The sequence below is a fragment of the Mustela nigripes genome, chromosome 1 (genome assembly GCF_022355385.1).
Source record: "Mustela nigripes isolate SB6536 chromosome 1, MUSNIG.SB6536, whole genome shotgun sequence".
Lineage (NCBI taxonomy): Eukaryota > Metazoa > Chordata > Mammalia > Carnivora > Mustelidae > Mustela > Mustela nigripes.
The window spans coordinates 124,604,579-124,676,667 of record NC_081557.1 but is presented as its reverse complement, the minus strand read 5'-3'; the positions used below and the strand labels follow the sequence as shown (position 1 = coordinate 124,676,667).

At 41.3% G+C, this 72,089-nt stretch overlaps 2 protein-coding genes across 3 annotated transcripts in view; both read right to left on the bottom strand.

Moving 5' to 3' along the window:
- Positions 1-15,907: 15,907 nt before the first annotated feature.
- C1H4orf51 (chromosome 1 C4orf51 homolog) lies at positions 15,908-48,120 on the bottom strand. The gene is made up of 5 exons (XM_059410228.1): positions 47,888-48,120; positions 39,473-39,546; positions 18,889-18,962; positions 16,288-16,342; positions 15,908-16,044 (listed from the first exon to the last, which is right to left on the bottom strand). The coding sequence occupies exons 1-5, from the start codon at positions 48,118-48,120 to the stop codon at positions 15,908-15,910; spliced, it is 573 nt and encodes a 190-aa protein (XP_059266211.1).
- A 17,041-nt stretch (positions 48,121-65,161) lies between these two features.
- The window catches only part of MMAA (metabolism of cobalamin associated A), a 63,600-nt gene continuing 56,672 nt past the window's right edge, over positions 65,162-72,089 (bottom strand). For both annotated transcript variants that reach the window (XM_059393692.1, XM_059393701.1), the window contains exons 4-7: positions 71,349-71,519; positions 68,887-68,972; positions 67,723-67,872; positions 65,162-66,700 (exon numbers count right to left, since the gene is read on the bottom strand). In XM_059393692.1, the coding sequence (XP_059249675.1) occupies positions 66,413-66,700; positions 67,723-67,872; positions 68,887-68,972; positions 71,349-71,519 (695 nt within the window). In that variant the 3' untranslated portion in view covers positions 65,162-66,412. The remainder of the gene's footprint in view (positions 66,701-67,722; positions 67,873-68,886; positions 68,973-71,348; positions 71,520-72,089) is intronic.

Below are 72,089 nucleotides of genomic sequence, written 5' to 3'. Positions count from 1 at the left end.
TGAGGATTTAACTGAGGCCCAGTCCTGGTCACAGACAGGGGCATGGGGAGAAATATCAGGGTTTGGTGAGCATAGGCACCTCCTCACCCACAGAAGCCCCATATTAGAACTCCTGCCTGCCGAAGGTGATGTGGGGCTTGTGAGCGATTTGAAGAAGGCATATCTCATTAGCTGCTGAAACATAACTCAAGGCTCCCCAGGGCTGTCAGTCTTCAAAGAGGGAGGAGATCCAAAAGGAGCTTGGGCATACAAAAGGGGTGGGAGGGAAGAAAGGGGATAGCAGCTGGGTGACCACATCGTGCTTGCAGAAGACTGGAATCCTTCCCAGGGGTGCCTTAGAACCTGTAAGCGAAATCACAGGATAAAAGAATGCCCTTGGGGATTTGGACTCCGTTCTAAAGGGCCGTCAACCACAAATATTCCAGAGATCCCAACCAACATTCTTACTTATACCACTGTCTCAACACAGAAAAGTCCTACACAAAATGAGGTTTATTGTGCAAATAAGTACCATTAACTAACAAAGCAGGTATCCATAAAGCAGACCCTGGGACAAAGTGTGGTGACTGTGGGGCCTGAGGGTCCCATTCTTCCCCTGTCTGGGGTCAGAAGGGCCTCAGGTTATCAGTTTATGAGGTAGCAGGGCTCCTATTCATAATTCTTTCTTGATAGCTGGGTCTGTAAAACAGGAAATGCAAACGGTGCTCACCATGGTCGCTGCTGCAAAAGGGAAAAAGACAGTCAACTGCTGTATTCCTTTGAAATTCTGTGGGGTTTTTTTTTTAAAGATTTTATTTATTTGACAGAAAAAAATCACAAGTAGGCAGAGAGGCAGGCAGAGAGAGAGGGGGGAGGAAGCAGGCTCCCCGCAGAGCAGAAAGCCACGTGGGGCTCGATCCCAGGACCCTGGGATCACCACCTGAGCCGAAGGCAGAGGCTTTAACCCACTGAGCCACCCAGGCACCCCCGAAATTCTGTTTTGATAAGAGTTAGGATAGGGGCACCTGGGTGGCTCAGTGGGTTAAAGCCTCTGCCTTGGTCTGGGTCATGATCTTAGGGTCCTGGGATGGAGCCCCGCATCAGGCTTTCTGCTCGGCAGGGAGCCTGCTTCCACCTCTGCCTACCTCTCTGCCTACTTGTGATCTGTCTCTGCCAAAGAAATAAATAAAATCTTTAAAAAAAAAAAAAAAAAGAGTTAGGCTAAATACTCGTTAATTCTTAGTTTTCAATAGAATTATCGACCCAGGGCAGAGTCCACCTCAACTCACACTTCAGACTTCCTTTCCCCTGTACCGCTCCCTAACAGTGAGTTTTCTAGCCTAGTTAGTTCAAGACAATCTGTGTTACAGATCGTCTCTCCCAGCCCTGAGCTCCATTGCCCTGGAATCAGCTCACCTGAGTTGGAGGCCTGCTTCAAAAGCCATAGGTTCAACTAAATGATCTGTAAGACCCCTTCCGCCCGCCAACAGATAACATATAATGAACGATGATCCTGTCATTCTGAGCAAGCAAAAATCAGCCCCTAGAAACAAAGGCGGTCACAAAGCAGAATCCTTGCAAGGCAGTTATGGCCAAAACGACATCTCAACATTTTCAAACCACAACAGACTCAATGCAGGGGGAAAAAAAAAATGGCTAAAAATATTTTTCTGCCCACTTCAGAGTTTGGGAGGTCTAAAATGTTTCTTTTCTGATTAAACACTAAGTCATCATGCTCGGATCGCCTGCAGTCATCTGGAGGGTGGCTTCAACATATTTTACCAAACTATGGCTACTTGATCTGGTTAGATGAGTTAGAGGTAACCAGATGGGGAGGGAAAGTGTTGGCCTGCATTCCTCTAACGTCGCCTCCTCCTCCTGCCCACTGGTCGCTTCCCGCCTCCTCCCCACGACCAGCAAGACTGATGGCTGAGCTCTCTGGCACAATGTTTCAAATGTTTTCTGTAAAACAGCAAATAGTCGCTTATGGCAAGTAGAAAGATATTTTAGTTTTAATGCAATGAAAGAATATACTAAGAATGCTTACTCTGCCATTTGTTTAAAAAGACTCTCAGCCCCTTGGGCACCTGGGTCGCTCAGTGGGTGAAGTATCCAACTCTTGACCTCAGCTCAGGTCATGATCTCGGGGTTGTGTGATGGAGCCCACACTGGGCTCCATGCTAGGCATGAAGCCTGCTTGAGATTCTCTCTCTCCTCCTCTCCCTCTGCCTCTCTCTCTCTCTCTCAAAACAAAAACAAACAACAACAATAAGAACCAAGAAACTCTCAGCCCCCAAACTCTAAACACATTATGAAAGCTCCCAGGGACTTCCATTGGGTAGAAAGGCTCCGTGTGTTTATAGAGGCGGAGGGAAAAATCTGACCTATCCCCATCATCAGGCATTTAAAGGCAAGAGCAAACACTGGTCTAGGACCAGGGAAATTTATCTAGCCATCCTCTGGCCTGAATGTAGAGCTCCACCCAAACCACCCCAGAATGATCAGTGTGTTTCTGATCTTAAAGATTTCTAGATAGGGGATGCCATCACTTGGCTTCAGTGTGCTTCTATTTTAATTTTAAAATTAAATTAGTGGTCCACAGACCAAGGGACCAACAAGCCCCTGTCCTCTTATGTCCCACTTCAAACAGAATGTCTGTTATGATATTTTCAATGCAATGGGCTTGATCAGCATTAGTAGTCTCCCTCAACCAATCTATTTTCTAGGTCCCCCTAAAAAGGAGAACTTTGAGATCATTTGGGGGAGCAATTCCAGGAACAAAATGGGGCACTAGAAAGAGTGAAGCAAGTATGAAGGGAAAGCCAACGCCAGGTGTCTTGGCCAGCTGGTCATTGCTGTGCACCAGTGGGATGCAATCCCTCCAGAAACTCTCATGAGAAGCGATGTAAATGTATCTCAGAATTGATAGCCCAAAGGACAGAAGAAAGAAGGGGTTAGAGTAGCCCCAGAGTGTTAACTGCCTTGCACTTCCAGGTTTGGCCATGATTTAGAATGGCTGAGTAGATTCCCATGGGCAGCCACAAAGGTGACAAAGAAGCCAATGGTTCAGAACTTCTGTTGGGTCCATGGTCAAAAGGAGCGAGACTGATACAAAGCAAAGGTCAAGCAAAGCTTTATTTCCTGCCAAGCATAGAGAATCAAACCAACCGGCCGGAGCCATGCCTCTTACAGAGAGGGTGACCCCTCCCTGCCTTACAGACTAACTTTTATAGAGCAAAGGCCATGTGGTTGGGCCTGATCACACACAGGTGGTGAATGAGATTGTAACACACAGAGAAAGCTGCACAGTCATGCTAGGTCACACATAAGTGACCAATTGAATTACAATTTACCCTAGTAGATTTTGGAACTAGCCTATCACCTTGGTCAGAATTGGCACCCAAAAGGCAGGACCCACACTCCTTGGTAGCTAGGGAGACAGTATGCATGCTTTACTGATTGGATATCTCCAGGTGACCTGACTCATCCCTGCATTTGGGCTGTTATCTCCACCTGACCTGACCCACCCTTTGTATTTGGGCTTTGTTACCTGGGACTGGTTTCCAGGACTTGTTTTTAAGTAAGTTCCCTGAAGGGGGGTGGGGGGGGAGGCAGGGTCGGGATGGAGCTGCTCTGGCTAAATAGGCCCTTATACTTCAGGGTTCAGGGGCACCCGGTGAAGCTAAGGTCAGGTGCTGTCAATTATACCTGACCATAACTGGTTACTATGAGTTGGCTTAACAAGGGGAGTTTGTGAGATGGGGAACAATAGGTATCCAATGAAATTATCACATTGAGCAAGAATGTTGCCATCACTTTGGCCTCTAAACTAAAGTTGGCTGTATATCCAACCCACTGAGTTAGCTCAAAGCTCTTCTTCCTGCTGGTTGGAGTTGGCCAGAGCCAAGGACAGTGTTCAGTCATGATGGTACAGAATGGAAGAGGTGGTACAGGAGAAGCAGGTGAAGGCTCTATATGACAGAGTCTGTCCTTGGGGCCTTGCTTTTTGATTTCTGTGATGGAACTGAGCTTTTCTAAGACTCCATGAGGGGGACGTCACATGATAGACATAGTGGCTGCCCCTCACCTCAGAGAGACTCCTTGACCTGGGGAAGCCACAGGAAAGCCCAAATGAGGCCAGAGAGGAGGCATCCCCCAGCTTTCTGAGGCCAGCCTCAAGCCCAAGCAAAAGGCATCCCGGTATCTCTCAATGGTACCAACTTACCCTGAATGGGGACCCAACAAAGGGGTCAGCAGCCAGACCTCAAAGAGGAATCAAATGGTTACATTAGATTTGCCTGGTGTTGTATTCATACACGTGTCTTTTGTACATATATCTTCCAGGCATCTGGCACTCAACAGGGAAGTATCTGTCCTCATGGAAAACAGCTGATTGAAAGTAGAAATAGGGTATGTGTCATCTCTGTTTCTATCTCTAACCCACAACCAGCAGTCCTTTTGCTAGTGGAGGATTGGGCTAAGCATAGACCAATGGATAGTTACATAGATACATAGAAAATATATATCAAGAATGCATACAGTATATATATATATATATATATATATATATATATATATATATATATGTAATGAAGTTATAAACATAAAAGATATGTATTTATGTAAGAGCATCCAGAAGGAAGACCATGAATTTTATTATTCTGGGATTCACATTATTAAAAGACAATTTTTTTTCATGTTTCCTTTGTGTTGCTGAAAATAAATACAGGTTGATGAAAGAGTAACATATGAAAAGAATAATTAAGGGTCAAAGAAATCCCATTAATCAGAATATCCCCCTGCCCATCTTTTTTACAATTAAATAAATGGGCACAGCAATGGGTCATCACCACACTATCAGTCAAGGTCCCATCTCTTTATGGCATCAGACAATAGACCTAGCAGCCACAAGAGCTAACTATGTGGGAGTCTTGGTTACACAAAAAGACCATGTATCTTCCTAAATGGACAGAATAATAATTTCCTGCTGATGAAGGACTTTACAATTTGGCCTGTCTGCCTGTGAGCAAGGCTAAATTGTATGCATGCATGACTTTGTGTCACGAGATCCTGTCTTTAAATATGAGCCCCTCACATTACCCAGAATCCACTGCTCCCTCATTAGTATTCCCCGCACCTATTCCTCACACACAGAGTGTCTTTCCCAGTTGGCCATATTCTAAAGCAAGTTCAAGTCTGTCCTACTGATCACTTCTCCCGGCCAACCTACCGAACTTCCCTGCATTCTAACCTTGACCAATTTCTCTGCTTCACGTTCATTATTTAATGAGCAACAAATATGTAGGAAGTCATGTGCAAGCAGCTGGTATGAAAGAGAGACACAGAAGATTGCTTCCCAGCTTTGAGGAGTTGCTCAACCAACAGAAGAAATGCACGTTTGAGCAAATGTACTCTAATACCAGGAAAAATACACATACATTGCTGTGGAAAAACTGAAAAAAGAGTTACGAATCCCAGCCAGGGCGAGACGAGGCTTTATGAGAGACGTAATCCCATGCAGACCACAATCTAAACGACGAGTGGAATTTTCTAGGCAGAAGAAGGGGGGGGGGGGGGGCATTCCAGATTGAAATAACAGCTTGAGAAAAGGCAAGAAGGTGAGAAATTGCATGGTGGGTTCTGTTGTGCTAGAAGATTATAATGAAACCAAACAAAGCCAGCTTGCACAGGGCTTCAAACACTCGTTAAGGAGACTGAACATCTAAACTACTCCGTGGTTAATAAGCACTAAGAAAAAAATCTGAGGAGGAGAATGGCAGGATTTGACCTTTGTTTTAGGAAGCCAATTCTAGCAGCACTACAAAAGGAAGACTTGAATGGGGAAAAAAAAAAAAAAAGGCAGAGAGATGTGCTCTGTTCAGAATGTCCGAAAGGGAAATCAAATGACCCAAACTATAACCCTGGGACTCAACTTTGGCCCCTTTTTTCTCTCCCACTCCTTTCTCTTCCTCCCTTTCTTTGGCCAGCCAATCCATCAGAGTTGTGTTTATCTGCCAAGGATTTCACGAATCAATCCTGTCTTTCTTTCCACACTTAACGTCCTGGAGCAGGTCCTTGGCATCCTTGCCAGGTGTCTTGCAATAGTTTCCTGTCTGAATGGGACAATTTTGCATAGGAAAGACTGTAAACAACTTATTCCAGAAGGTTCATGATCAGACTTGTGGACACAAAGATGAGAGGTGGAGCCAGCAGACGACCGATAACATCAGGGGAGCAACGGCACCAACAGAACAGCAGCAAAGGCACCAAAAACAGGATATTGGGAGATACCAACTTCACGGTGAAGCAGGAGGAAGTCACTCAGGAGACTAAGAAGAAACCAGCAGAGAAAGCATAGACAAAGGCAACATTGTCAGAGAAGCCAAGGTTAGAGAGACATTTATATGACATTGGACAGAGGGATAAAGTTGGATTTTAGCCTTTGCCAATTTAATGGTCCTTGGTGATCTTTGAGGATGCGGTTTCCGTGATAGTTTGGGCAGGGAAACTGAACTTCTATGGGTAAATGAACGAATTGGTGGTGAGGATCTGGTGACATGCAGAAAAGACTGCTCTTGCATTAAGTCAGGTAGTGAGAGAGAAAAAAATCATGTATGCCTGGCCCTTGCCAAAGATGCCTCATCTTCCCTTCTCTCTCAAGGACATCTCCCCTTTCCCTTTCCCCTACTTCACACACCTTCAAAGAGGAGAAGTGTAAGCTGCTGACATTACAATCCCCAGCCACACTCCACACCAATTTTCCATATCACTTTTGATATAACTCATCCTTCGAAGCGCATGAAGTCTGTCTTCATACCATGCCTGCTATTGCGGGGTCTGCCTGCACCAGCTTCCGTTAGCCCAAGATGTCCGCAGGAAATGGGCTGCCTGGATAAAATTTAGTAGCACTTCTCCTAAATAGGAGAGTCTAGAGAAATGCAAAAAAGATGGTCAAGAGATGGAAAGCCAGTCCCCCAGCCCCTCTCTACTTTGGCCAGAATTAGAAAATAAGGATTTCAGTGTGGAAAGATGAAGGCTTAGAAGGGAATATGATAGGCCTCTAAAAAAAATACACGATGGATGTGGCCAGAGAACACAGACTTAGTCACCAAATTCCAGAATATTAGACCCAGGGGGTAAATCTTGAAGCTTAAGAGAGGTTGTTTATGTTGGAGCCCTGACTAACTGTCCCTTTCTAAGGTTTTGCAAATCTGACCTTTGTGGAGAGCAACTGATCTCAAATCCTTTTAGTCTGCACACCACTTCTTCAGCTGGGGAAAAAGAGCCACAGCTCCATTATTCTGTCCCTGCTTGTTGTCAGCCCCCTAGCAGGAGAAAAATCACCCTCATCAGACCTAATTGGAAAGAAAGGTACTAGAGTTTATGAGATAGAAGTGAAATAATCTGTTTCTTATTAAATATCATGAGAAATTTATTAATTCATGCCAGAAACACAAATATAAACATTATCATATTGAAAGCATTTATCCTGAAGGAGACCATCTGGCAGAGCCGCGCAGACCACACTTCGAGAAGCAGAGGGTATGTGTCACCATGGCGGGCTTTTCCATTAAAGCAGCAAGTCCAGAGGAAGTGAAAACTTCAGGGTTTTGAGGGGAAGGCTCTGCAGTAATGACATCTGCTAGATGCGTGTCACATGTTTCTTGAGAGGTGGGCCTGCATTTACAGTGTTGTTATATGAAAACCTACATTTTCAAAACAAGGGGTGGGTATTATGTCAGAATCTCTCCCTTTAGAAATGGATGATTTCCTTGGGCACCAGATTGCAGAAGGGTATTGACATACAAAGGTACAGAGCACAATTGGTAGACATAAAGACTAGACAGAAAATGAAGGACAATATAGGAAATCTGAGGAGTTAGGAGACACCATCAATTATAGATTAACCCCAAACTGAAAATACCATACAGCGTCATGAGATTATAGATACATGGTTCTTTCTTTGTGAAATGCAGTCTTAAACACCACACACTGGGGCCGGGGGGAGGGGAATGAGTGATTCAGTTGGTTAAGCGTCTGCCTTTGGCTCAGGTCATGATCCCAGGATTCTGGGTTGGAGTCCCGCACTGGGCTCTCTGCTCATTGGGAAATCTGCTTCTCCCTCTTCCTCTGCCCCTTTCCCCCATGCCTTCTCTCTCTCCCCCCGCTCTCAAAAATAAATAAAATCTTTAAAAATAAAAAACAAACAAGCAAAAAACCTCATTCTGTCACACTTTTTTTTTGCCGAAGGGCAGGAATACCTATAATTTGGAAAGTACATCCTCTCTGGAGATGGACAGAGCACTGGGGATGCACAAAGTAGAGAAAACCTTGCATTCCAGAAAAGAAGAAATGCTCATGGCAACTTGAAGAAACACCCAGTTCCCTTCAGGATCCAAGTGAATCCCTTTCACCTGGCTGCTCTCTATTTTCATAGGAATCCTGAAGTTGATGTGTGCCTCTTCTGCCTTCAGAGATGCTGTTGTTGGTTGGATGTCAGGTCTCCTCTACCCTTTTCCAAATCTCTCTCCTCTGTGTCCCACATCAACTCCAGTGGGTGCACCTAGAGAATCAATGGAACAAATTCCTCCATCTAGAATAGGGAGGGCTGGAAGACCCTGACCTTGATAGTCTCGGCACTTGAGAGTTCATTCCCATCACCATCTTGCATCCTGCCTGAGACCATCAGGCACCCACCTGCCAATGCTCAATCGCCATGTATGGAGTCATCTGAAAAGGGCCACACCACCCATAAAATGGTATTAATATGATACACTGCAGTCCTACTTAGGCATGTCTCAAATTCTAATGGGAATAGCCACATCTATCCCCTTGGAGCTCAGGATCTGTCAGGGGTGGCTGGGCTGCAGCTACTCGAGGTCTCATTACTGTTTGGTTCAGACAGTGAGTCATCCAGATCATAAAGGCTACATATGTTTACTGGCTCTTCATATCAAACACGTTAATGTGTATATTTAGAAGTGGAAGAAATAGCTGTCCTCAGTGATGACTCCTATAGTCTTCATACTTTTAAAAGTTTAATAACTATTTTTAGTACTGTCTAAGAGGTAAGACGTGCATGGTAAAATGCAAACTGACTCAATGATTAGGTTTCAAGAAGAATAACTTTAATTTTGTTGGCAAAATTTGTTTGCCCAGAGGTGCTGGGCAAACCTCTGCCTTTGTTTGCCCAGAGGTGCTGTTCCCTAATCTCTCCTCTATGCCACTCATCAACTCCAAAGGATGGACCAAGAGAATCAATGGAACATTGGAATTCCTTGGTCTAGAGCAGTAGCTTCTTGGGAGGCTGGCAGAGCTTTCCAGATGTTATCCAGGAGTCCTAACCTGCTATTAGCTTGGTCGTGTGCTGTCCTCTCTGTCCACATCTATAATCTATTCATGACAGCTCATGCAGTGACTAACTAGATTACAAAAATGAGTGAACAAACTATTTGTCTGTGCTTCTTATAAGCTATTAGCCATTAAAAAATGTTTAAGTAGGTAAATGAACGATGAGGAAGAGAGAGGGAATGAGAGTCCCAGTAACAGTAGGACTTCAGGGCATCTAATTCCATTTCCTCATCATATAAAACAAGAATCTGTGGTCTGGAGTGGGTAGAAGTTAAAGGAGAGAGAAAGACAGAGAGAGATTGAGAGAAAGAAAGATACTTGGTTAATAATTAGTAATAATAATTGTTTCTATAACTAACCCAATCTTCTGTTTAGCATCAGATCACAGAAAAAACAGTCCCACAGAAAAAGCAGAAACAGCAATTCAAGTCTTAGCTTCCCCATAAAACAAAGAGGGGGATATACTCTTACTGTACATGCAAAATCTTAAAAATCTTCTGAGGACATTTTCTTTACCTTGGTGGCAATGAATCCCTCCAACTCCTACACTTCTCCCTCTCTCTAGAACCTCTTAAAATCCCCCCTCTAATACTCAGTCCACCCTGTCCCTTCCTCCCCTCCTTAGAACTTTAGTATATAGATCCTTGGAACTTTTCTGTTTTTTCCTTACTGACCCACATTCTAGAACTAAAGAAAGACTGGAGCTCTCTGACTGAAAGAGCCTATGAGTCCCAAGGAGGATAAACATTAAAAATGAACTTACACAGAGAGATATCATAATAAATCTCCAGTACATCAAGGTGAAAAAGATGTGAAAAATAAAACTCCAAAACATCAAAATGAAAAAGTCATGAAAGGCAAAATAGGATAAGATAGATTACCTATGAAGGAGTGAAATTTAGATCAACTGCAGAAGGTTCAAGAAAATAATGGAACGGCAGCTTAGAAACATTCCGGAAAAATAAATTCAAACTCAAAGCTGTATAACAAGCCAAACTCACACTCAAGAGAGAAATTAAATTATATTCTCAGACACACAAGCCCTCAAAATTTATTATCCACAGATACTTTCCAGCAGAGAAAAGAAAGCAAAAGAATAACCTACCAAAGGATATACTCCAGCAAAACGAAATAAAAATATAAAAAATATAAAAGGTAATCAGGTGACAAAGAAGAATGTTTTTTTTTTTTTTTGTAAGTTAAGTTTTATGCTCAGCATGGGGCCAAACTCATGATCCCAAGATCAAGAGTCACACACTCTATCAGCTGAGCCAGCCAGGTGCTCCAAATGTACATGTGTTTAATTTTTGTAATTAAAAGGTTATTTTTGTGGTGGTTGCCACAGTGGGGTGGGGGAGAGATGAGCAAAATGAGTGGAATGGGAGGTACAGGTCTGCAGTTATAGAATGAATACATCAATGGGATGAAAGATATAGCACAAAGAATACAGTCAATGGTATTATAATGGAGACAGCTGGTATGGAGATGAAGAGTGACTACACCTGTGATGAACACAGCATCAGTACAGACTTGTCACATCACTGTGTTGTACACCTGATGCTAATGTAACATTGTGTGCCAACTATATCTCAATGAAGAAAGAGTGATTTTTGAAAAGATTGGGGATAAAGGAAGTTAGAAAACACAATACTTTTAAAAAACTATTACGGGGGGCGCCTGGGTGGCTCAGTGGGTTAAAGCCTCTGCCTTCGGCTCAGGTCATGATCCCGGTGTCCTGGGATCGAGCCCCGCGTCGGGCTCTCTGCTCAGTGAGCCTGCTTTCTCCTCTCTCTGCCTGCCTCTCTGCCTACTTGTGATCTCTCTGTCAAATAAATTAAAAAAAAAAAAAAAAAAAAAACTATTACGGAAGTGTAATTTACATACAATGTTATATCAGTTTCAAGTGTACAACATAGTCATTTGGCATGTCTATACATTACTCAGGGCTCACCAGGATAAGTGTTCCCCCCATCTGCAACTACACAAAGTTATTACAGTATTACTGACTATATTCCCTAGGCTGTATTTTTTGTCTCCGTGACTTATTTCTTTGATATCTGAAAGTTTGCACCTCTTAATTCTCTTCACCTGTTTCACCCATCTCCCTCCCCCCTCCTCTAGCAACAAACCACCAGATTGTTCTCTGTATCTGTCAGTCTGTTTCTGGTTTTTTGTCTCCATTTCATTTCACCTTTGCATCATACGTCATTACAGTTTACAAGACGTTTTCAGATAAATTGTCAGTAGCTAGAATCACGGGACCTACAAAAATATGATTTAAGAGACACTGCATTGGGGCAAACAATACTTCCAATAAAACTTGGAAATGCCCTCTGAATGTAGAAATGTACCAGTCATCATGATGACAATGACCGTGGGTCTGCAGAGGGGTGACAAACCTTGGATTCAGCAGGCTGATTGTTTTTTTTCACTCTGTCTACCGAGTTGGACTACATTATGAATTGTAGAGAAGGAAATGAATGGAGGTAAGAACTGCAAAATCTCAGACCAGCTGGACTGCACAGCAAAGGGACTCATCAGATGTCCGGTCCACGGGGTCTGCAGACTCACTCTACGCAAGAGACCTGCTAATGAAATGTCTTAGCTCCACAAAGGCTTCTAATGAGAACTTCATGGGACTGTTGCCTATGTCATATGCCATGAGTTTGAGGCTTGGAATCTCTCATTTGAACTTTTTTACACCATCCCGGTATATGAAAAAAAAAAAAAAAAAAAAAAAAAAGCAGCTGCCAAAAAGCAAACATTTTCCTGTCTCTAAAAATAAAATGCTGGCAACACTTCAGGCCTCTGTGCCAAGACCTGGCCCTTCCCAGGATAAACAATAGGTGGCCAAGCTGATCACAGGCAAGCACTGAGCCCGGGAGTGGGCTGGGGGCCAGCCTGGAATGCCTAGGTCAAGCCATGTGCGGCTGTAAAGCGAGAAGCCAAAGGTGGCCCTCCCACCACTCCCTCCCCAGCTGATGAAGGACAGCTGCCACCCCCCAGCCAGGGGCCAGGTGTGGCTGAGTGGGGACAGCCTCGGATTACACCAGAAACCTTGACCCAGCAGAGGTCACAGAGCTCCCACTGTCCCCTGCCCCCAGAGCCCCAGGATGCACAGTGACAGATTTGAGGGCTATGAGAGCCTGTCCAGGGAATGTTCCCTGGGAAGGAAAGTTTCCTAAGGTTCCATCTGCATCCGTCACTCGGGCTTGCGCCCATCACCTGTCAAATGCTCCGCACCCAGCTGAGAGCCCTCACCTGCTGCAGGGAGGCCCCGCACAAGCACCTTAGCATAAGAATGCTGTAGTAATGTCAGTTAGAAAGTCAGTCCCTTTCTAACTGCCTCCCAGCTTCCGCGCCATTTGTTCAAGCCCTGTGCCTTGTCATTAGGGTTCAAATCTTCCCTGGACAACAAGCTTGGCCTTTGGCTGGGTTGGGGAGTTGACAGGGCTAAGAGGGGGTGAGGGGAGGAGAGAGACTAAATATAGCAAATATTTGTGCGCATAATCACTCCATAAACATGCTTCAGTGGAACAGAGTGGAGGACCGACCCAGATGACGGATGTCACTCACCCAAGTGTCACATCATAAATAAAACTGAATGAGCCCATTCTCCTACAGAACCCGAGTGACGCCTGTTCACACTATAAATATTTATGAAGTCATGGCCCTTAAAAGACTTTCTTTTTCCAGGTAAGTAGACTTTAACAAAAAAGCGGAGCGCGAGCTTTTCTTAACAATTATGGAATGGTCACTATAGCTTTTCAATGGGCATTCCATGGAAAGGGAAAAGAAAAAGAAGAAAGAAGAAAAGGGAAAATAAGGCCCCGATCCAAGAGGCTGCTGCATGGAGATCTCATTTATGCCAGTCCAGACTCATTCTCATTCCAAAAGTGATAGCCTTCTCTGAGGTGGCAGAAACCAGAAGAAGCACTATCGGTCCCCGTTCCACCCAGGCCTGTGTAATGAAGGACCACAAACACATCCCTGTCCTCCAAAGTTCAGACCCCTCCCACTACCTCTGCTGGGAGAGACACTCTCCTTAGAACTCTTAGCCTGTCTCTTAGTAACCAAAAAAATGTACACCTCACCCCATTACTGTGCTTGTGTGCAAAGAATTCCCGGAATGTGCCGATGTGTGCCTGGGTGTCTCTCAGGTGTTTATGTAGAGCACCCCCCCCAATCCTGCTCTTACCCCGGATTGCATTAGTGATAGCACCCACAAACGCCGCTGGAATCCTACCAGCTTTTCCTGCGCGCTCTTCGACACACATTACTGCAAAGAGAGCAAACACCCCTTTGGGCTTGCAGCAGCTGGGCCACATCCCTGCTCCCCTGAATCACCTGCAGCTCCCAAGCCATTGTTTCCAGGACAATACAAGCTAATTTTCATGTCGCTTTGCAGCACACACACTACTCTTCACTTCAATGCACCAAAACCCTTGCCCAAGTCCAGCAAGCCCTTTTCTTTCCCAGCGAGGACCTTCTGTCCAGGCTTCCTTCCTGCAAACCTCAAGGTGGCCCCTGCTACATCAGGCTGAACGGGCCCCACAGGGAAAAGGTGAAGAACCTTCCGCTCTAGCCTCCAGGAAGTCCTGTCCCACAAGGAACAAGAGCCTCTGGTTTTATGAAAATGAGTCACAGGCTGCCTTGAGCGTGCCTATCTGGGAGGCTAGAGCTGCCATGTATGGTCCGAGCTCTGTGCCACCCACCTCTCCATGTAAGTCGGAGTTCTTTGCCAGGACAGCCTGAGTCATAAAACTCAGCACATTCCTTCAGCGTTGGATAGTCTTTCCTTGTTATTACTTTGCTTTTGTTCTAGGCAGCACCTGGTTTCATTTTAAAAACCCAAATAAAATCTCATGGTCAGGGCTTGGGTGGGGTGGGGAGATAGGAAGGGAAGAAAAAGAGCAAGAAGGGAGTGAAGCCTAGGTTAGGGGAATCAAGAAAGGACTGCAAACCACCACCCCACCACCCCACAGGCGAGACCCAGAGCAGAACAGAGAGGGAAAACTGCAGAGGGGAGAGCAGGAGAAAGAGGATGGACTGCAACTAAAGTGAGTTTGATCAAAGTCCTTCTTGCAGTATGTGACAGGGCACTTGATGTCTTGGGCTCCTCCCCAAATTAGGCAACAGTACTGAAAGCCCAGTGACCTCCTCTGAGCCACTATGCTTTCTGAGTCTTCTCAATAAACCAGTAGGCGTATTTTTGGTGAATTCTAAGGAACTTTAGAATTATAACACTATGATTTTTATGAACCTGTTTCCTTTTCTCTTGGACCACAACCCCCAAATTATGTGTAAGGGAATATTTTCCCACAAGCTAATATTTGTGTGTGTGTGTGTGTGTGTGTGTGTGTGTGTGTGTGTGTGTTTTGTCTGTGGCAGGTAGTGGAATGGGAGATAACAAAGGATAAGGTGTAGACCCAATCACACAAATGTTGCTAGTCGAACTCAATTTCTGTGGCCAGGTTATTTTGTAAACTCATCTGTAAACACAGAGTTTTGGAATTAAAACAGAATTCTAATAATTGGTGTTTCGCATATAGCAAATACTGAATGAATGAATGAATGAGTGAGTGAATGATACATGTTAACATGGAGAATTGTATTTCCTTGGAGTAGTAAAGCATATTAACTGCAGCATAAGACCGGGACCATAGGGCACTGGACTCAGAACTCGAGCAGAGGCTTTTACCTCTCCCTGCCTGAGATTCTCTAAATGAGGCTGGCAAAGGCAAAAATCCTGGAGGTTCCTGAGTGGCTCCAAGGCTGCATTTTCAATGCACGGTTTGGCGAGCTTAATGGAAACCATACGAAGGGATCCCGGGAACCAGACCAGATGGCTTCCCGGGAATGTATTTAGCTTAACCTGGGCTAAAGAACAAAAATAATCACTAGGAGTTTGGGGGTGTGTGTGTGGGGGGGGTGATAGCGATGGTGGTACGACTTTTAATGAATTACCTCTTCTATTCAGCAGGAATCAGCAGAACACGGTCTGGGTAAATGGAAATAAATGGAGCAGGGGCCAGAGGGCGGGGCGCGACGTGGGGAGGAAGAGGTAGGAGGCTGCTACTTTCTTAACCACGCAGTTCCCTCTGCCCTCAAAGGACACCAGCCCTTGGGGCCCTTCGCTGCCCGGGACCGCGGCGGGTTCGTTCCCGCGAGCAGCTGGGTTTCCGCGCCGCCGCGTCCGGGAGCCGCGCCCCTGCCCCGCCTCCGGCAGCTCCCGGCACCGGAGAGCAGCCCGCGGACGGGACGTGGGAGGGAGCGGGGGGCGGAGCGCGGAGGGAGGAGGGGGCAGAGGGCGGCGGAGAGGGAGCCCGCGGCGTACGAGGGGCGGGCCGTGGGCGGAGCCTCAGGGCCGCAGGGGCCCCTCCGGGGACGGCCGGGGCGTGAAAGGCCGCGATCTCCCCGCCCCCAGCGCCCGGCCCGCCGCGCCTCGCGTCGCCCCCGCCCCCCACCGACGGCGCGGGCGCATCTGCTCCCCAGCGACGCCCCGGGCTGAGGGAAGGCAGTCCGTGCTAGGCTGCGGCTCTGCGGGGCGAGTGCCCAGAATACAAAAAAGCCTTTCTCACGCCCCTGCGCCCCTCCGCGCCGAGGTCTCCCGGATGGAAGGGACAGGCTCCTCCACGCGGGAGCCCACAGGTCGCGGGGTCACAGCACCATTTCTGGGGCTCTTGCGGAGAAGGGTGACTCCCAGGTATTTCCCTTTGAAAAAATCAGTAGTGATTATAACGATAACTTTTGTTCCCGCTTCCAAGGCCTGGGGGTGTTCTGGAGCCCGGGAAGGGGTCCCAGAAGGCCAGCCTGTGAAAGTCTAGATGTGGGCGGGCCCGCTCCTACCTCAGAGTCCTTGAGCAAACCGCAGGCCTCCACCTTTGGGACTTGGTTTTGCGACTCAGCTAAGTGACGGTGACGGTCGTCCCAGACCACAAGCGGAGCGCTGGTCACCTTCTGAGTCTTCCGACGAGCCGGCCAGGCTTGCGGAGTCCCCCGGTGCGAGCAGCTGCAGGAGAACGGCCCGCTCGTTAGCGCTTGCCCCCCGCAGGGGTCACTCTGTGCGCCGGACTGGGTGCGAAGGACGTGGCCGAGCCCTCCGTCTTAGGCAGGAGCGGGGACTGTCCTGCGTTTTCCTCCGTCTCCGTTAACCTTCCTATCACATACATCGTGTCTGTCAGGAAGGCCAGCCAGTAAGCAGGAGAGAGGGAGAACATGCGGGAACTCTGGAATCCCAAAGGAACTACCACTGCTTCTCCACTGGCCTTGCCTAGCCCTCCCTTCGTGGTTAAGATTCTTTCCCCGGTCTTCCCTGCTGTTCGGTTAGGCTGAATTTCCGGGTGCTAATTTCTCTGCTTTCCAGGTTGGCAACGTGTGTTTCTTTTTCTTTTCTTTTCTTTCTTTCTTTCTTTCTTTTTTTTTTTTTTTAATTATTTATCTATTTATTTGACAGAAAGAGAGAGATCACAAGTAGGGAGAGAAGCAGGCAGAGAGAGAGGAGGAAGCAGGCTCCCTGCTGAGCAGAGACCCGGATGTGGGGCTCGATCCCAGGGTCCTGGGATCATGACCTGAGCAGAAGACAGAGGCTTTAACTTACTGAGCCACCCAGGTGCCCCGCAACGTGCGTTTCTTGAAGATAAGACCCGGAAATACCGATTATTAAGAAGGTGGTTACCAAGGCATTAGATTCCAGGCGAATACCTTAAACAGTGAGAATAATCCTTACCGGTTGCTGAACATTTCATTCAATCCCTGCCTGTTGCTGATGGGGGGAGTTTGTGCATTTCACATCTCAGTGCCCGTTCTCCTCCCCCAAGATACAGCACCTCTGAAAATAATTAAGAGTTTGCCTTGTCTAATAAATGAAAGGTCATGATTTATTTTGTGGTTAGAACTCCAGGCCCAAGGTTTCCCAAACAAGTGCCCCGTATTCATTGTGTGGACAGAGTGGGGGGATATGGAGGTGGTGAGAGGGCGACAGGGGCTGGGGGGAGTACCCTAAAACAAGAGTGGATGTACCCTAAGAACAAGAGTGGGATGTAATACCACTAGTTTGTCAGGAATCGTTGACTGAAAAGGCTACTGTGAGGTTAGGAAAATCACTTTAGGGGAGGGGGGTGGGTGAAGTACCTCAAAGAGAAAGGCAACTGTTCCCCACAACAGCTGCAGCCACTGGCAATGGAATTGCTTGGCGCCGGTACAGCTCCACGCAGCAAGAGGGATTTATTTATTTAGCAATAGTTAATGATTCTCCCAAGTAACTCCCAAGAGGCCCAGCTAGCGGTAAATATACTTTCAGGAAATCATCTACCCTTCCTAGAAGGATGCAGCAACCCTACAGTGAAGGGAGCTCCTTGCACCCCCCTCCCCAGCCACACACAATGTATCTTTCAGTAGACTTGCCCAGCTCCAACCCCCCCCCCAACAAAGAACTCCCTCCACAGCCTGCCCTGCCTTCTCATGCTTGCCATGCTCTGTGGGAAACTTATCGACTACTACAGCAGAAAAGTCAAGAAAAGTGCACAATTTCTGGAAGGCCATCATTCAATGGACTAATTACCTGGGAACCCAGGTGGGTTGTCCAACCCTGCCCCATTAGCTGACTTTATCAGATTAGCTAGTTGGTGCCCATAGACGAGCATTTTCCAAAGTGATATGTTTATACAACCAGGGGTTCTTGTGAAAATGTTAGGTGGTACTTGAGTAACACTTCTTATTTTAATGGTCAGGTTTTTGTTTTGTTTTGTTTTGTTTTCTAATACACATAACTAGAGTACCAAATCCTTGGTGTCACAAGTATAATTACCTAGGGTGAGGCTGGGATTTTTTTCAAGTCAATTTAAAGGTAAATCTTAAAAAAAAAAAGGAAGAGGATAGCAAGAATAATTGTAACTTTTATATTAAATGAGGTGAAGTCAGTGGAGTGCTTGCAGAAAACTAGTTTTTATTCCTTTTTTTCAACTCATTCTTTAGGAATCTCTGCCAGAACTCTTAAGACATAAAAAGAATTCCATTTTAGCATTCTGTTAAAAAAAAAAAAAATTGCTGGATCTTGAGAAAGTCTGATCAGGCGAGACAAAGCCCCTGCTCTGGAGGACCATGTGAGGGGGAGCAGAGATGTAGACATTGGATATGGAAGAACAGGCATCTGAGGAGAGTGAGCCCAGGACAGTGGGCACCCAGGGTGGGTCCCAGAAAGGAAGGACAATCTGAGAATTCATTGCCTTTTTTTGCAAGAGGCAGAATCCATCAAATCACTGGTAACGCTGATGAAAATTTGGGCGGTAGGAGAGAAATTTCCAATTACCTTAAGCCTCTCTGGGGCTTGTTTCCACAACAAATGAAGAAATCGATACAAGAATGTTCATGATGCTTTGAGAAAGAATGCTCATCAGAACAGTCGACTTTTCTGTTAGTCACATGATTATAAGTTTGGGATCACCTTCCTACCAATTCTGCACGTACACACACCACCGTCCTTGCTTCCACACCGTGCACACTTACTGACACCACCCCAGGAATCCACTGTTGGGTGACAAGCAAAAACACTCTTACGTGCTTCAGAAAGTCTTTCCTTAGTTGATTGTAGTTGATCAGGTTCTTAGATACTGGCTTTTTAATTCTCATACCTAGTAGAAAGAGACAGGCAATGTGTAAGTGCTTGTGATAGTCTACTGTGAGATGACTAAATGAAACTTACTAATACTCCTAATCACTTTTTTTTATTGTGTTATGTTAGTAATCATACAGTCCATCATTAGTTTTTGATGTAGTGTTCCAAGATTCACTGTTTACGTATAACACCCAGTGCTCCATGCAATCCGTGCCCTTCTTAATACCCAGCATCAGGCTTACCCGTCCCCCGACCTCCCTCCACTCTGAAACCCTCAGTTTGTTTCTCAGAGTCCACAGTCTCTCATGGTTTGTCTCCCCCTCCAACCCCACACTTCACTTTTCCTTTCCTTCTCCTAATGTTCTCCATGTTGTTCCTTTTGTTCCACAAGTAAGTGAAACTATATGGTAATTGACTCTCTCTGCTTGACTTATTTCACTCAGCATAATCTCTTCCAGCCCCATCCATGTTGATGCAAAAGTTGGGTATTCAGTCTTTCTGGTGGCTGAATAATATTCTATTGTATTATATGGACCATATCTTCTTTATCCGTTCATCTATTGAAGGGCATCTTGGCTCTTTCCACAGTTTGGTGATTGTGGCCTTTGCTGCTGTGAACACTGGGGTACATATGGCTTCCCTTTTCACTACATCTGTATCTTTGGGATAAATAGCCAGTAGTGCAATTGCCGGGTCATAGGGTAGCTTCTAAGTCACTTTTAATCAATAGTTCCCAACACTCACATCCATACTAACCTCCAGCCCCGCCAACTTTTACTACCACCACAACCTTCTCACATATATGCTCTTTTTCAAAGATGTTGCTGGCAAATGTCTGTCTGGGATTTCTCCCTCCTCTTATTTCTGCATCCTGCCAACCTTACTGTTAGGAGAGGTACAACAAAGTAACACAGTGCATGGCAGCAGGAAAGAAGCAGAAATGCAGAAGACCTTAAATGGCCTCAGACTCTGGAAGGGAGGAAATTATCAGATGAAGACCATAATTAAAATGAAGGCAGAACATGATATAAAGTGATAGTTTGGGACAGGACTTACATGATTTTTCATAATTTGGAAGTGCTTTAGAAAAATCACCAAACAGAATTTGGTGTACCTATGAAAAAGAGAGATAAAAATAAATACCAACCACCTTTACAACAATAGAAATTTAATAAAACTGCTTTTCCAGTGTTGTGGTTCCTCATTCAAAAGGCAGTTTTTGATGCTGCTGTTAAAAGCCATCGTAATAACAGACACTAACAGTAGTAGAATAGAAAGTCAAAATGGGGAAAATATTGATAAAATAGGATAGGCAAAAGAGTACTATCCTAATATAGAAGTAGCACATACAAATCAATGTGTAAAGCAAGGCATCCTAACAGAAATGTGGGCAAAGAAAATGAATATAATCAATCTTCATTATTCATGGATTCCAGGTTTTCCAGTTTTCCTACTCTATAAAATTTATTTGTAACACCAAAGTCATTATATGCAGCATTTTTGAGGGAGGCATTCAAGGACATTCAGAGAGCACAAAACAATTCGAGTCACCTGACATGCATTTTCTCAGTCTTATTTCAGCTCTCCTCTTTAAACAAATGTCCTTTGGGGGTGGCTATATAGTGCCACATTTTCTGCATTTTTATGTGTTTTGTTGATGATTTCACTGTTTAAAATGGCCCTCAGTGTAGTGCTGACATGCTGTGTGACGTTCCTAAGTGTAAGAAGATTTTGATGTGCTTTATGGAGAAAACACATTTGTTAGATCAACTTCATTTAGGCATGAGTTAGAGTGCTGTTGGCTGTAAGTGCAAAGTTAATGAATCAACCAAACTTATGAAATAAGGTATCTTTAAATAGAGACACACATAAACACAAATTTACAGTTGATGAAAATGTTGTGACCAGGGACTCACAAGAGCCTGGCCCTACGTTTCTCCTAGGAGCAATGGTCCAGTAATTCAGTGTTAGTAAGGACTTTAGAAAATATAGCTATCTCAAATTATGAGAATTGACCATAATCACAAAAGAACTATGAATAACTAATAGAAGACGCTCAAACTCACTAATAAAGAAATTAAAGTTAAAAGGAAATTAAAATATCTTTATCAAAGTAGGAAATATTAAAATTATTTTTAAAACCACTGTTAGAGAAAATATAGGAAAACAGCCACTGTTGAGTACTGCTGGTGCACGAGGCCAGTTTTCTAGAAGGCAATTTGGCCATATATCAAATTTTAAAATAAGCTTAACTCCTGATCCGAGAAGTCTACTTATGAGAAAGTACCCTAAGGAGATAATTGTACAACTGCAAAAATTTATATTTAAATTTATTCACCACTGCATTGTTTATAATAGTTGCCAGTTTGAAAAACCTAGATGCCTGGCAATATGAGAGATTTTAAAATTATGATATATCCAGTCCATGAAATCTTACATATCCATAAAAATGGTAAATATTATTGCTAACACTGAAAGAATATGTTCATGAAAATATTCAGTGATTAAAGCAGATCAGAGGACAGTAGATCCCATCAGTGTATCTTGTGTGTGTGTGTGTGCACATGGATGTGTGTGTGTTATCTTTGTCTATGCATAAGCATAGGAAGACATTTCTAAGGAAGTTCACTAAAATGTTCATGGTGATTATCCCTGAGGGTAGGGAAAGGATTTCAGATACTTTTTACTTTGTCTCTATTCCTCTGTATTATTTGAAAGTTTAAAATCTGACAAAAGGTGTTTTTGTAACATTTTTTATTCTTTTATTTTATTTTTTCAGTTAACAGTTTATAACCGTGGTTGTTTATTTTTTTATCCCCGTCACCTAAAAGAAAGTTACACACACAATAAATTAATTACTCATAAACAAGTGTTTGATGAATAAATAATTCTAAACAACTGCAACTTTGTTTTTTAATAAAATATGCAAGGTACAATGATTTAAGCTCTCTCCATGTAAATGATGGCTGAGAAATTTTGGACTTACCACACTGTGTTTGACATCAGGTTCATTCTTAAAGGAACTGGTTATTTGAGGAAATAGTCCTGCATACATATAAAGAGGAAAAATAAGGATTAAACCCAATGTTAGGATAAAGTCTCTTATACTCCTGATCATACCATACAAATAAATTGTACACATGTGCCTTATTTCCCTTTAGAAGTTGACCAACAGAAAAGTAAGAGGTAAAACAAAACTGTGATGAAAAGTTAATTCATAAATACTTTGGAGCTTTTGTGGGTAGAGGTAATTTTTTTTTAATGGTACACATTTCAGTTTTATTTTAAAAAGAAAACCATACTGATAACAGCTAGGAGACATTGAAATTATATGTCTATAATTTAAAAATATTATTAAAATAACTCAGTTTTACATGTCCTTTGGCTTTCTCAGTGAAGTTTTTCTGAAGACTCAAGTAGCAGATGTGTTTCAGTCTTTGTTAATTTTCTTGAGTTTTAATTCAGCTAAAAATAATTAGCTATGTCCCCTTTCTCAATCTAAAAATAGTTAACCTTTCAAATGCTGCTCTTTTTATTTTTAAAGATTTTAGTTTTTTTAGAGCAGTTTTAGGTTCACAGCAACACTGAGAAAAAGATACATAGAGTTTCTAAATACGCCTGCCCCCACATAGGCATAGCCTTCCATCACCAACATTCCCCTACCCCAGTGGGACATTTGTTAAAATGCAGGACCCTACACTGACACATCACAATCACCTTTCCCATTACAGTTTACTTGTAGTGCTGTACAATCTATACGTTTGGACAAATGAGTAATGACATTTGTCCATCATTAGAGTATCATACAGAATATTTTCACTGCCCTAAAAATCCTTTGTGCTCTGCCTATTCATCCCTCTTCCTTCCCAGCCCCTGGCAACCTCTGATCTTTTTACTGTACCCATGGTTTTGCCTTTTCCAGAATGTCAGGTAGTTGGAATCATGTAGTGGGTAGCCTTTCAGATTGGCTTCTTTCACTTAGTAATATGCACATCAGATGCCTCCATGTCTTCCATAGCTTGATAGCTCTTTCTTTTTAGTGCTGAATAAATCTTGCGTTGTCTGGATGTACCACAGTTCATTTATCTATTCACCTATTAAAGAAGGTCTCTTTCTCTCCGCCACGACCTCCCCCCGTGTGTGTGTGTGTGTGTGTGTGTGTATTTTTTAATTAAAAAAAAAATTTTTTTTAGGAGGTTCCATGCCCAGTGCAAAGCCCAGTGCAGGGCTTGAACTCAAGACCCTGAGATCAAGACCTCAGCTGATTTCATGATTGGATGTTTAATCAACTGAGCCACTCGGGTGCCCAGTTATTAGCCATACTTATATCTTTCTTGGTGAGGTGGTTGTTAAAGTCTTTGGCTCATTTTTTAGTCAGTTTTTTGTTTCTTCTTTTTGAGTTTTAAGACTGCTCTGTATATTTAGAATAACAGTTCCTTCCAAAAGTGTCTTTTGCAAATATTTTCTCCCTATCTGTGGCTTCTCATTCTCTTGACATTGTCTTGTGCAGAGCAGAAGTTTTTAATTTTAATCAAGTCCAGCCTATATATTATTTCTTTCATGGATCATGATTTTGGTGTTGTATCTAAAAAGTCATTACCATAGCCAAGGTCATCTAGGTATTTCCTATGTTATATTCTAGAGTTTTATACTTTTGGATTTACATTTAGGTCCATGATCCATCTTGAGTTAATTTTTTTTTTTTAATTTTCTGAAGCTCTTTTTTTTTAAATTTTTTTTTTTTTTAAGATTTTATTTGAGAGAGAGACAGTGAGAGAGAACATGAGCGAGGAGAAGGTCAGAGAGAGAAGCAGACTCCCGGTGGAGCTGGGAGCCCTATGTGGGACTCGATCCTGGGACTTCGGGATCATGACCTGAGCCGAAGGCAGTCATCCAACCAACTGAGCTAGCCAGGCGTCCCCATCTTGAGTTAATTTTTGTGAAGGTGTAAGGAACATGTCTAGATTTTTTTTTTCCTTTTGGCATGTGGCTTTTTTTTTTTCCCCCATTTGGCAGTTGTTCCAACAAAAATTTTTGAAAAAGCCCTTTTCTTTATTGCACTGCCTTTGTTCCTCTGTCAAAGATACATTGCCTATATTTATGTGGGTCTATTTCTGGGCCCTCTATTCTGTTCTGTTAATCTGTATGTCTATTCTTTTGCCAATACCACATTGTCTTAATTACTGTAGCTTTATTGTAAGTATTGAAGTTCCGTAATGTCAGCCCTCCAACATTGTTCTTGTTCTCCAGTATTGTATTGGCCATTCTGTCTCTGCCTTCCCACACAAATTTTAGATTCACTTTGTTGATTTCCACAAAATAACTTTGTGGGGATTAAGTGATTGCACTGAATTTAATTTTAAATTTCACTTGTCCATTGCTGGTATATAGGAAAGCAATCAACTTTTGTTTTTTTATAGATTTTATTTATTTATTTATTTGTCAGAAGGAGAGATAGAGAAAGCACACAAGCAGGCAGAGAGGCAAGCAGAGGCAGAGAGAGAGGCAGGCTTCCCGCCGAGCAAGGAGCCTGATGCGGGACACGATCCCAAGACCCTGGGGTCATGACCTGAGCTGAAAGCAGAGGCTTAACCCACTGAGCCACCCAGGCCTCCCAGCAATCAACTTTTGTATATTAACCTTGTATCTTGCAACCTTACTATAATCATTTATTATTTCCAAGAGAGGGTTTTTTTTTAAATCATTTAAAAAAATTTTCTTCATAGATAATATCTCATATGTGAACAAAGACAGTTTTATTTCTTCCTTTCCAATCTCTATAACTTCCATTTTCTTTTCTTGTCTTAAGGCATTAGCTAGTACTTTCAGCATGGTGTTGAAAGAAGTGGTGAGAGGAGAACACTATCTGATCTCAGTGGAAAAGCTTTATGTTTCTATTAACTATGATGTTACCTATAGGTTTTTTTGTAGATTTTCTTCATAAGTTGAAGAAGTTCTCTATTCTTGTTTACTGAGACTTTTTTTGTTTTAATCATGAATGGGTATGGGATTTTGTCAAATGCTTTTTCTGCATCTATTGATATGATCATGTGATTTTTCTTTTTTAGTCTCTTGATATGATGGATTACATCAATTGACTTCTAAATGTTGCATGCCTGGGGTAATCCCACTTGGTCATGGTATAGAATTCTTTGTATACATTGTTGGATTTATTTGATAATATTTTGTTGAAGAGTTTTGCATCTATATTCATGAGATATTTGTCTGTAGTTTTCTTTTTTTGCAGTCTTTGCCTTGCTTTGGCATTAGCGTAATCCTGGCTTCACTATATTAGTTAAGAATTATTTCCTCACCTTCAGTCCTCTGAAAGAGATTGTGAAGAATTGGTATAATTTCTCCCCTAAATGTTTGGTAAAATTCACCAGTGAACCCATCTAGGCCTAGTGCCATCTGCTTGGAAAGGTTGTTAATTACTGATTTAATTTCTTTAATAGATATAAGCCTATTCAGACTGTTTATTCTTGTGTGAGTTTTGGCAGCTTGTGTCTTCAAGGAAGACATCATTTTAGTTATCAAATTTGGGGGCATAAAGTTATATATAATATTTCTTTATTATTCTTTTAATGTCTATGGGGTCTGTAGCAATGTTTTCTCTTTCACTTCTGATATTAGTAATTAATGTATCCCCTCCCCCACCTTAGAAATTCTTCATCTTTTCAAATAATCAGCTTCTGGTTTCCTTAATTTTCTCTGTTGACTTCCTGTTTTCAAGTGTTTTGATTTCTGCTCTAATTCTTATGATTTCTTCTCCTTATTTTCAGTTTAATTTGCTCTTCTTATTTGAGTTTTCTAACATAGAAATTAGGTTGATTTTAGATTTTTCTTCTTTGCTAATATATGCAATCAATGCTATAAATTTCCCTCCAATCACTACTTTTATTACATTACACAAATTGGTAAGTTGTGTTTTCATTTTCACTTAGTTCAAAATATTTCTTTAGCTTTTCCAGATTTCTTCTTTGACTCATGTTACTTAGAAATCTGTTGTTTACTTATTTGGGGGTTTTCCACTTATCCTTCTGTTATTGATTTCTAATTTAATTCCACTGTGGTCTGAGAGCAAATATTCTGATTGCTATTCTCTTAAATTTTAAGGTGTGTTTTATTTCCCAGAATGTAGTCTAACTTGGTCCATATTTCATCTGACCTTTAAAAGAATGTATATTCTGCCATTGTTGGATGAAGTCATCTAAGAGATGGTGACTATATCTAATTGATTGATATGTTGTTGAGTTCAACTATGTCCTTACTACTGAATCTGTCCATTTCTGATAGAGATATGCTGAAGTCTTCAACCATGACAGTGGATTCCTCTGTTTCTCCTTACAATTCCATGCTTTTGCCTCACACCGTAGGACACTGTGTTGTTAAGCACATGAGCATTAAAGATTATTTTATCTTCTTGGAGGATTGACACCTTTATAATTATTATTATTTAGTACCCTTTTTTATTCCTGATAAGTTCCCTCTTTTGAAGTCTCTATTATATAATACATATATTATAAACTATCATATATATATCTAAGTTAATATATCTATTCTTGCCTCATTTTTCTTAGTATTAACATAGCATATTTTTCTCCATTCATTTATTTTAATCTATATGTGCCTTTATATTTAAAGTTGGTTTCTTGTAAACAACATATAATTGGGCCTTATTTTTTGATCCACTGACAATCTCTGTCTACTGATTAGTGTGAACTGATGTTCACAGTGATTTTGATATAGCAGAATTAGCATCTACCATATTTGTTACTGTTTTCTATTTATTGCCCTTGTTCCTTTTTCCTATTTTTGTCTTTACTCTTTTTCAGGCTTTTGTGGTTTTATCTGAGCATTTTATATGATTCCTTTTTCTCTCCTTTCTTGGCATTTTAATTACACTTCTTTTTTTTTTTTTACTTTTTTAATGGTTGCCCTTGAGTTTGCAGTATACATTTACAACTAATCCAAATGCACTTTCAAATAACATTACACCACTTCATGACTGGTACAAGTAGCTTATAATAATAAAATATTCCTAATTACCCTCTCCCATCTCTTGTAGCATTGCTGTCATTCATTTCTCTTATATTTAAGCATAAATAAGTACATATACAACTGACCCTTTAACAGCTTGGTTTTGGATTTCAAAGGCCCACTTATACATGAATTTTTTATAGTATAGTATTATAAGTGTATTTTCTCTTCTTTATGATTTTCTTAATAACATTTTCTTTTTTCTCTCTTATTTTATTGGAAGAATAGTATATAATACCTATAACATACAAAATATGTGTTAATTAGCTGTTTATGTTATCAGTGGCTTCCAGTCAACAGCAGACTGTTAGTAGGTAAGTTTTGGGTGATCAAAGTTATATGTGGATTTTCTACTGTGCAGGAGGGTCAATACCCCAACCCTTACATTGTTTGAAGTAAGACACATACATGCATAAGACACATACATAAGCCTGCATGGTTGAATACATTGTTACTATTATCATTTTGAACAAACTATTATCTGTTAGATTAAGAATGAGAAAAATAAAAGTTTTTACTTTACAGTTACCTATACCTCTTTCAGTGCTTTTCCTTTCTTTTTATTGATCTGAATTTCTGAACTATTATCTTCCTTCTCTTTATAGAACTTTTAACATTTCTTGCAAGGCAAATCTGCTGGCAACAAATTCCCCAACTTTTTGTTTGAGAAAATATTTATTTCTCCTTCGTTTTTGAAATATAATTTCACAAGGTACAGAATTCTAGGTTGGTGGGTTTTGTTTTGTTTTGTTTTCTCACAAAACCTTAAGTATTTCATGCTCTTCTCTTTTTGCCTCCATAGTTTCTAAGGAGAGTTGGATACAATTCTTATTTCTCTATAGGTAAGATGTTTTTCCCCTCTGGCTTCTTCCAGGAGTTTTTTTTTTTATCTTTTATGTTCTGTTGTTTGAAAATGATATGCGTAGATGTAAGTATCTTGTTTGTTTTACATTTACCCTGCTCAGGGTTCCCAGAGATTGCTGGATCTGTGCTTTGGTGTCTGACATTGATTTGTGGAAATGAAAATTCTTAGTTGTTCAATATCTCTTCTATTCCATTCCTTCTTCTCCTTCCAGTATTCCCATTACACATATGTTAGACCTTTTGTAGTTGTTCCAGTCCTTGGGCATTCTGTTCTGTTCTTTTTTTTTTTTTCAATCTTTGTTTTTGTTGCTTGTCAATTTTAGATGTTTCTACTGAGAAAACCTTAAGCTCAGAGATTCTTTCCTCAGCCATGACCACTGTACTTATAAACCCATTAAAGACATTCTTCATTTTTTTTTTCAGTGTTTTGGATCTCTAGCATTTCTTTTGGTTCTTTCTTAGGATTTCCATCTTTCTGCTTGCATTGCCCATCTGTTCCTGTATGCTGTCTACTTTATCCATTAGAGCCCTTAGAATATGAATCATGGTTGTCTTAAATTCCTGACCTGATAATAACAAAGCCTGCCACATCTGGTTCTAATGCTTGCTCGCTCTTCAAACTGTGTTTTGCCTTTTAGTATGTCTTGTAACTTTTTCTTGATAGCAGGACATGATGTACTGAGGAAAAAACTTGCTGTAAATAAGCCCTTAATAATGAGGTAGTGGGGTGTAGGAGGAGGGGAAGCATTCTACAGTCCTATGATTAGGTCTCAGTCTTTTTTTTTTTTTTTAAGATTTTATTTATTTATTTGACAGAGAGAGATCACAAGTAGGCATAGAGGCAGGCAGAGAGAGAGAGGAGGAAGCAGGCTCCCTGCTGAGCAGAGAGTCCGATGCAGGACTCTATCCCAGGACCCTGAGATCATGACCTGAGCCGAAGGCAGCAGCTTAACCCACTGAGACACCCAGGTGCCCAGGTCTCAGTCTTTTAGTGAGCCTCTGCCTCTGGATAGTGAACTTCACAAGTGTTTCTAAGTTGTTTTTTTGTTTATTTTCCTCCCCTGTTAGGTGGAACAGGATGGCTAGAGTGGCCTAGAGTTGAGTATTTTTCTTCTCCCTCATGGAAGGCTAGGGTAGGCTGGAGTTTGGTATTTCTTTTTCACCAGCTCAGTAAGGGTACCCTAACTGAACACCCTGGCAGATTAGACTTTGGTAAAATAGTTTCTCCTGAGGGCAGCCCTTGTTAAGAAGAACATAGTACTCTGGAGTCCTTCAAAATGGTAATTTCTCCTTTTCGTGCTGGAAGCACTAGGGAATTTTTCTCTGATATTTACTGTGATAACCTGGCCAAATTCCTAGAGATAAATCTCACAATACTATAGGGACTTTCATATGGTTAGGTCCCTCTGGAGTTTTCAGCCCACAGACTTATTTGCAGAGTCTCCAGCAACTCCTCAATTACAGTTCAGATATTCAAACCCTGTTACTGGTTCCTATTGTGGTTTCTGCTGGTGAGTCTCACTCTGGTAAGCTAGGACTACTTATATTCACTTCATCTTTCTAATGTTAGGGGGAGCAGTTTGCCCTGTGTCCTCACCTTTCTTATGAATCCAAGAAGAGTTGTGGATTTTTAATTCTGTTCAGATTTTTACCTGTTGTTAGAATGGAGGGGCATCTTCTAAGCTCCTTATAAGCAGAACCAGAAACTGTAAGTTGAGTTAAACATTTTTATGCCTGGAACTTTCTATAATACACAGCTTGTACTTTTAGAGTCAGAAGGAACCAAGGCTACGCTGAAATTCTAAGGCTATAATTTTTTTCTCAAGGTCTGAAGAGGTATATTTTTTACAACTTTATGGTATATTTTTTTAACAGTTTTGTTGAAAAAAATTTTTTGTTGAGATATAACTTACATATCATAAAATTGACCCACTTTTAGTATACAGTTAATGATTTCAAGTAAATTTATTGAGTTATACAACCATCATCATAATACCATAATCTAGTATTAGAGCATTTTCATTATCCCAGTAAGATTTCTCATGCCCATTTATGGCTAATCTCCTTTTCTGCCCTCAGCCCCAGAAAACCACTAACCTACTTTCTCTATAGATTTGCCTGTATTGGACATTACACTTAAATGGAATCATATACTAGGTGGCCTTTTATGTCTGCCCTCTCTTAGCATAATGTTTTTGTGGTTCATTCACATTGTAGCTATTTTGTTCTTTCTTATTAATGAGCAGTATTCCATTGTATGAATATACCAAATTTTGTTGTCCCTTCACCAGTTGATGGACATAAGTGTTATTTCCCATTTTGGCTATTATAGGTAATGCTGCAGTGAACATTCATGTGCTAGTCTTCGGATATATGTTTTCATTTCTCTTGGGTAAATACCTATATGTGGAATTGTTGAATCCTATGGTGAGTTTATGTTTAACTTAAAAGAAATTGTCAAAGTGTTTTCCAACACTTTCCATTAGCAATCAATGAAGATTCTAGCTTCTCTATATCCTCTCCAACATTTGTTATTATCAGTCTTTGTGGATACAGCCAATCTCATGGATGTGGAGTGGTATCTCAATGGTTTTAATTTACGTTTTCCTAATGACTGATCATGTTGAGTTCTCTGGTATATTTTGATTTTAAAAATAAGAGAAAAAATTTAATTTGATTAAAAATAAATATCAGGGTGCTTGGGTGACACAGTTGGTTAAGCATCCAGCTCTTGGTTCAGCTCAGGTCATGATCTCAGGGTCATGCCCCACACTAGGCTCCATGCTCAGCACAGAATCTGCTTAAGATTCTCTCTCCCTCTCCTTCTGTCCCTCCCATTTGTGTTCTCTCCCCACCTTTAAAAAATAAATAAATTATATATATATATATATATATATATATATATACACACCTATATATAGGTTTAAAGGAAGAAACAGGCCTTGCTTGGCATAACATGATGCAGTCTCTTCATTAGGAATGAGTCAAGGGAGAGGAACAATTTTTCTCAAATGCTTATTGCTATTTATGCAATTTTATGCTGATAAATTTTTAAAAACAAGATATCTCAAGCTAAAGTCAAAATATAGAGTCCAAAAATTATTTAGTTAAATTCAAGAAAATCCCACTTTTTCATAGCTAAAGTAAAAGCAGGTGGATACGAAGTTTATCCTGCACAATTAGTTCTGATTACTCCATTGGTTGTGAATCTTCAGCCTTCAAAGCTCTGTAAGACTTTTATAAATCCCACAGGCCTGCCAGAGGCTTTAACTAGTTTTATGTCACCCTTCCTTTCAAGAATTATATGTGATAATCAGTAATTAGTAAATGATATGATTCTGTAATATTAAAGTTTTACAGAAAGTTTTTTTGGTGGATTATGGGGGAGAAAGCATGTATGTCCATCATTTCCCCAAACTTTGTAATTTCTCAGAGCTAGAAATATCTCTGTTTTCTTTCGTCCATTTGTGGAGAGGAACACCAGCGAGCCCACGTATGTTGTTGTGTGGTTAGCTAGTGACTTTTTTTCTTTGTGAGTTCACAGTTGACAAAATAGAGCCCACAGTGCAACCTGACAGTGGTAGTTTTAATCAGCCTTTTAATTAAGGACATTTACTATTACTCTGATTTTCTAGTGTTTACTCACCTCCCTGTTTCCCCTTCCCAGTCCTAGAATTATAACCAAACTGAGCACTTTTGTTGATGAAAGTAACGATGTTAGTAACATCCAACAAATTCCACCTTTACATATTAAGTCCTTAAATGTTGTGCCAATCCTGATGGAATGCTGCAAGTATTTGGTTTCTAACAGCATGTTGTCAAGAAAGCAAGGGTAGGACTGTGAGCATCAGGGCTTCCAGGATCAGAGACCCTCGAGTTTAGTAGTATTCTTTTAGGTCTTCTAATCATGTAGTCCACCTCCTGGGTGTCTGTCATAATATAACACTCAGCCATATTTCTGGTTGAGATTCCTTCTCATAGATTGGGGATGATCTCCTACCTACACATCTCTGAATTCCTTGAAACTCTGGGTTTCTTGAAATGAAGACTCCTGAACACAAAACAATGTTGGAAAGGGAAGACAAACTATTCTTAACCTTTCCTGAGAACTATGGTCTTAAACTGTATGTACACAAAAGAGGAGAATTTAGATCAAAGATTAATAACACTTGACCTAGAGTCCATGGACGTCCTGGAGGGATCCAAGATTGTTGGCTTGCAGAACTCTCTTTTCAGATGTTTTTCTGAAGATAGGGCCCAGAGCTTTCATTAGATTTTTCAAAGTCCCTCAAAAATATGAAGTGTCTTAAAGAGAGAGTTGCTAACCGTTGGGGTTGATGACAGAACAAGCCTTTTCCTGACAGATTTTTAAGAACAAAGCATGTCCATTTGTTAAGTAAAAATTATTCTATCAATATCAAGTTTCTTGAGTGTGATAACAGTAGGATGGTTATGTAAGAGAACATTCTTACTATTAGGTAAGTGTTGAAGTATTTAAGGATATACTGTTATGATATCTGTAATGTACTCTCAGAAGTTCAGCAAAGAAGTATATACAAGTATCAGAATAAAGAGATAAGGATAAAGCTGCATGTTAACAAATGTGACAAAATATTAAGAACTAAAGAATCTAGGCAAGAGTGAGTGAATATTGATTGTGCTATTCCTTCAACTTCTTTATAGATTAAAAAAAATGAAGTCAATAAAAGAATAAGGTCTTTTTATCTACCTTACTGTCATAATTATAGGTAAAGAAAGAGTGCTGTGACCGTATTTTGTAGATGGCTAAAACCAGACAGAAAAAGATTGGGAAGACCTGCAAGTATCTTCCCAAATTACATTTGAGCCATAAGCAAAAACAGACCTAACAACAGTGCTTTGTCTTCTTCCCATCTCCTCCCCATATAGCCCTGTGCATCCCATAGGCAGACAGCATGGTTCGTTCACACAAGCCCACTGAAATCACTGTGGTCCCCACTATAGTGCTGACTTTTACGTTCACAGGCAAAATCTATTGCAGCCAGCTCCTCGTTGATGTTATGCTTGAACAGTAAGGTGCACACGGGAACAGATGGCATCTTGTGACCTTCTTAATAACAGGCTTGGTTGCCAATGTTCCTCTGTGTCCAGTCTCTGCAGGGAATTTGGAAACTGTTGCCTTACACTTGAATATTTTCTGACAAACTCACTTAACCATTTATTAGACTGGTTCCTAATTTTAAATGGTCAGAGAGAGCAAAACGAAATTCCCAACTCCTGAAAGGAACATTGGCATTTCTTGAGTCTGGGGACCCATTCCTGGGATTCTTTGTGGGCTGTGCTGGCAATCAGTCAGCCTGTCATTTTTAATGTGGTGAGGACATCAATTGCAGGCAAACTGCTTCTCAGGCTATCTAGATTTATTGGTGGCCAATGTGAGACTTTTTTTTTTCTTTCTGTAGTTTAAAAGAAATGCACCTCCATCCCCACCCCTTCACCCCAGGCAAGGCATACAAATGAGCCAGGAAACAAACCAGATCTCAGTATCCCAAGATCCTTCTGCTGCGACAGCTTACAACAGGAGTGAATGTGGGAACTCCGAGGTGAGTGAGGCTTGTTCTAAGTGACCCTGTTCCCTCAGTTACAATTTTATGTGACACAACACAGGATTCTAAAGGCTGTCATTGGAAATAAGTTCTTGGAAGTTTGCTTCTGTAAAAACTACATTCTGATTTTTAAAAGCATTTTGTAAACTCCCTTTTGGAAGACAAATTCCAAATAAGAAACTGCCTGTATGAGAAATATGTTGTGGGGAAAGTCTACAGTGGAAAGTCCGTAAAAACCACTGTTCAACACAACATAGGGCATCTGGTTTATGTTGAGCCCTGTCCCAGGTGCTGGAGATACAGAAGCAAATAACACAGACAAGTCTCTGACCTCTTAAAGCTTATGTTCTAGAAAAGGAAAGAAAAAATAAACAAGTAAACTAATACAATAGTGCATAGAAAGCAAGCAAGACACCAAGATAGAAATTAAAAGGGAAAGAGTATGAATAATTTACTTTAAATATGGTGGGCTGTGAAGACCCATCTGAAGAAGTGACATTTAAATTCACACCTGAAGAATACAGCTCAGCATAGCTGGGATAATTGCATTCCAACGAAGAGAATGTATGTGCAAAGGCCCCGAGGTAGGAAATGGCTTAGCATTTTCAAGTTGCTAACAGCAGCTAATGTAACTGGAACAGCAGGTGAGCAAAAAGGAGGAACCATGTAATGAAACCAGAAAGATAGGCAGGGTCCCATTCATGTAAGACCTCAGAGGTTTTAGTAAGGAATTGGAATTTTATCACAAGTGTGATCAGAAACACCTGATATCATCCTGTTTATGCTTTAAGCTCTCCATGTGTGAAGACATGACATATAGGGTAGTCTAGTGAGTTCTTTCTGCTTTTAGAAATCTTCCAAGGTTTAGAGAAGGCTTCACAGAATAAAAGTGGAAGGAAAAGAATAGGTAAAAAAAGAAGGACGTTAAACATGGATACAAATACTCTTGAACTAACACAACAAACTGTCATCATGGTGCCCTTTTAAAATATTAATGTTCTCCTAAACCCTTCCTTATAAAAGGCCATATACCATACAAACAGTTCCTGTTCAGAGAGCTGCTTCAGGAACTTGGAATTTGTTATCTGTGGTCAAGGAAATATCACAAGGAGATTTCACACATGTCACATCTGGGTCATATTATTATATCTCCCGGAATGGCAAGAATCAAGGAGGCCAGTGTACCCTTTTCCAAGAGTAACTTGGGCACATCCTAGAGGGATTCAGGGGTGGGGACACAGGTGTGGTGCTAAGAACAAGAGAAAGTAAAGAGAGAGCTGGTGAGTGCTGCCTTATAGTCTGTATTCCACCACAGAATAAATTGCTCCTGCTGGAGAGAAGTTTTAATTAAAAAATAATTGCTAGTATCTGCCTTAGAATGTAAATGGAGAGAAAGTTGAACCATTTAACCATTTCTGTTTGTTGTACTGCCATTTTATAATATCTGATCTTTATTTGTTGAACCCAGAAATAAGCCCACACAAAATAGATGATCAGTTTATAACAAAGAAGCCAAAAGAAAAAAGTACAATATCTTCAATAAACGTTGTTGGGAAAACTGGACAACCACACACAAGAGAATAAAACTAGACCACTCTCTTACACCATACTCAAAAATTACCTCACAATGGATTAAGGACTTGAATGTAGAACCTAAAGTCATAAAATTCTTAGGTGAAAACATAGGTAGTATGCTTCTTGACATGGGTCCTAGTGATGCTTTTTGGATCTGATTCTAAAGGCAAGAGAAGCAAAGGCAAAAATAAGCAAATGGGACCACATCAAACTTAAAAGCTTTTGCACAGTGAAGGAAGCTGTCAACAAAACAAAAAGGCAGCCTCCTAAATGGGAGAAAATATTTGCAAATGATATATCCAATAACCAATCAATATCCAAAAGACATAAAGAACTCATGCAACTTAACAACAACAAACAACAAACTCAAACAACAAAACTCAAACTCAATTAAAAAATGGGCAGAGAATTTGAATAGACATTTTCCAAGGAAGACATACAGATAACCAACATATACATGAAAAGATGCTCAACATCACACTTATCAGGGAAAAGCAGAGCAAAACAATAATGAGATATCACCTCATACCTATTAGAATGGTCATCATCAAAAAGACAGAATAACAAGTATTGGCAAGGTTGTAGAGAAAAGGGAACACTTGTGTACTGTTAGTGGGAATGTAAATTGGTGCAGTCACTATGAAAGCCAGGATGGATATTCTTCAAATAATTAAAAATATACTACCACATGATCCAGCAATTCCACATCTGGGTATTTGTCTGAAGAACAATGAAAACACATATCTGAAAAGGTTTATGCACACCTATGTCCATTGTAGCAGCATTTATAATAGCCAGGATATGGAAACGACCTAAGCATCCATTGATTGATTACCCATTGAGTGGATAAAGATGTGGATATAGTGGATACTAAGATATAGTGGATACTACTCAGCCATAAGACAGTGAAATCTTGCCACTTGTGACAACATGGATGCTAAATGAAATAAGTCAGATGGAGAAAACCAAATACCGTATGATTTCACCTCTGTGTGGAATCTAAAAAACAAAACAGACAAAGCAAAACAAAAACCAACTCGGGACGCCTGGGTGGCTCAGTTGGTTAAGCGGCTGCCTTCGGCTCAGGTCATGATCCCAGCGTCCTGGGATCGAGTCCTGCATCGGGCTCCTTGCTCAGCAGGGAGCCTTTTCCCTCTGTCTCTGCTGCCCCTCTGCCTGCCTACACACACACACACACACACACTCTCTCTCTCTGACAAATAAATAAATAAATAAAATCTTAAAAAAAAAACAAAAACAAACTCATAGATACAGAGAATAGATTGGCGGTTACCAGAGAGGAAGGGAAATGGGGGTGGGCAAAATGAATCAAGGGGCTCAACTGTACGGTGACAAGAGATAACTAGGCATATGATGGTGATCTCGTTGTAGTATACACAAATATATCGAATTATAATGTTGTACACTTGAAACTTACACTCCAATTATATGCCAATTTTACTTCAATAAGAAAAAAAAAAGGTTTTAACTTCCAGTAGCTATCACCTTGTTTTTCTTTGAACATGAGAGACAAGTATGTAATGGACCATAGGGAAAGCCATAACCTAATCAAACACTTGCAAAGAAAACTATTGGTAATGCAAAAGGAAAACCACCTTAGTGCAGGTAGAACAAATAAGAGCGAAGAACTCTTTGAAAGGCAGTTGTGAAAAAGAATTTGAGGGGCACTTGAGTGGCTCAGTGAGTTAAGCCTCTGCCTTTGGCTCAGGTCATGATCCCAGGGTCCTGGGATTGAGTCCCGCATCGGGCTCTCTGCTCAGTGAGGAGCCTGCTTCCTCCTCTCTCTCTCTGCCTGCCGTTGCCCTCTTGTGATCTCTATCAAATAAATAAATTAAATCTTAAAAAAAATGAATTTGAGAATATATTTCCTATGATGATCACAAATTGCACTTAAGAAAGCCCATCTGATTTGCATCTACGAAGGGATGTGTGTCTACAAAGAGACAATCAACAGAGCCATGTTCACTTGACTTCATGTTTTAACTCCCACTGTGAGGGGCTTTTGGCACACTTGGTAAACCAAAAATTAAGTGTGAAAATTGAGAAGAAATACAAGAAGAAGTTATAACAAGAAGTTATTGCTCGGCCAAGTTAAGTAACTCTACCTTGACGTAGAGAGGAGTTGTCAGTTAAGTTAAAATGACCGTGGGAGGAGAGTGAAAAAGGCAACACGGACTAAGTCCCTTAAGAAATCATCATCATGGGGCGCCTGGGTGGCTCAGTGGGTTGTGCCGCTGCCTTCGGCTCAGGTCATGATCTCAGGGTCCTGGGATTGAGTCCCGCATCAGGCTCTCTGCTCGGCGGGGAGCCTGCTTCCCTCTCTCTCTCTCTCTCTCTGCCTGCCTCTCCGTCTACTTGTGATCTCTCTCTGTCAAATAAATAAAATCTTAAAACACAAAAAAAAAAAAAACAAGAAAGAAATCATCATCATGGGAGCGCCTGGGTGGCCCAGTCAGGTGGGTGGTTGCCTTCAGCTCAGGTCATGAACCCAGGGTCCTGGGATCAAGTTCCATGTTGGGCTCCCTGCTCTGCGGGAAGCCTGTTTCTCTCTCTCTGCCACTCCCTCCTGCTCTGCTCTCTTGCTATCTCTCTCTCTCAAATAAATAAATAAAATCTTAAAAAAAAAAAAGTCATTATCATGACTTTCCTCCTCTACCTTTCCTCCTATCAGCATTGTACCATACCAGTAGGAGAGGAGGTAGGAAAATACAGCAATACTATCAGGTAGGAAATGATTGCTTTTGCTGCTCATGTTATCACCGTTCAAGAACTTCCACCCATCCAGCTCTGGGACTGCTCCCTACTGGCACTCACGGGCCACTGGTGATTAGCATGGTTAATCAGCATTCTGAAGGGCACAGCTATCAGTATAAATGCAATAGGCCCGGACTCTGTGCCACTCAGATCAGATGCACTGTCACCTTAACTTACTATGAAGGACGTAATTGGGCTGTTTAATTCCCTGTGCCCTAGCTCAGACTTGTCTCCCAGCTCTGCAGTATGTTTTAACTTTATGTTCATTACTGCAAAGGGGAGAAAAGAAAGTCTTTCTTGATTTTAACAATTGCACAAATGGTTAGCTGCCCTGTCCACTTGCCTCAACAAACCACAGAAGAGCACAGAAAACCCACTTAAATATACTATTCCGATAAAGCCAGATTTTACTAGGAAAGCCAGCAGAAGACTGATTGTCCCAGGTGGTCATTAAAAACTTTTATTTCCATTATTTAGGAAAACTCCATAAGGCTGCGGAATACTTCATTTTACCATCCCTTCTCCCTGCAACACATGCCTGCATGTTAAATCTTTAAATAGAACAGCAAACCAATGACCAGAATATTGTATAAAGTGCTAAAAAGTCCTAATTTGAGATTTTAATCATGAGTCTTATTAAAACTTCAAAGATGGAACCCTGAGAGGTAGAAGTTATATGGGAAAAATCTATCATGTTTCTTCCTCAAAAGCAGCATGTGTGGTGGTTGACCAGTTGTTCCTTTCCATAGTATACCGTTGTTACCAGAAAGCGGCTGCCCAGTCCAGTAACCCACTTCTGAACTCTCTGGAATCTCGGTGGAGCCTTGTGGCTACTTGTGCCGTTGGAATGTGAGCACGAGAGCTGTGTGTCATTTCCAGGCTGAAGTGGTAAGAAAGCAGGTGTGCCTTCCCTAACAAAGGACTCTGGTATGCCTGGGGATGGTGGAACCCCAAGATAAAGGGCATCTGTGTCCCTGAATCATCATGAACATCTGCCCCCGAAACCCCCACCATGGCCTTTATGGGAAGAAAAAAATGAACTTTTATTGTGTTAAGCAACTGGAATTTGAGATGTGTATTATAGCAGCTAATGTTATTCTAATTTAACTAAAACAGGGTGGAGGTGGTTGTAGGTTAGTAAATACAGTTTCCTAGGTGGTAGTTTATAGCTTTGGTTTCTCGTCTTCATTTTTGGATGTACCCAGTAAAGGTCAGATGACATTACCTAAAGCTCCAAACTCTGGCAGAAGTAACATTCGGGAACTCATATGGACGAGGACATTTGGGCCCTGGAATAATTCATTTTTATAAGAGTGACAGATCCAGAGGGCAACATACTTGTTTTCTTGCTAAAGACATCTTGCCTTTACTAGGCAAATTGAAACAAAAAGACTACAGTCAAGAACCTACAAATTACAGGGTTCCTGGGTGGCTCAGTGGATTAAAGCCTCTGCCTTCATCTCAGGTCATGATCCCAGTGTCCTGGGATCGTGCCCTGCATTGGGCTCTCTGCTCAGCGGGGAGCCTGCTTCCTCCTCTCTCTCTGCCTATGTCTCTGCCTACTTGCGATCTCTGTCTGTCAAATAAATAAATAAAACCTTAAAAAAAAACAAAACAAAAACCTACAAGTTACAAGGACAGCAACCCTGGCAAAAAGGCTGTGCTCACGACGGACTGTTGTACTCACTCTTCGCATCTGTAGTCTCCCGGGAGCCAGCTCTGCAGACCGTGGGACTGAAGGCAGAATTTGGTGATGATATCCTGAAGCAAGTAGAAGAAACAAGTTATGAGTTTCTGGGTCTAGAAGCCACAGCCTATGGATGTGGAGGGCTTTACACTCATCTTCTCATTTGACTTTGTAAAACTTTTGCTTCCTCTCCTGTCCTCTTTCCATGCTCCCAAACCATAACCTCCAACTCCCGTGAAATCAACCCCACTTGGACTTTCTCATCATCCTTAGTGATTTGTTTGTTCCGTTTTGTCATAAAAGGGTAAAGTGTTCAGTTTTTATACACGAAAAGCTCAAACATTAAGTTCATAATTGTCTTAGCAGGATTTGTGAGTCTTTCTCCAGGGAGTTGTTTTCAGAATAAGCAAAGTGCTATGAATGGAACAGGAAATATCACAGCCAGTGTGTTGGATTTCCCAAGAAAGTGTCAAACTGAATAGCAGAGGAGTAATTCAGGAACTTACAGATGCTGTGTCTTTCCTTCGAAACACATCTCTATCTCTGTTTCCCCAAATCCAGATACAATACTTTTTTAAGGCAAGGAGGGTCTTGCTGGGAAGTACAGTCATTTTGTATGGCATGGACAGTCCCCAGTTTCCAGCATGCAGCGCATTGTTTCCAGACCATGATTAGGGGGACAAGAGGGTCTCCAAGCTCCAGGGACCTGGAACTGTGTGTGGGAGTTAGGGAAAGAGCGGAATTGATGTCAGCCTAGGGAGTCTCAAAATGCTCCTAGACATGCATTCGGCCAGCAAACTAGCCCTAATCATCATGGAGATGAGGGCTGCTAACCCACTGTGCTTCTTTCTTTCCATCCTACAACAGCTGATGAGTCAACAGAGGGTATTAATTTTAAAATGCAGATTCCTGAGCCTGTTCCCAGTAATTAATTTTTAATAGGTTTAGGGCAGGTGGTCAAATACAGGTAGGCAGTGGACCAGTTTACTGACTTCATCATCTATCATCTTTGCTTCTCTTTATACATTTTTTCACCTAAGCAGACATACCCAAACACTACAATTTGGGCATATATTCATTTGTTCATATTCATTGACATTGTGTGGACATACCGCTGTCTGTCCATTCTGCTCTATAGTGCTAATTCTACCTTTTTTTTGTTTTTGTTTTTCATATGTACCATTTTCATTGCTACTTCTTTTTTTATTATTTATTTTTTATTTTTTAAAATTTATTTATTTTCAGCATAACAGCATCATTATTTTTTCACCACACCCAGTGCTCCATGCAATCCATGCCCTCTGTAATTCTACCTTTTGACCTTTTAACTTTTACTATTATGAAAAATGCTGCTAGAAACATATTTGTGGGGCGCCTGGGTGGCTCAGTGGGTTAAGCCGCTGCCTTCGGCTCGGGTCATGATCCCAGGGTCCTGGGGTCGAGTCCCGCATCGGGCTCTCTGCTCAGCGGGGAGCCTGCTTCCTCCTCTCTCTCTGCCTGCCTCTCTGCCTGCTTGTCATCTCTCTCTGTCAAATAAACAAACAAACAAATAAATAAATAAATAAAAATATTTGCACGTACATGTCTCTTGGTGCACATGTGAATTGCATTTCAGCTGTGTATACACTTAGAAGTGGAATTGAGTTGCATCACTAAGTTTTAGGGTTACCCGTAGCATCAACTTTAGATGAGATCAAACTGGTTTTCTTTCCTTTCTTTTTTTTTTCAAGTAGGCTCCACATCCAGTGTGGCATATTTGGTGGTGTATTTTGTTCCCAGAACCTCTTAATTTTAAGGTAGTTCAATTTATCTAACTTCTTCTTTGTGCTTAGTGCTTTCTGTGTTCTGTTGAAGAAATCTTTGCCAATCTCAAGATCATCACGAAATCCTCTGTCATCTAATGTCTTTGTCTAATGGTTATTGTTCGGCCTTTCATGCTTAGATCATTAATTCATTTGGAATTAATCTACCTAGAATTGAAAACATAGATTTTCTCTACTGTTCTGCCACCTTCTTCATAAATAAGTGTCCATATATGCACAGGTCTTTTTCTGGGCTCCTTATTCTGTTACATCGATCTATTTTCTATCCTTGTGCTATAATGCCATCTTGCTTTAATTACTGAAGCTCTATAGTAAGTTTTGTTATCTGTAAAAATCCCTCTAACCTTGTTCTCTTTTGAGAGTGTCCTGGCTATTTCCTGGCCTTGAATCATCTTACCAAGTTCCACAAAAACACCTATTGGAATTGCATTGAATCTACAGATCAATTTGTGAAGCAAGAATATTTTTATAACTTTCAGTCATCCAGTCCAAGAACATGGTTTATCTCTCCATTTACTTAGATCATCATTATTTTCTCTCAGTAATGTTTTATAGTTTTCGGTGTGGAGATCTTGCACATCTTTGATTACATTAATTCTTAGAAATTTGACATACTTTAACAATATAAGTGGCATTTAAAAAAAATCATTTTAAAACTGTTACTTTTAGTCACTAATTTTCTTTCCTGTTTTAATTTAAACAGGTATGCAATGTCCGTATTGTTATCCTTTATAAAATTCATTTCCACATCCCTTCGTTGTAGAAACATGTCTCCTCTCTGTTCCACCGGTATTAGTTTTACATGGCTGCTAGAACAAACAAATCCACCCTATTTGTCTTGTGGCTTTCAGGAAGGCCTGCTCGGTGCCTTCTCATTCAGAAGCATGGTGCAATGTGCTGCTGCTTTTTCATAAAGGGATTTGTCTCTATAAGGACACCCTAGGTCAATGCTTGCTTCCCAGTCTCAACCTTGGATTCCCATGTGGCCTCACTGTTGCTCAGGAGGGATACAAGCCTCCCCAAAGATAAACACTGTGGTAATTCTGACTGGGCCTTGCAGAATAATCCCGAAGTATTTGGAAAGCAATGATTTTCCTAAAGACCTAAGGTCAGTCCTTGAAAATGTTCCACATGCTCTTGAAAACAATGTATATTCTTTGGTTCATGGGTTCATGACTCTAGATATGTCACACAGGGCAAGTGTCTTGATCATGTTCAGATTTGGTGTGTTCTTGCTGATTATTTGGTTGTTCCACCAGTTATCGAGAGAAGTGACTTAAAATGTTCAATTATGATTGTGTATTTGCTTATTCCTCCTTTGAGCTCCTCCGGTGTTACCCTTCATAAATAAAAATTTAACTTGTAAACACTTTTAGATTAACAAAATTATTGTGAAGATAGTACAGAGAGTTCTCATATACTCCCCACCCAGTTACCCCTATTATTAGCATCATACATTAGAATGCTATATTTGTAATAATAAACCAATATTGACACATTATTTTTTAAAATTTTGTTTTATTTTTTTCCGTGTTCCAGAATTCATTGTTTATGTACCACACCCAGTGCTCCTTGCAATACGTGCCCTCTGTAATACCCACCACCAGGCTTGCCCAACCCCCCACAGCCCTCCCCTCCAAAACCCTGTTTGTTTCTCAGAGTCCACAGTCTCTCACAGTTCCTCTCCCCCTCCGATTTTCCCCAACAGCCTTCTCCTCTCCTTCTCCCAATGTCCTCTGTGTTATTCCTTATGCTCCACAAGTAAGTGAAACCATATGATAATTGACTCTCTCTTCTTGACTTATTTCACTCAGCACAATCTCCTCCAGTCCTGTCCATGTTGGTACAGAAGTTGGGTGTTCATCCTTTCTGATGGAGGCATAATATTCCATTGTATATTGACACATTATTAACGAGAGTCCATACTTATTCAGATGTCCTCAGTATTTTCCCTAATGCCCTTTTTCTGTTCCAGGATCCCATCTAGGATATGACATTACATTTAGTCATCACATCTTCTTAGGTTAGTCCTACTAGTGATAGTCTCTTGGACTCCTTGGTTTGATGACCTTGACAATGTTGACGATCCCTGGTCAGGTATTTTGTAGAATGTCTCTCTATTGGGAATTATCTAATGTTTTTCTCATGATTAGTTGAGGGTAATTATTTTGAGGGAGAAAACCATAGAGGTAAAGCACTATTTCATACCAAGGTTAAACACTATCAGTATGAATTATCATTGTTGATATGAATTAAACTTGGTCAGCTGGCTTGACCAAGTAATTGTCAGGCTTCCCCCCTTTTCACTTTCTGTATTCAGTGGAAGAAAGTCACTATGCACAGCTCCCACCTAAGTGGTCATGAGTTATTCTCCACCTCTTTGAGTATAATGTAGCTGCATGAATTATGAAAATGTTTTGCGAGGAAGATGTGTCCTTTCCCCCCTTATTAATGAATTTACTCAATCATTCATTTATAATACTATGAACCTGTGGGTTATTTTATACTTTGGGCCAATACTACTTCCTTTTGTTACACAGATCTTCAGCTTCAGTCACTGGGAGATCTTTCAGATGCCTCCATCATTGTTTTTGTTGTTGTTGCTGTTCTGTTTTGTTGGACACTTTCTTCCTTTCTGGCACTATAAGATACTCCAAATTCATATTGTATATCTCCTCCACCAGTCTGAGAATCAGCATTTCTCCTAGAAACTCTGGCGCTGTTACTGGAGAATAGCCCTGGAAGCCAAAATCTGCGTACTCGGTGTGCTTGCTGTTACCAAGTGTTGCTCCTGGACCCTCTCAGCTGATGGCCCATGCTGATATGGGCTGCAGGTAGGGACTTTGCTCCAAAGAGTAAGGAAGTACCTGTGTCCATACTAACCTGTGTATATGCACAAACCGTTAAGTGTTTCTTTACGTAGCCATCTATATTTATAGTAAGCTATGCATGAATTCTGCATGAATGTTGACGCATTCAATTCTAATCCATTACCACAGGGCTCACTCTTACCCCTTCTCTGTTCATCATTAACCTCCCACTCCCAACAACAGCCTCGCCCCCATCATCTACCGTCTATCTGCTTAATTGTTCCATTCCAGTATATGTACAGTGGTTTCAGAATTGTTACCTGTCCCCCCTGGGAAACAACTTTATCAACCAGAGTTCAGTGGTTATGGACTGTCACTCTAGTTTTAGTCTTACTACATTTCTAAAGTTACTAAGAGCAGCACTTTATTCCTTCGGTAAGCTTGATTCCTACTTTTGTAATACACATTTATATTCCTTTGTCGCATTTTATGTGCTATCCTGGGAACCCTCTCACCTCCTAAATAATTTTTTAAAATTTATATATATTAAATTTGACTCTCTGTTCTGTAAAGTACTATGGGTTTTCACAAAAACTTAGTGTATCATACAGAATAGTTTCACTGGCTTAAAAAATCCTTGTTCTTCACCTACTCAGCACTCTCCCATCCCCTGTCAACCGCTGATCCATTTACTGTCTTAGTTTTGCTTTTCTAAATTATCATATAGTTGAATATGTAATACTTGACGGTCCGACCAGCTTCTTTCATTTGGGGCTAGGGAGCTAAGATTCGCCCATGTCTTTAATTACAGAAAGAAAGTGTGGGGGCGGCTCCTGGTTGGCTCAGTCAATAGAGCATCGGACTCCTGATATCAGGGCCACAAGTTGGGTCCCCACATTGGGCATGGAGCCTACTTAAAAAAAAAACAGAGATCCATCCATGACCTTTGTGGCTTAATGCCTCATTTCCTTTTATTGCTGAATAATATTCCACTACATGAATGTGACACAGGGTTGTTTTTTTTTTTTTTTTTAATTTATTCACCTATTGAAGGACATTTTTTTTCCTTCTACTTTGGGGCAATAATGAATAAAACAGTGTTGACATTCATGTGCAGGTTTTCATGTTGATCTAGGTTTGCAAATCAGTTATAGGTAAGTATCTAGGAACACACTGCTAGATCACTAGTAAGACTATGTTTAGCTTTGTAAGAAAGTGCCACCCCTCTTTGTTTCTATTGAGGTTCCCAATTTGTTTCCTTCAAATACAAATGGCTTGTTTCCCTGGGGACTGTTTCCTTCTCCAGACTATATGCTCCATGAAGACGAGTGCCCTATAGATGCTTCCATCACTGATGTAGCCCCAGCACCTATCCAAAAGACCTTATGTAGTGGGATAAATATATGATTAATATCATATATGATTAGTGGATAAATGAAAGAACAATTTAATAAATAAACAGAGCATCAAGACTTAAAACTTTATACTGAGCCATATTCCTGTCTCGGAAATTCCAAAGTGCCATTTTTTTTTTGTAAAGATTAATTTATTTATTTATACTGAGAGAGAGAGTGAGAGAGGGAACATTAGCAGGGGGAAATGGGAGAGGGAGAGGCAGGCCTGCCACTGAGCAGCAGCCCGATGTAGAACTCGATCCCAGGACCCTGAGATCATGACCTGAGCCAAAGGCAGATGCTTAACCAACTAAGCCACCCAGGTGTCCCTCTTTTTTTTTTTTTCTTCCTGATTGAAGCAGAGTTGACATACAATGTTACATTAGTTTCAGATGTCAAAATGCAGCTCTTATTTTAAGTTTGGCAGATAAGTGGGATTGATACTGACAGTCTAAGTTCTGTAATGCATTAATCTCCATTCTCCCAGTGCAGGATCCTTCTTTTTCATGTTGATGAATTTAACATATTTGCTGTTAAAACTGACCCAGAGCCAAATGATTAAGACTTCTCCCAGATTTCTTCTGTCTTGCACTATATGGGTATTCAATGTATGTGGTGAATAGATAAGGTGAATAAAACGTATCGTGTTTTATACACCTTAATGTTTTCCCAACTTAACACATTTTAAATAATCACTCACTTTATATTTTACTCGATAATCCCCCTTGGGCCACTTTGATTTTATAGCAGTGTGAAAATGTCTGCTTATAGCCTTACAAAATTTTAATCAAAAAATTTTTTTCAGAACTGAAGATATTTGCCTTAGGGCTAAAATTAACCAAGACAAAAATTAAGAACAAAAGCAAATTTAGAATATAATCAGTGTTTTAAAAATGAGCTCAATCTGCCCTTCGTCTTCATTTATGACACTGACTGGCTTCTTACCCTATAATAGAATAAGCTGTAGTTGTGCCAAGATTATATTTACATTTCTGAGGTCCCAGAAAACACACCTCGCAAGCTTGGGGTCTCCTGTGGTTTGCAGTGTCACAGGGGACACTGGTTGGAAGGATGCATGTAACGATCACAGTCTGAACAGGACACAAATTCAGAGTTCGGAGCATTTTCACCAGCTGCCATATTTTTGCACTTTTTGAGTGATAACGTATTTTTTTCTACTCTCATGAGTGGGTCTGTTTGGATACCAGATTTCGAACACTATTTTCAGAGAGGACCCCGGCTATGCTGAAAGAGTCCCCCTAATTGGCCAAAAGATACCTCAAAATTCACAGAATTAGCAAAGGGAGTTCCACAATTAATTGAAGTGTCAACATATTTGAGAGCTATTAAAAATGAAGACTAGAGTTGGTTGGAATAAACTCGACAAGGCATGCAACAGAAAAGTCATTCTGAAACATTTCAGCATTTAAACGCAATTTTGATGATTTGGAAAGACCTGGAAGGCAATATAATTAATAATTATTAGGGTACTATTTGAGTTATTACTCACATCTCAAGTTGGAGCCAAAAACCCAATTGATTTTCAAATGAATTTCCAGAATTTGGACAAGATATTAGGCAATTAATATCCAGAGGGACATATTTCATAACAAGTCCTCATATTTTTCTACACGTCTACTGGCGCCTTCACTGGGCTATTTGTGGTTCTCTGATAATGCTTGGAATTAAAGTCTTTTTGCCTTTGTGCATATTCTCCTGTCCATGCACGATGCTCTTCCTTTCCCTACCTAAGCCAGCTCAGAGGAAACCTGTTTTACTGAGATCTTTCCAGAAACCCAGTCTCCCTTCCCCCACCCCAGACACTGATAAAATCTCCTTCCTTTGCGACTCCTTATTTCTATAGTTTCAGGTACCATATTAAGCAAATTAATCTTTTCTGTGAGCCTATCATAAGACTTAGCTTAAAGTGAACGTTCAGAAAATGTCTTTCGGGCCCTCACCACTTGCCTTTACTGACGGACAATACAAGGTAGGGAAAGAGAAGGATTTAGTCCACTTTCTTCCTGCTCTGGGGGAATTTTTAAACTTCTGAAAGTGGAAAAACTAGACCAAAAACTAAGGAGAAATTCTCAGACTCACCTCTTTGCCAAACAGAGAATACAAAATACCTACAATTGAATAAAATACTCAAAGTTTTATATTTTCAAGAGTAGGTAGTTATATAGAATGTTAGGACTAAAAGAGAATATAATCATAATTTCAGCTGGTAACTGACATTTAGCTCTTCTTCCCGCTGACATTTACACAGGAAAAAATACAGAGTTAAAGTCTATGAAGTCTCTCAGGGTCTACAATACCCTCTTCCTCCTGAGAGCATTCTTGTCTATTTATAGTGACATAACCAGGTGCAGATTACAAAGATCTTACTGGTTACACTCAGGCCGATGCCGTCCTGCTTTAAAAGAAAATAGGCTGCTGGCGGACTCATCCAGTTGCTTTTTCCGGTAACTGCCTGTGTATGTTGTTATGGAAGAGTCTGACCACCTCGTTTCCTTCTGCCAAGACGCTCCAGCCTCGCGTCTGATCAGATCGAACTCTCGAGAGCTGAGAGGGCTAAAGGGCAGAACGATTTGTGGAGTCAAGTAGAAGAAGTGCGACATGGCTCTGGATGCCAGCTTCTCAAGCCCTCTGCATGATGGACAATTAATTTCCTTTTGGTCGCAAGAGGTAATTGACGGGGCTCACCAAACTTTGTAATTCTGACTCTGGCGGAATGCAGAAGCTTAACTCTCTTGAAGTTGCCAAGCAACAGATCACCGAATTCCACAAATACAAGGCCCCCAGCCCACCCCCACCCCCCAAACTTTAACTAGAAAATGTGTAAGGTATGTAAGTTTCTGTCCTTTTCTGAGCCACACAAGGCTACAAACGATGGCAAGAAAGCAGGTGGTGGGCACCCGGGTGGCTCAGTGGGTTAAGCCTCTGCCTTCAGCATGGGTCATGATCTCAGGGTCCTGGGATCGAGCCCTGCGTAGGGCTCTCTGCTCACCAGGGAGCCTGCTTTCCCTCTCTCTCTCTGCCTGCCTTTCTGCCTGTGTGTGATCTCTCTTTCTGTCAAATAAATAAATAAAATCTTTTTAAAAAGAAAAAAAAAAGCAGGTGGCAACTGCTTTTATAAATAAAACAGTGAGTCCTAATGATGCTGGTTTAAGAGGTGGGAGCGAGCGATAAAAGAACAGTGCCAGGCATTCATTTCTTCTAAAGACTGGGCTCCAAGAGTCTGGAAGCTAAACGAGCCGTCTGTGACGTCAGCAAGAGCGAGCAGGTGACTCAAATAGCTTCTCGTGTGTCATCGAGTGGTGGTCCTCGAGCAGGCTGCACACGGAAGTCATCCCAGGAGCTGTTAAAATCAGCCAAAGCTCAGACCTCACCCACACCCCCAGGCCACCCCCGGAGATTCTGATTTAACTGGTCTGGAGTAGGGCCCAGGCACTGGTGTATTTTAAAAGCTGACTCCTGGAGAATTCTAAAGACAGCCAGGGTTCAGAGTTAAGGTCACTGAAATATCACTGGGAGCCTTTTTTAGGCTGAGGGGTGACAGCATTCAATCTTCCATTCTCATGGTTTCCTCCGTCCCTCATTAATAAATAGTCTAAATCTGTGTCCTTGGCTTGTCTGCCGTTCTCTGCAATAACAAACAATTCACCGACAAATCAGACTAGATCTTTCAACATTTGTCCTTTTATCAGCTCCTGGAGCAGGTCTCCACATTCTGTGCTCATGCACATAACCTGAGACCTTCTTAACGTTCTTAACTAAATGCAAATGTCATACCTCCTCTGGTTCGGCAACTCTACCAAGAGATCCATCATCATCATTTAAAGAAAAACCATCTCCATGGGAGTTTGGATCAGCACCTACGGGCATGTTAACCTTGCAGAGACTTCAGGCCTGCCTTCCCAGACTACGGAGATCTGAGGAAAAGCGCAGGAATCAGCATATGAACATTGCTGTGTGATTCCAATGCACCTGATCTTTGAATACTGGGAATATGGCTCCCGGAGCTGAAGTCGGACAGTCCTTTATAGTGAGGCTGACACACTATAGGCCATGTTTTTTTGAGAACAAAATTATTTGTAAATAATTGATAGCATTTAAAATTAGGGGTTTCTATCCTTAAAACTTTGCAATTTGGAACATAAGTGCCTTTGCCCTCGAAGAATTAGGCAGAGGTTTCAGACCCAGCTGCTTTTTCTCATGGAATTGGGGCTCTTTAGAGAAATCCAGATAAGATGAGAAGATGGAGATGCAGAGGGAAGGAGGGACCCGAAGACCCCGCCGCCTAGCTCCTTTCAGCCCACCCAGTGTCAGGTAATGACTGTGCATACGCTTCAACCGTTAGCCGTTCTAGCAAGAACTATGGTTTCACAGAAATCTCTGCTAGCAATATATATTACTTTGAGACAGGAACATGTATAGAACAGATTGTGAAAGATTATTTGTAGAAAACATTTTAAAATCTGCTTCTTAGGTTGTGTGGCAGTCTATAAACAAATATGTGATAAAATAAGCTCTTTAAAAAATAAAATTATGGCAGAAGTGTACTTTCTCATCACATTCCTGTTCTTTATGTTATTTTTGTTTTTTCTTCCCAAATCAATTATGATATCATTTTAACAACTCTAAGAACCTCAAGAACCAAGAGTAGTGAGGAGCGGCACTTGAGTGGCTCAGCGGTTAGATGTCTGACTCCTGCTTTTGGCTCGGGTCATGATCTCAGGGTCATGAGGTGGAGCCCCACATCGGGCTCTGTACTCCATGTGGAGCCTGCTTAAGATTCTCTCTCTCTCCCTCTGCCCCTCCCTCTCTCACACATGTACATTTTTCCCCTCTCTCTCCCCCAAAATAATAATAATAATAACTATTATTATTAATTTTTTAAAAAAGAACCAAGGGGCACCTGGGTGGTTCAGTAGGTAAAAAGCCTCTGCCTTCAGCTCTGGTCATGATCCCCTGGCCCCCCACCCCACCTGCCTCTCTGCCTACTTGTGATTTCTGTCAAATAAATAAATAAATAAATAAAGTCTTAAAAAGAAAAAAAGAAAGAAAGAACGAACCAAGGGCAGTGAAACCTCAAAATTTATGTGAAATTCCTCATATTGGGTTTAGGTAAAATTACAGCTTTGATCATCAGCCTATTAGATGCTGATCAAGTCTGCTAAAAAGAAGTCAGACTTCAAATTAGAAAATAAATAGAATAGACTGACTGAATTTATTATCGTAGTATTTAATCTGTAAAATCCTAGAATTCTAAGAGACTTTGCTCTTTGCACGCATTCTTTGTTCTCCTTTGTTGAGACGCTTCTCTCCTCTTGGACACTGATATTCAGTGCTGTATGGTCTGACATCCACTGAAAACCTCCCTTTGGAACTGAGTTATGGCAAGCTGTGGTGTCCAGTCCCTGGTATTTCAATGAGAGGAAAAAGCTTATCAAGAGCACTACTAGGACAATGAACTCTGGATGGTGAGTGAGAGTTCGTGAAAACAGAAGCTTCCTGAATGAGCGACCTCACCTAGTGAAACCAGCAGGTGGCGCACTGGCAGGTCGGTAGGCCTTGACCAGGCTTCCAAGCTTAAGCTGATTATTCTAATGAGGTTTTAATAGGTATTAATTAAAAGAGTTTCATGGTTAAATAAGTTTAGGATGAGTTGGAATAAATGTGTTTCTTTGCTGTAGGACTTGGTGTGCGTTATGAATCTTTCAAAGGGGACTGGATAGCGAGGCACTTCCTAAACTTACCTGATTGCAAAACTCCTTTTGTGGAGTGGTATTGCCCTTCTGTGCAACGGTCCAGGACTTGAAAAGTCCAGTGGGCTCTATAGCTAAGACAATGGACGGTCTGTAGTCTCTGGAATTTACTCTGTCTTGACTAGATCTCCAGCAAAACCACAGATAGCCTCACAAGAAGGTAGATTGAGGCAGTATTTTTCTTTTTCAACTGAGATGTAGCATCAAACAGGAAGGTGCACAAAAATACACTTGTGTACATCTATGTAACTTCTTGTCTCTGTCCAGTCAAAACAGTAACACATGTGCCGGTGTGCACACATGCAACCTGTAACCACCATCGCCGTTTCTGTCACCACAGACTAGATGTGTCAGCTGTACTCTGGAAAGGCAGAAATGTACGGATGCCATTCCAGGATGAAACCAGGAGGAAAACAAGTAATATAAAGGCCAGAAGAAGCAGAATTTCCTTGAGAAAGTGATCCCATATGAAGCTGAAGCTTCAATCTCAACAAAAATCTGTCTCCTCCCACAAGGTGCCAAATTCTGATATTTGGGTAAGTGTCGCCAACAGCTGAATGAGCATGCATAATGTGTTATAGTTAATAACTGTTTGAGTCTGTCAGTTATAATAATATTAATTCTCAGTCCTTGATCTTAGAATACTTTCTTCATACTTACCCATTCTATGATTTGGAAATTTTTACTAACTTACTGAGTGAAAACATGGTCTAATAGACACAGGAAACCAGTTGCAACAGGACTAGATGGAAATAAAAAAAAGGGTGAAGTGCAAAGGACCAGGAAAGTAAGGTGGATAAAATTAGTGAGGAGAAGACTGAAAGGAATGCTCTTTTGGCTTTTCTTTCCTGAAATTCATTTTTGGTTATGCTTACTCTTTGAAAACAGAAACTGATTGAAAACAGTGTATACTCTGTGATCACGGTTTTGTTTAATAAAAAGTATGTATGTGTGTATATGTATTTATAAGAAAAGGCTTAGGGGGCTATATATAAAAATGTTAGTATTATAGCTGAGTGGGAGGATTATATGTGATTTTTATATTCTACTTTGCTTTCTTTATTGTCTAAACTTTTTACGGTGCATGTATGTAACTGATAACCATAGCCCAGATGTTATTTACAAAAACTAAAACAAAGGGAATACATCCATATATAATCAACCTCTAAATCTTGCAAAGAATGTCTTTCAGGTTTACGATGATTTTTCTCTTCCATATCTCTCTAGAGTCCAGACCTTTAAAACAAACAAAGAAATAAACAACTCTAGAACAAAGAGATTGGAGTCAATTCAATCAAATATGATGTTTCTTAAACTTTCTCTTCTTCTAGTTCTGGGTCCAGTAATCAGAATTAGGGGTGTGTGTTGTGGGGTGGGATGGGGTGGAATATTGGGAAGAAAGTAGAAACGGGAAAAGAGCCGTTACATAGTAGACCCCAAAGTGATGAGACTTGAATTAATGGTTGCTGGTCTCCCAGAAAACCCTGTCTATACATAGGTATTCATGAGGAGGTAATCTAGAACGTGTGCCTACACTAACAAACAAACAAAAAGACTCATGATAATTGAAACTGAAAAATTGGCCATAATAACGGTCAAGATTTTTTTGATATCCCAGTGGTACCTCCTGGGATCAATATCATATAATGATAGTTGATTTCTTCAGCTCTTTGAAGGAGGGTGTGGGGGAAGTAGAAAGAAGCTGAACTGGCCCAACTTTCTGATCCTACAAAACAAAGACTTTGCTGTATAATCTCTTTGGACAATACTCTTAGTCTTAAGTTGAACACATTGTCAGGATAATCAGAAGTCATTTAGAAGAATACCCCAAAGGCATTTCAAACTTCCATTCTTGCTTAGTGACCTGAGTCTTAGGAGAGTCTCATGTATATAATATGCATGATAACTGGTTACAAGGAAAAAAAATAACTGGTGACAAGAGAAGCAAATACTATGCTCTAGACCCTTTTCTCAGCCCTTTACACACAATCCTTTATCTAATCCACATAACAACACTATGAGGCAGGTACAGGTTTATCTCCACTTTACGGATGAGGAAACCAATCCACAGAAAGTTTACCCACTGTCACACTGCTAGGAAGTGGCAGAACTAGCGTTTAAAGTCAGCAGTCTGAAACTTGTTGAGACAATTACAGACCACCCAAAGCTACATCTCTAATAGGTTTTACAACCCTCACCTATTGTCATCTACCAGTCTCTGCCCAATGCCTGCTGCTGTCCCAATGCCTGGTCCCACACCTGCTGACTGCTTTCCTTCTCATGAATCCCGTCCAAAAGCATCCATCACAACCTGTATATTACTGACTTCCGTATTCAGAGAAGCTTCTAATCAATGATCCAATAAATGTACCCTGCAGAGAAAGACCAAAAAAGCATAGTTTTCACTTTTTTAAATGAACTACCTTGTGTTCCCAAGCTGAGATCATAGAATTGTTTATAAGGAAGTGAATCGCTTCCTATTACACACATTATTTAAATACCTTGAAGATTCTGAAGACAAGTTTAAGAACTTTACATCAAATCTTGTCAATTAAGTATTAACATACAACGGGGTACCTAGGTGGCTCAGTCAGTTAAGCTTCTGACTCTTGGTTTTGGCTCAGGTCATGGTCTCAGGGTCCTGGGATTGAGCCCTGTGGCAGGCTCCACACTCAGCAAGAAGTCTGCTAGTCTCTCTGTCTTGGCTCCTTCTGCCTGTCCCCCACCCCACCCCTGCTCACTCTCTCTAAATAAATAAATAAATAAAATCTTTTAAAAAGGATATTAACATGCAAAGCCCTCGCAGCCTCAGAAATATTCCAAGCTAAGAAGAGGGCTTTTAGGAAGATATCAGCCATGCATATTTCCTAACTGGGTTTCTGAAATACTGTTAAAAAGAAATTAATCTTAGGGGATTCTCGTTCCTAAATGGTTGGAAACAAATAACAGGTTGATGAACTCACAGCTTAAAAAAAAAAAGGAATTCTACCAGGGATAGGGTAGGTACAAAATAAAGTTACTAAAATGATCGGTTAATATAAACATGTTGGCGAACAAAGACCGGAAGAGAAACCCTCTTTAGAGTTAACGGACACATCTTCTTCTTCCCTCCATCTTCAACAAAGGGAGTTTGTTTGCTTATGTTGTTGACTTAGTCAAATATGAATCCGAGTTCTACTTCCTTTTCTTTGTTACTAAATGTCACTATGCTCTGACTTGGTGTCCACAGGTTTAGAGATATGCAGGAAGGAATGTACACAAGATCCGAGAACTGACTACCCTAGAACAATCAAGATTAATGCTCCAGCCCACCTCCTTTGGACACTTAGTCTGCATGACGGCAGATTTGTAATGTGCACGGGTGTTCACAGGCCTCTTCCAGCATTTCCAGGGTTATGCGAGGAAATGTTCTGAGCTAAGAGACATACAACAATATTTAGTCCTACAGAAATGTGGGTATCCTGATAGACGCAATTTTCGGGTATGCTGGATAACTGGATTAATTCCATATATTCCTGCCCTTTGATTTGATTCCTGCACATTCTTTGTAGGGGCTGTTCAACATGTGACTTTGTCTCTCTGTCTCCGTAGCTATGTATGAGCGGTACTCAGAATTTGTTCATTCATCTATTCACTCAATAAATATTTATTGTGCACCCACTGGGGTCCCTGAACACCGCCATTTATAATTTTGTGCCATATTGGTTTATTCCTTACAGATGATGATATACACACACCTATGGCATTCTTCCGTCACACTGGTTAGGATTCATTCACTGATCAAGAGCGATTTCAGTAGGGAACTATGTAAAGAGGCAGCGCAAACTTCATACAAATCTAGCTGGGTCCATCTTCTAAATACCGGAAAGCTGGGAGGTGGTGGGGGAATGGGTGAGGTAGATGCTAAGGAATAAGGAGGGCACTTCTTGTGATGAGCACCCGGTGGTGTGTGGACGGGGAGAATCACTCTGTTGTACACCTGAAACTAGTGTGTTAACTAACTGGAATTTAAATAAAAACAATAAAAATAAATAAATAAATGTTGGAAAGTAGGTAAGGAACTTTTGTTGTTACATGTGCAGTGAAGGAACTTTTGTTGTTACATGTGCAGTGAAGGAACTTTTGTTGTTACAAAGACCTATTATAATTTCTCTGCAAATTATTAAGGTTAAATTATTCTGAGCTAAAAATTTGTACTGCCAGTGCAAGCTGATAGGACTTGATGCCAGAGAAGTTTAGTACACATTACAAAAAGCTGAATAGAACCAGCAGGAGTTTGTGAGGGCAGAACACCTCTTCTATACTCTACCCCTCTGCACACTGCGGTGAGTATCCGACGTTATCTCCTCAAGGCAGGGAAGCCTGGAAGGGGCAGACATTTCAGATGGCTTTCCTGTTGCTCACGAGGCTAATCGCCTTAGAATGCCTCTGTACTTTCCTGAATTCCTCCTAAAGAACCCAGCCTCCCAGACTGGTGAAATGTAGGTCCTTTGGGATGATCAAAGCCAATACTGAGTTCGTTGCCGAGGGAAGATAGAAATTGGGGAATACCAACAGAAGCAAGTCATCTTCACAGAGAAACACGAGCTATCTCTCGTGTTCCTTTTGTCGTATGGGTTTTCAAGGTATTGAGAAAAGGCAGAACTGGGCGATCAAAGGACATGTGACTTGGGGTGGGGAGGAGTGTAATAAAAATTTTCATAGAAGCTTCCCTTTCTGAGTTAGGCTCAGACAGAGGTTGACAATTATATTAGTTTCCTCGGGCTGCCCTAACAAAGTACCACAGACCAGGTGGCTTAAAACAACAGGAATTTACTGTGTCTGCTCTGGAGGCCAAGAGTCTGAAATCAAGGTGTCAGCAGGGACCTTGCTCCATCTGAAACACGCCAGAGTCCTCTCTCATCTTTTCCTAGTTTCCGGTGGTTTTCCGGCAATCTTCGGCGCTCTTGGCCATGCAGCTGCCTCACACAAACCTCTGCCTCCAGCATCACTCAGTGTTCTCTCCCTGTGTGCCTTTGTCTTAGATTCTCTTAGGAGGACATCAGTCATATTGGGTGGAGGCCCGTCTGACTCAAACACGTTGTCATCCTAGCTAATCACATCTGCAGCAACCTGATTTCCAAATAGGATCATTCAGAGATTCTGGGGATTAGCACTTCCACACAGCTTTGTAGGCGGCAAATCCAAACTATAACAATGATGGGATATGGCAGATACTATATCCCATAGGACAAAAAAGCGTTTTGAGATTCACTGAGTAAAATAGTCTTTATTTCTTCTATTATTCTGAGAGCCCTAAGTGACTAAAACTAGTTGGTAAAGAAAGTTTCCAGAACCAGCAATATCACCAGTTTTAAAAAGAGGTGGTGTGATTCCTAAAGTTTTTATTCTACATAAAGATGCAGTATGTGTAACAAATCTCTGGTAAACAGTGACATTTCTAGAATTAAGTAAAATGATTACTAAGGATGAGCAGGAATAATTCAAAAGATTATGGTCAACAGGCAATATATTTTCCTAACAGCTTGTTTCTAATCCATATATTAGATCACTGGGTGAAGAGGTGAGGTAGATTTGAGTCTGAGTCATACTGGCTACTTAAGCAAGTCACCTCACCCCTCTGAAACTCATTTCCCACCTAAGTTATATACATAATTTGTTTGGTGGTAGAAGCATACATTGCTGCCTGGTCACCCCATAACCCCAAGAAACTGTGACTTACAAACTGTTCTTGATGAAAAAGGAACCATACATACACTTTATTCCACCCCAAAACACAGGTTGAGGTGGACAACTCATTCTGGGAAACATACCTACAGGTTTCTTTCGATGACCTCTGTTGCCTCCAAGAGATGAACAGGCCAATCATCTTTCTGTCAGGAATTTAAAATTGGGAACCAAGAATCTATGATGTGTTAATGCAGGAACTAGAGCTATAAAATAGTGAGATATAATTGGAATAGAAGGGGCCTTGATGGTGTGTGTGAGACAACAGTTATGGAAAAGTAAAGTCTAGAATGGTACAGAAAAAAGAAGCGGAAGAGCCTGACACTTTCTAGCTCATGCAAGAGGGCTGCCTTCATTCTTTTTGTTTTTGGTCCTCTGTTGTTGGAATACGACACAGCTCTATGTGGGTTTTTCTTTTCATTTTTGGCATTCATCCTGTCCGGTGTTCTCTGAGCTTCCTGAATCTGTGGTTTGGTGTCCACCATTAACTTTGGATAGTTCTCCCGCCGTTAACTTTGGATTAACATCTCTTCTCTCTTCTCCTTCTAGTATTTCAGTGGCTTGTATATTGCATCTTTCAAAATGGTTCTCGAACGTTCTGTTTTTTCATCCTTTTTATCTTGCATTTCAGTTTGGAAAGTTGCTCACAGCCTATTTTTAAGCTTACTGGTCTTTTTTCTTGGCCATGTTGAGTCTACTGAGGAACCCATTGAAGGTATTCTTCATTTCTGTTAGGGTGTTTTTTATTTTTCCTAGCATATCCCTTTGATACTTTCATAGAGTTTCTGTTTCTCTGCTTATATTAGCCCATCTGTTCTTATCTGTTGCCCATTTTCCCCTTAAAGCCTTTATTATCATAGTTATCTTCAATTCTCTGTTTGATAATTCCAAAATCTGCGCATATCCGAGTCTGATGACTCCTTTGTCGCTACAAACTTTTTTTTTCTTGCCTTTCGGGCGTGTCTTGTAATTGTTGAAATCCGGCATGATGCATTGAATAAAAGGAACTGAGGTAAACGGGCCTTTACTATGAGGATGTATGTCAAGATGGCTAAGTACTGGGATATATTTCATGTATGCTGTAGCTGTAGGAGCCAGAGGCTACAGATTCCTCTAATTTCCTTATAGTTGCCTTCCCTCTTGAACCTGGGCTTCCCTAGGTGGTACTCCTCCTCCTCAGAGTCTGTATCTTGCAACTCTTTCAACTGTAATTCACTGTTACTTTACCAAAACCCTGTGGGTGTGACAATAACATGGGGGATGTAGGAGTGTTCTAGATCTTATGATTAAATATTAGTCTTTTAAATATTTAAATATCAGTCTCCTGTGTCCTTGGGCTGTGACCTTTACAAGTATTTCCCCTGTAGTGTAGCTTTCCGTACCCCCACTCCCTACTCCATTCACCGGCTACAGGGTTTCCAATCTATTCCCTTGAAGACCTGACCCCTGTTTTCTATGTTCCCCTACCCACATTAGATGAGGAGAAACAAAACAAAACTAAACAAAACGAACCCTAGGAGTTGGGAAGAATGTTCTTATCCTAGCTGCAAAGTCTTTTCTCCTGGAGAGTAGACCTTATGGAGAAGATCCTGGGCGTTACGACACGCAATTACTCTTCCCTTTCTCCTGTCAGAACCATAAGGCATTTTTCTTGGGTCTTCACTGTGACAACACAGTTCTTGCAGGTGAAGTCCATGGAAGTGTGTGGGCCCCTATAAGCCCGAAGCCCCAGGAGTTTCTCACTCTGCCATTGCATCCCACTCAGACTTCAGGAACTGTTCAGAGTCACCACTAAAGCGTTCCTACCAGTTTATGGCTCTAACAGTCTCTGCTCCAGATAAGCAGACCCTGGCGCTCACTCCCTGGATATCCTTGTGTCTCTAGATTTCCGGGTGGTGGTCTCTCTATAGGTCCAAAAAAAGTGATTAATTTTCAGTCTGACCAGCCTTTTCTAGGTTGTAAGGATGAGAGCAAAGACTTCTAAGTCCTTTACATGTCAGAGTTTAAATGTAAGTCCTCATGATTGCCTCCTTTCCTGAAGGCTGAACTTTGATTTCTGTCTCTGGGTTTTTGTGAGATCTCCATGTTTAAAATAAATCTATCTTCTCCTGAGTTTTCTTGTGTAGGTCAAGCATGCAATCAAAAGACCCCTGTCTAAAATGTATTGCCTGCCATGAGCTGCAGCTTCTCCAATTTTATAAAGGGGTACTTAGGCTAAAATAACTCTAAAATCTCCCACTGATCAGATATAAAAGGGAAATAATACCTATAAGATTCCACACTTTTTAAAACTATTCCTCTTCAGGGTACTGATCCTTCTTGTTTTCAGATTCAAGGAAGGGGAAATGCTCATAAGACTGGATTAGGGAAAAACATTTTCAATAAATAAGAGTGGTAGAGCCACGAGTTTGAATATAAGTGAGAGCTGCCTACATGAACATCACTTGTGTGTTCTGGTGATATATGACCAAAAATTGGGTTAATAATTAACCATTTTCACAAAAATTGCATCTTTTTTTTTTTTAGAAGATTTTATTTATTTATTTGACACACAGAGAGAGATCACAAGTAGGCAGAGAAGCAGGCAGAGAGAGAGGGAATGCAGGCTCCCTGCTGAGCAGAGAGCCCAATGTGGGGCTCGATCCCAGGACCCTGAGATCGTGACCTGAGCTGAAGGCAGAGGCTTTAACCCACTGAGTCACCCAGGTGCCCCCAAAATTACATCTTTTAATATAACACATCAATAACATTTATTTATATCTCACCTTTGTCCAAAACAGACAAAACAGATGAAAGCATCTATAGTAGGGGCACCTGGGTGGCTCAGTCAGTTAAGCTTCTGACTCTTGGTTTCGGCTCAGGTCATGATCTTGGGGTCATGGGATTGAGCCCTGCATTGGGCTCTCTGCTCAGTGAAGAGTCGGCTTAAGATTATCTCTCTTCCACTGCCCAACACTTCCCCAGCTCTCTCTCACATAAATAAATAAAATCTTAAAATAAAATAAAGCATCTGCAGTAGACATGTTTTTGGTCTGTCTGGCATCCTTTGCCACGGAGATGAACCTGTGATATTTCAGGTGGGTCAGTCTGAGGGCTTCCCTGAGATTTGCAGAATTGGATCTATGGAGAAAAGGGAAGCTCTTCCCCTGAACCCAAGTGCTGCTGGCTGCCACATCTCCAGCTCTGTGGAGGAAGCTGGGAGAAAGGAGTCAATACGCAGAGGAGAAGAAAAGAGACATGGAGAATCCTGGCAGCATATATGTCCCTGAACAGCTTGCTGAGCCCCTACCCTCCTCCATGTATGATTGGATGAGCCAACAAATAACTCTTTTTTTTACCTTAACTAATAGCTTTATATTACTTCTGGCCAAGAATCTTGGCTAATATAAAAGCTGATATTAAGTTTCATTTTGGTTTGGTTTTTAATATCTAAAATATGATCTTCAAACATAAGCAGAAAAGTCTACTGGAAAATATACCTTGAAGCACCAGCTTCCAAAAGAACAAAATCTAGGGTAGGAGGTTACAGAAGAAAGGCCTTAAATATGAAACACTGCACACGATCTTACCATCTGGATTAATGTACAAATCTACCCTGTACCACAGGGATATCTATAAATGAAGATAATATCTGTCATGAAACTATCTTATAGAAAGTATGCAGTGAAGTTCATAGTGTGCTTTGAGCAATTTGGAAAATAGTATTTTTAAAATCTAATGTATATGTCACATTTAAGAACAATAAATTTAGATACATTTCTTAATATTCCTGTTGCTCAATTTCTTTTTCTTTATAATGGGGGTAATGCCAGAAAAATAAATAAATAAACAAACAAACAAATAAATAAAACGGGGGTAAATAATACCTCTCTTGAAGGGGTGTCGACAGAATTAGCAATCATATATATAGGAAGCTGGAAGACTGTGACTCAACTTAAGGTTGATCTGCTAGAAAAGGAGGGACTGCCAACTAACTACCCAAGCCTCTTTTGCAGGATTTGACAGACATTCTGAAAAGGGGACTTGTGAAGGAGAAGTTTTCTGCAAAGATTATGTGTGTGTAAGTCCCAGGGGAGGAGACAGGAGAGCTAAGTACAATGAAAATCGGTATGGTTCATTGGTCGCTACACCAGCCCACAGGACCAGCCCCCAGGAGGAGAAAGACAAGGATCCTGTTCTCTGGGAACACAGCACTATTTTGGAAACTCAAAGAGTTTCCACAGTTTGGGAACATCTAAGCAAGGCATTCTCCTATAAGGTAGAGCAGCAACTAAAATAGTGGAGGCCCAACGGAAGCCTGAGGAGCACACTGTACCCAAGAGTGTGAGCTTGTTTGTAGATCAGTGAGGAACCCCTAGGACTTCCAAATCTACTTGAGAAGAGGAAGACTTTCCAGGGGACTGAGATCCTGGATGATATGATGGAATCTCGATTCAGCAAAATTTGAGTGTAAAACCTAGTATGATTTTATTCAGAGGAAAAGAGAGCTCATCCTTGAAATAGCTGGGTTCTGTATGTAACAAGATTTGGCATTCAAGTAGGAGCATGATAAATGGCTTCAATTGTCATCCTAAGATACCTCTCTGTGGGCTTTTAACCACACCTTACGATTGGCCTAGCAGATGTCACAGAGCTTTGAAGATGAGGTCACATGATTTCCTCTGTGTTAGTTAAAAGCAACATTGAGGTGCACCTGGGTGGCTCAGTGGATTAAGCCTCTGCCTTTGGCTCCAGTCATGATCCCAGGGTCCTGGAATCTAGCCCCGCATCAGGCTCTCTGCTCTTCGGGGAGCCTACTTCCTCCTCTCACTCTCTCTGCCTGCCTCTCTGTCTACTTGTGATCTCTGTCAAATAGATAAATAAAATCTTAAAAAAAAAAAAAAAAGGCAACATTGAGATGAAGCATTAAGCCTTGCTGTGGGTGAAATAGTTGACTTTCATGTGCCCTCACCCTCTCCCATCAAGAAGCTGAGGTGGCTAAGCAAAGCTAATTGCTCTGGGATACCTGGGTGTCTCAGCCAGTTAAGCATCTGCCTTCAGCTCAGGTCATGATCCTGGGGTCCTGGGATCAAGTCCCACTTCAGCTCCCTGCTCAGTGCAGAGCCTGCTTCTCCCTCTGCCTGCTGCTCCCCTGCTTGTGCTTTCTCTCTGGCAAATAAATCACTAAAATCTTTTAAAAAATTGTAAATTGCCCCAACGTTACCCTTTATGCATCACATTTTCAGGTAAATATTAATATACTTTGACTTACATTGGCATTATCTACATTTCATAATATAAAGTTAAATTTTTTTCTGAAAAAAAAATTCAGTATTTTAAAACTGCTTTTAAAAAACTAATGCTTTTAAAATTTTAATAATTTGTCGTCCAACCAACCCCTGATGACCAAAAGGTGAACATATACGTATCTCCTTGAGCAGGAACTGTCACCAAGCTTGTATGTCAAGTGGCTTTAAAAAAAGTCAATAAATTATAGTGGAAGGAAAGAAAAACAAACAGGCTAAAGTCTCTTTTTGATTGTTCTTTTCCAAGGAAAACTTTGATTTGATCCTCATTTCCCTAGTTTTACCTGAGTAATCATGCTAACACTTAGGAAGTACAGGTCCCAGCCACCATTCCAACACTTGCCATGCGTTATAGTGGTGCCCTAGGTGTACCCTTAGAGGACAAGGGCTTGACTTCCTGAGGAGTGACCTGAAGTCTGGCTTAGGAAGCATTTGTGTTTCTGAAGTCCCACATGGGATTCTCAGGCCTAAGGAGCAGCTGAGCTCTACCATCTTCAAAAACATAGAAATCACAGAAGTTGCTTCGCTTCTCAAAGTCCTTCTACTTAACTAATTTTTAGTAGTAGTGTCATGACTTATACGATGGCGATCTATGGGTGAGCAGAATGTTACCCTTGTTTGCACCAATTTTTCCTCTTTTTTGTGTGTGTTATAGGTTATACTGTATAAACACGGAGTATTGTATGCATGTTGTTCATTAGCTTTTGTCTTCAGTGTACCACAGCTACGTGCTCAGGGAAAGAAGTAAACAGCCATATTATGGGGTGATTATAAAGACAGAATTCCTTGCTAGGTTGTATTTTGATAGATAATGTTAACTGTAGCTCTAACTGCATAAGTAATTGTAGTCAATTTAATGAAATTTGGTACTGTTTTAGCAAAATATCTGTCAATTTTGGAGCTCAGTTTAGAACAGAGCACCTTTTTTTTTTACCTACCTACAGAAATTAATGGTAATTATGCTTTTGACAAAGGCAAAATCAACCTAGGAGGTTTTTTTCAGAAAAGAATTATTCTTTTAAGATAGGGGGAGACTTGGGCGCCTGGGTGGCTCAGTGGGTTAAGCCGCTGCCTTCGGCTCAGGTCATGATCTCAGGGTCCTGGGATCGAGTCCCGCATCGGGCTCTCTGCTCAGCAGGGAGTCTGCTTCCCTTCCTCTCTCTCTGCCTGCCTCTCCGTCTACTTGTGATTTCTCTCTGTCAAATAAATAAATAAAATCTTTAAAAAAAAAAAAAATAAGATAGGGGGAGACTAACTCAGTTAATCCTTAAAACAACCCTAAGACATTAAATATTTTACTCTTTTAAGTATTTATTTAGCACTTAACTACATCCAGGCACTGTGTGTATATTACCTAAAACAGTCCTTTCAACAACTCTGGGTGGATGTCATTGTCAACCCCATTTAATAACAAGGAAACTGAAATACAGGGGGATTAAGTAGTTTGGCCAAACTTAAATTAAAATTGATACTAGTCTAGGGTGCCTGAGTGGCTCAGTGGGTTAAGCCTCTGCCTTCAGCTCAGGTCATGATCCCAGGGTCGTGGGATCGAGCCCCGTCTCGGGCTCTCTGCTCAGGGGGGAGCCTGCTTCCCCCCACTCTCTCTGCCTGACTCTCTGCCTACTTGTGATCTCTCTCTCTGTGTCAAGTAAATAAATAAAATCTTTTTTAAAAAATAGATACTGGTCTGTTTTATAGGACAACAAGCTGCCACGGGTACCCGTCTGTAATATTCCCAACACCTACCAATTACTGAGTGTTGGCATTTCCCATACAACCTCTCATTTAGTTATTCTATAAAATAGCTATTCTTACCCTGATTTTAAATACAAGGAAACAGGTGCATAAAAAAGAGAAAAAAAAATTGCCCGAATCACATGGCTAATTAGGACAGCTGAAATCTGTCTACGTACATCCAAGTCAAAACCTATGCTTTTGTCCAGGTGAAGGGTTTAGTGTGGTAGAGTAACAGAGGGCAGGGAAGGATGGCGTTTTCAAGCTTAACCAAAAGGATCATGGGTTTTTTTTAAAGGCCACGAACATTTTAGTGCATTATACAGGTGCCAGTTTAGCAAGTAACAGAGGTAAACAGTATCTTGGAAATTGGTCTCTACATTATAGCCAGTGGTACAGTAACTACATAAAGAGGACAAGGGGGATTTCTAATGCTTTTTATGACTATACTTATAACATTTAAAAGTAATTCAAACTGAGAAGAAATGCAGAGCTAGGTGGAGGGCTAACCAAAGCCACCCTCTGCCTCCTTCTTCATAACGCAGCATGTATACACTTCACCACTACATACACTGGACCACAAATGACAGGTTTCTCATTCCCCATAGTAGTAGTATATTAAAGGAATTCATGAAATTCTTTCTCTGGAAGATTCCAAAAACAGTTTTTCATCTGGTTTAATGGTTGTCCTTTCTGAAATTAGGTGAGCTGGCTAGATTCTTTTGGTTTCTCCTAGCCCTCATATAAGATGAGGACAAATCCTTTTAAAGGATTTAAAGAAAAATCCTTTTAAAAAAAAAAAAGTTATGGGGACACCTGGGTGGCTCAGTCAGTTAAGCATCTGCCTTTGGCTCAGGTCACGATCTCACAGTCCTGGTATCAAGACCCATGTTGGGCTCCCTGCTCAGCGAGGAGCCCACATCTCCCTCTCCCTCTGCTGTTCCCCCTGCTCATACGCTCTCCCTCAAACAAATAATTAAAATTAAAAATAAAGTTATAGAACGTTTGCTAAAATAATACTCAAGTGATTTACTTCCAAATAGGAGGCTAGCAGTGAAAACTGACATACTGTGTAAAATATTCTAAAGGATTCAGAATAGTATACATTTGAAATTTCTGGGAAGAAATTTTGTGCATTGGAGAAATTTCATGGTTAGAGATAATTTTATTCAAATGTACACACTTATAACCACCATCAAACAGTATAAAATATATTCAAAGAATTAACTACAGCCGGTACTTTAAAGACAATCATAAAATAGCACAAGAGCATGATGGCAGTAATAAGACCATGACAGAAAATTCAACTTACATATAAGACTTGTACAGCTTCAGGTATTTATAACTAACATAATAATAACAGCAAGCAGCTTCAGGGTGTTTCCTATATACCACCATGGTAGCAAAATGATTCTCCTGAGTTATCTCATTTATCCTCATCAGCCCTATAAAGTTGACATGTCAGTTCCCTTTTAGCAGGGAAGAAACTGAAACAGAGGTAGGTTATTTGTCCAAACTTAAACAGCTAATGAGTGACTGATCAATGTTTAAAGTTTAAACCCACACAGTTCAACCCCAGAACCCAACCCCTGTGCCATGCTTCCTCTGGAGAAAACTTGCTCCTCCTCATTAGGAGTAGGGCAGATGTTTAAGATGCTAATACGAAGTCAAATGACCAAGGAGGAAAAGAAGCAAAAGCCTCTGATAATATTCAAACTGAATACCCCTTAAATCATTGTGACCTCACTTGGGTCTTTTGAGGGTATACTTCAACTTTTGGGGATTAATGGGCCATATTATTTGTAGCTGATTTCCCCCAGCTCCCTTTGGGCTTTCCTATCATGGGGGGTCCACAAGTCTAGACAAGTAGACTTTAAAACTGTGTTCACATCACTATACATTCCACTTGTTTGCTTACTCATGTACATTACATGGCCATTTCAGAAATCCCTAGAATAGTCTGGACACTAAATATCAGTCGTGATTTTTAGCTCTTAAGCCCATTGTGTAGGATTCTGGTCTGAAGAACTCTTACTTACATTTTCTCTGGAAACGCAGAGAATACAGTATCAAAGAAAACATTTTAAGGCACATGAGCCTTTTCTGTTCTTTCAGTTTTCTCTGCCTGTGACTGATGAGAAGGAACCCCCCTGCCACCTACCATGCCAGGGTGTAAGAAGAGAAAGAAATGGAAATCAGTAACATGTAACAGGTACCTTATAAATACTGCCAAGGGCCTGACCTTTGCCAGCTATATCATACTTTTCAAGCACGGTTCACAAATGAGGCCAAGGGCACCACAAAAGAATTACTGAAAATATAAGCATTCAAGTGACTTTTAATATTAAAATACTTTATGAAATGATAGATAAAATCATTGCACATGATAAATTTCCTTAGTCTCTGCTTTTAAAAGTTTTCAACAACACGTCTGCTGCTAGTCCTGGGGACATGGCCCCACTGAGAACCTTTTTTTCCATAACGGGGATCTGTTCCCGGATGGTGGGATGGGTCCTGAAATGTTCTAACACGCTTTCCTGAATGAGATTCCACATCCAAACTTTCTGCTGCCTCTGCCGCTTGGCTGTCAGCTCCCCACTGGTGAGCATGAGGTCCTGGAACTCTCTCATTTTATCCCACATTTCACTGATGCCCTCTCCACTTCTGGCGGAGATACGAATTACCTATTGAAAAGGGAAGAACCAAAACCGTTTTACTTAAAATGACAGGAAACATCTTCTTAGGGTCTCTGATATTTGCCAATTAATTCTTACAGTATACAAAAATAGTTAAGTGAAAATGGAGACATTTTATCACTGTGTCGAAGTAAACTATACCCAGAAATAGACTGAGGTCACTTACTACGATTACTATGTGCAGAAACAAGACACTGACATCAGGTCAAAATGTTTAGCCCACAGGCTTATTTTGACGTAGGATTGCTCAGATGGTTTTCAGACGCAACAAGGAGGAGCTGTGAGAGGGTCACGAGGATGGGAAGGGCAATGCTGGGTAGGTTGCCCCGAGGCCTGAGTGCTAAGGAACAAAACTACGGTGAGAAAACAGCCCCATTCCGATTCAGCTCAGCTAAGAGCCAAACACCCAGCACCTGCACAGGCCAGATGGCCCCATGCCCAGGGTAGACAACCTGGATGGGCGAGCTGGGGAGCGGGCGGTAAGAGAGGTCATCGCTGCTCTAACCTGAGTGATACTGGCTCACTCTTTAATAACAGAGTGACCTCCTGCACAGAAGGCCACCCACATCTGTATCCGTGTACCATTTATTACAGAACGGGTCTTTGTTTTTTCTTTATTGAAAATAGCACCCAGCAAGCATAATGGGGAGGGAAGTGATCACATCAAAAGCCTCTTGTCCGCTCCTCAAACTCTGAGATAGAGAATCAAATCACTAACCGCTCCAGAATCTTCAGAAGGTTCCTTTCAGAATGGATTTGCTATCACTTCCGAATGGCTCAAGTCAAGCATTAAGCAATCTAATCTATCCCCTCATATCTGGCTTTTGACATCTTGAGGTTGAAGGATTATATTTAAAATCATGACTACCTGCTCTGGCTTTGTCATAATTTTTAAATTGTGATCTCACATCCAAGCAGAAATGGATTATGTGTGGCACGGGACTTGCATTCTTTCCTCTAATGTGCGCAGTCCACTCAGGTGGGGAGCACAGAGCAGAACACAAGCTGACCTTGGGTCTCCAGACTTCGGAGCGCTTGCGGAGTAACTTCAGGGCGCTCACGTACTCTGCCTGTATCCTTCGAGCCGGCACAATCAGGTCTCCATCAGATTTCGTGATGGCCACCAGGTCCGCCATCTCAATTATACCTCTCTTGATACCCTGAAGAGAAAAAGAGAGCGATGTATCAAAAACATTTCATTTAAATAGAGCAAAAAATGGGCGACCAGTCAACGCTAAGATTTTGAGAGTCACACACTTCATTAACTAACTTTACCTCCACATTCTCCCAAGCCCTGAGTACCGGGAACCACACTCACTTAACTGTTGGGATTATGGAAGTCATCTGTAAGATCTCTCCCAAATTTAGAGACTAACGTGAGAAAATACATTTACAATTAGAGAAAGTACATCCTCAAGACAGAACAAGAATGAGTGGCAGGACACAAGTCCAGCTGTCTCATGACGGATTCTGTCTCTCCTGAGCTAATGCTCAGGACGCAAAACCAACCATCATTAAGTGGTTATAGGGTAAAGACACCTATCGCTAACATCTGCATTTCCATACACAGTCTTTGAACCTTTCCTCAAGGTTTATAATTTTTTTTCCAATTTGCATTTGAGGAAAATAACCAGATAGCTAAAGATGGCCCAGTCTTGGTACTACAAACACCCACACCACAGTGGTCCTCTTTTGGCTGGAACTATCCATGTGCTCCATTCACTCCCCATGCCGCCGGTAGAAAAATCTAAGTTGTAGGATTAGCTCAAGGTCATAAATTTTGTTACTATAAGTTAGGAAAAAACACAGAGAATGTGCCTTTGACTCGGGCATTTTAGCTAATATGAATGATTTTCTTTTCTTTTTATTTATTTATTTATTTAAGAGCCAGAGAGAGCACGCATGCATACTAGTAGGGGGAGGAACAGAGGGAGATGGAGAAGCAGATTCCCCGCCAAGCAGGGAGCCCCATGCGGGACTCAATCCCAGGACCCTGAGATCATGACCTGAGCTGAAAGCAGATGCTTTACCAACTGAGCCACCCAGGCGCCTCTGAATGCTACTTCTTTTGCTTCCATTACCCCAGCTTAATTTACAGCAACACAACACTGGCAATGTGTACTTTCAGAGATGTATACTTTGTGTTTTGGGAGGAAAAAAGGCAACATAATCACCTGCAATTCATCTCCTCCTGCTGGTGGCAACAGTAAAACAAACATGTCAACCATATCCGCAACGGCAAACTCGGACTGGCCCACGCCTGAGATTGTAAAATATTCATAGTGATTAGACTTTCTCAGCTACCTCGACCGCCATTCATTCACTCCTTCCCGTACACACACTCAAGCTGATCCCACTTTGAAACCCCCACCTCTGAGGAATCTATGCAATGCGCTGCCCTATGAGTACCACCTGTGACCCTTCCCACCTCTCGCCCTCGCTTATGGCCAGTAGCCTTCATGCTGGCTAAATGGCAAACCTCGAGACGCCCATTCTCTCCTCGCCCTCGCAGCTCTTTCCTGGCTTCCCTTTCACCAGTGAGTGGCTTGAACAGTGTGGTTCTAATCCTAGACCATGCCTGTCAAGACTTTCGGCTTTCTGGCTTTCCATCCTCCCAGGAGCCCTGCAAAGCCCCACCCATGGAACAGTCCAACGATCCGTGTTCTCTCTTCTGTAAGGTGCCGGAGGAATGGCTCAAGAACAGGCACCACGGCAGGGTCATGGGGTCTACTGTCCGCTGCCCACTCTGCAAAGCCCAGCAAAAGCGGAGCTGCTAGGCACCCTCAGTCAGCTGCATTCCCATTTCTTGCAGTGGCTGTTACAAACATTCACTGGGCCGTGGTCTTCCTCACAATGATGCCCATGGCACTACTTGGTGGTGAAATAAAGGCCAGAGCTCCCTCAGCATTTCCCTCTCCCCAAATGCCAACCCTGCTCACTGCCTCCTCTGCAGTTGCAGCGTAAGAAGTACCCGCCGGAGATTAGCGGCTCCTTCCTCCCCACCTCCTCAGGGCCAGGCTCTGCTTTATCTTTAAGCTCTCCTCAGTCTACCGGCTCCTGTCGCTCAGCACCTCATAGGAACTGTGCTCGGGTCCTTCTCATTGAAAACTAAATGAACCAAGAAAAAAAAAATAGGACAAAACCTCACACAACCTCCTCCAATTATCACCATATTTCTCACTTTCTTTATAGCTAAGTGTCTAATAAGAAAAATCAATGTATGCTCATTTGTCTTCACTTCATTACTTCACATTAATTTCAATCCACTTAAATCTGACTTGCACATCACACGCTCCACTGAAACCTCTCTTAAGAGTCTGCCCTTCGCTGGGGTGTCAGAGACTTCTAGCTGTCCATTCCATATTTATTCTTCCCCATTTCCTTACCACAGGGGTTGTTAGGAGCACTGATGTACCAGGTAGAAGCCCACAGTCATCAGACCGGGCTTCCGCCAGGGATGATTTATGCGTGAAAGCAAAAGTCACCACATGGGGTTTCCAGGAAGACTCTTTAAAGAGGGGCTAACCCAGCCAGAGGTACATCTCTTCTGCCGACCCCTTACCCCTCCTTCCTTACCCTCTACCTCATCTCTCTGCCTCCTGCTTGGAATGTGTATGTGACCGTTAGAGCTTTGTCAGGTGTCTTTTAACCAAGAGCAACCCTGAGGAGGGAAACTAAATGCTGAGACTGGAGAGCAGAGACAGAAGCTGGGGACACTGAGGGCACTGTGGGGCCACCAGGCCTACTCGGGCCTGCCTGCCTCTGGGCTTCTTCTGTTTACAAAAAAAATACACCACCTCTGCTGAATCACAGCTCTTTCGAGTCTCTGGGAGAAGCAGTCAAATGCAACTTCTAACCAATGCACTTGGTTTTTATGGCTCTCTCCTCTCTCGATTCTCCCACTACCACACGGGCAACTCTTCCTCCATCCCCCCCTACATGGTGGAGTTTCTGGTCTCCAGCCCCACCTCTCTTTACCCGCTATGCGCCTCCATACTCTATGGGCTACGTATTCTGAACAAACCGTGGTTCTGTAAATTGGCCATGCCCTCTCGCTCTCTTTATTTCACCCCAGTTCCTCCTTCAACACTGAGCTCAACTGTCACCCCCTCCCAGAAGTCTTCCCTGATCCCTCAAACCCGAATCGGGTTGTGGCACAAACATTTATCACTCAGTAACAGTGGATTGTCTCTCCATAGCCTGTGAATTTCTTGGGGTTTCCATTTCAGTATTTTCATTGTGTATAACTATGTACTAGGGATAGAAAGGTGAAAAAAAGCATGGCCCTGTATTAAAGGGGTAACCAACTATGTGTATTTTTGTAGCGAATATTATAGACATGTGAAATGTGCTTCAACACAACAGGTGTTAAGTTAATGTATTGTTTTCAATGCTTACAGCTCTCCTTTGGCATTTACATATGTATCACAGTTCTCCAGATAGATGGCTTTTCTTTAAAGGTCAGGATTAGAGCCTGCATTTTCTTATCTCCTATAGAACCCAAGATATCTTGTATTTTATTATACCTTTGGGAAATATACGCTCAAGGAATAAAATGATACTAGTTGTCACTCATCTTTACATAGCATTCATTATAATAGTATTTTATTGTTATGAAATAGAAAATCACACTCACCTACGGTTTCAATAAGAATGATGTCATATCCCCCTCCTTCACACAACAGAATAGCTTCATTTGTGGTCCTTGTCACGCCTCCTAGAGTACCACTGGTAGGAGACGGCCTGATGTATGCATTCATATCTCTTGATAACTCAGTCATTCGGGTTTTATCACCTAAGAGTGATCCTAAAACACAGAGTTTTCTAATCATGGAACACCTATAAAGGCCAATTATCAATCAGCTAATTAATTCCCACATGATGTGCTTTAGGGCATTTCTCCCCAAATCTCAAAATTATTTCATATTATTGAGCTTTAGTGCAACACAGCATATATGATGCCAAATTAATTGTTTTAACATTTCAAGCCCCTCAAAATTTATAATGGCTTCCCACTGACAGAGGTTCACATCCAGATTCTTCAGCTTAGCACTAAAGGACCTCAGAATGCAGCCCTACCTTACCTGTCCAATTTCAGCTTCTACTAGTCCCCAAATCAATCTTCCATTTCAGCCAAGATGGTTTCTTTACTGTCATCTTAACATTGTTGCCTTTAAAGTTTTCAAATGGGGATGAGTTTTCCCCCAGAGGAAATCTGGCAATGTCTAGAGAGATTTTTACTTGTCAAAACTGGGGGTAGGATGCTATTGGCATCTGGTGGGTGGAGGCCAAGGATACTGCTAAGCAGCCTTTAGTGTCAGGAAGCTGCCCCAAACAAAGAATGTCATCAGTGCCAAGGCTGAGAAACTGTGCTTTA

Excerpts from the sequence above, each read along its gene's own strand:
- C1H4orf51 (XM_059410228.1), bottom strand. The coding sequence starts at position 48,120 with ATGTCGCACTTCTTCTACTTGACTCCACAAATCGTTCTGCCCTTTAGC. Across the intron at positions 18,963-39,472 it reads GGAGACTACAGATGCGAAGA|GTATGAGAATTAAAAAGCCA; the intron begins GTGAGTACAACA and ends TCTTTCTACTAG. Across the intron at positions 16,045-16,287 it reads CTCGTCGGAAGACTCAGAAG|GGAAATACCTGGGAGTCACC; the intron begins GTGACCAGCGCT and ends ATTTTTTCAAAG.